Source organism: Grammomys surdaster, unplaced genomic scaffold (genome assembly GCF_004785775.1).
Source record: "Grammomys surdaster isolate TR1022 unplaced genomic scaffold, NIH_TR_1.0 126660, whole genome shotgun sequence".
In the NCBI taxonomy this organism is placed as follows: domain Eukaryota; kingdom Metazoa; phylum Chordata; class Mammalia; order Rodentia; family Muridae; genus Grammomys; species Grammomys surdaster.
In genome coordinates, this window is record NW_021621449.1 from 2,201,272 (window position 1) to 2,265,511 (window position 64,240).

The 64,240-nt window shown below is 39.2% G+C and overlaps 1 protein-coding gene and 1 pseudogene across 2 annotated transcripts; one reads left to right on the plus strand and one right to left on the minus strand.

Moving 5' to 3' along the window:
* Positions 1 to 14,771: 14,771 nt before the first annotated feature.
* Positions 14,772 to 56,474, plus strand: LOC114615333 (murinoglobulin-1-like). Of its 2 annotated transcripts, XM_028761049.1 has the most exons (37): positions 14,772 to 14,963; positions 16,155 to 16,338; positions 17,121 to 17,280; positions 17,440 to 17,492; positions 20,093 to 20,113; positions 20,343 to 20,511; positions 20,879 to 20,963; positions 21,931 to 22,039; positions 27,473 to 27,602; positions 27,747 to 27,856; positions 28,823 to 28,984; positions 31,037 to 31,267; positions 31,457 to 31,520; positions 32,561 to 32,647; positions 33,830 to 33,978; positions 35,742 to 35,891; positions 37,049 to 37,201; positions 37,851 to 37,932; positions 40,239 to 40,407; positions 41,004 to 41,232; positions 41,988 to 42,114; positions 42,362 to 42,483; positions 42,904 to 42,955; positions 44,824 to 44,907; positions 45,722 to 45,898; positions 46,113 to 46,200; positions 47,250 to 47,406; positions 47,623 to 47,697; positions 48,462 to 48,642; positions 49,379 to 49,602; positions 51,005 to 51,223; positions 51,383 to 51,510; positions 52,381 to 52,471; positions 53,113 to 53,181; positions 54,086 to 54,188; positions 55,282 to 55,323; positions 56,330 to 56,474. In XM_028761049.1, the coding sequence occupies exons 1-37, from the start codon at positions 14,878 to 14,880 to the stop codon at positions 56,344 to 56,346; spliced, it is 4,539 nt and encodes a 1,512-aa protein (XP_028616882.1). In that variant the 5' UTR covers positions 14,772 to 14,877; the 3' UTR covers positions 56,347 to 56,474. The 2 variants fall into 2 exon arrangements, with proteins under 2 accessions (XP_028616882.1, XP_028616881.1); XM_028761048.1 differs by lacking the exon at positions 56,330 to 56,474 and having other exon boundaries at positions 55,282 to 56,267.
* On the minus strand, positions 25,964 to 26,098 carry LOC114615336 (annotated as a pseudogene).
* Positions 56,475 to 64,240: the final 7,766 nt, after the last annotated feature.

Here is a 64,240-nt window from a genome sequence, read left to right on the forward strand (position 1 = left end):
CATCAAAACAATCATCCATCATGATCAAGTAGGTTTTATCCCAGGAATGCAGGGATGGCTCAATATTCAGAAATCCATAAATATAATCCACTATATAAACAAACTCAAAGAAAAAAAACCACATGATCATCTCACTAGATACTGAGAAAGCATTTGACAAAATTCAACATTGCTTCATGATAAAAGTCGTGAAAAGATCAGGAATTCAAGGCCCCTACCTAAACATAGTAAAAGCAATATACAGCAAACCATAAGCCAACATCAAACTAAATGGAGAGAAACTTGAAGCAATCCCACTAAGATCAGGGACTAGACAAGGCTGCCCACTCTCCCCCAACCTATTCAATATAGTACTGGAAGTCCTAGCCAGAGCAATTAGACAACAAAAAGAAGTCAAAAGGATACAAATAGGAAAGGAAGAAGTCAAAATCTCACTATTTGCAGATGATATGATAGTATACTTAAGTGACCCCCAAACTTCCACCAGAGAACTCCTAAACCTGATAAACAACTTCAGCAAAGTGGCTGGTTCTAAAATCAACTCAAACAAATCAGTAGCCTTCCTCTACATGAAAGATAAACAGACTGAAAAAGAAATTAGGGAAATGACACCCTTTACAATAGTTGCAAATAATATAAAATACCTTGGTGTGAATCTAACTAAGCAAGTGAAAGGCCTATATGACAAGAACTTCAAGTCCCTGAAGAAAGAAATCAAAGATCTCAGAAGATGGAAAGATCTCCCATGCTCATGGATTGGCAGGATTAATATAATAAAAATGGCCATCTTGCCAAAAGCAATCTACAGATTCAATGCAATTCCCATTAAAATCCCAACTCAATTCTTCACAGAGTTAGAAAAGGAAATTCTCAAATTCATATGGAGTAACAAAAAACCCAGGATAGCGAAAACTGTTCTCAACAATAAAAGAACTTCTGGAGGAATCACCATCCCTGATCTCAAGCTGTACTACAGAGCAATAGTGATAAAAACTACTTGGTATTTGTACAGAGACAGGCAAGAAGATCAATGGAATAGAATTGAACACTCGGAAATGAACCCACACACCTACGGTCACTTGATCTTTGATAAAGGAGCTAAAACTGTCCAGTGTAAAAAGGACAGCATTTTCAACAAATGGTGCTGGTTCAACTGGAGGACAACATGTAGAAGAAAGAAAATTGATCCATACTTATCTCTTTGTACAAAGCTCAAGTCTAAGTGGATAAAGGACCTCCACATAAAACCAGATACACTGAAACTAATAGAAGAGAATGTGGGGAAGAGCCTCGAATACTTGGGCACAGGGGAAAAGTTCCTGAACACAACACCAATGGCATATGCCCTAAGATCAAGAATTGACAAATGGGACTTCTTAAAATTGCAAAGTTTCTGTAAGGCAAAGGACACTGTCAATAGGACAAAACGACAACCAACAAATTGGGAAAAAATCTTTACCAATCCTACATCTGATATAGGGCTAATATCCAATACATACAAAGAACTCAAGAAATTAGACTCCAGACAACCAAATAACCCTATTAAAAAATGGGATATAGAGCTTATCAAAGAATTTTGAACGGAGGAAACTCGAATGGGCGAGAAGCACCTAAAGAAATGTTCAGTATCCTTAGTCGTCAGGGAAATACAAATCAAAACAACCCTGAGATTCCATCTCACACCAGTCAGAATGGCTAAGATTAAAAACTCAGGTGATAGTAGATGCTGGCGAGGGTGTGGAGAAAGAGGAACACTCCTCCATTGTTGGTGGGACTGCAAGATGGTGCAACCACTTTGGAAATCAGTGTGGCGCTTCCTCAGAAAATTGGACATAGCATTACCTGAGGATCCAGGTATACCACTCCTAGGCATATACCCAGAAGATGCTCGAACATATAACAAGGACATATGCTCAACTATGTTCATAGCAGCCTTATTTATAAGTGCAAGGAGCTGGAAAGAACCCAGATGTCCTTCAACTGAGGAATGGATTCAAAAAATGTGGCATATTTACACAATGGAGTATTACTCAGCTATTGAAAACAATGAGTTCGAGAGGTTCCTAGGTAAATGGATGGAACTAGAAATTATCATCCTGAGTGAAGTAAGCCAATCACAAAAGAACACACATGGTATTCACTCACTGATTATTGGATATTAGCCCAGAACCTTGAAATGCCCAAGATGCAACTCACAGGCCACATGAAGCTCATGAAGAAAGAAGACCAAGTAGGGGTGATTCGGTCCTTCTTAGAAGGAGCGACAAAATACTCAAGGGAGCAAATATGGAGACAAAGTGAGGGACAGAAACTGAAGGAGGGGCTGTCTGAAGACCATTCCACCTAAGTATCCATCCCATGTGCAGTCACCAAAGGTAGATGCTGATGTGGAAGTCAGGAAGTGCATGCTGATAAAAGCATGATATAGATGTCTCCTCAGAGGTCTGCAAGAGTCTGACATATTCAGAGGCAGATGCTCACAACTAGCCATTGAACTGATAATGGGGTTCCCAATGGAGGAGTTAGAGTGAAGGCCATTGGAGGTGAAAGGGTTGTGGCCCCATGAGGAGAGCAACAATACCAACCAACCACAGCTCCCAGGGTCTAAACTACCAGCCTCGGAGCACTTAGGGAGGGATCCAGGGCTTTAGCTGAATAAGTAAGAGTGGAGGGCCCTGCTGGACATAGGTGGAAGAAGAGATCCTTGACCTCATGAAGGCTGAAAGCCCCAGGGGGTGGGAATTTCGAGGGTGGGGAGGTAGAAGTTGGGGGGTAGGTAGGGGTTACATCTGCAGTGAAGAAGGAGGAGGGGTGAGGGGGTAGGGGGTTCCTGGGTGGGTGGGGGATGGGGTAAGGGGACAACATATGAAATGTAAATAAAACATCCAATAAAAAAATACTGAGGAACAAAAAAAAAGAAATAAATTAAAAACTTTTTAGAATTTAATAAAAATTAAGACACATCATACCAAAACTTGTGGGATTCCTGTGACATTGGCTTGAGGGGGGCATAGCACAAGCTGAATCAATTATAATGTTGAAGCATTAATTAAAAAGGAAGAACATGTTAGAAGGTGATATAAAGTAAGCATGTAAGGCATGAAAAATAAATATAACTTATGCCTGGCATGGTTGGTCACCCCTTTAGTCCCAAATCTTGAGTGGCAGAAGCAGGCATATCTCTATGAGTTTGAGGACAGCCTGGTCTACAAAGCCAGTCCAGGACAGCCAGGGCTTGAAGAGAGAAAAACCCTGGTTTGAAAAAAAAGGACAACACAAATCTTATGTATTTCATTGATGGACCTCTGAATCTCATTTAATCAGTAAAAGACTAGGGCTAGATGCAGACTTATTGGTTATCTCTAGTTCAACCTTCGGTCAGGTTCTCTAAGATGGAGCCTGAACCCAAGATGGAGTTGGTCTGGTCTCTCACACTGATCATGAGAATCAGAGACACCCGGGTGTAGGAGAAACAGAACATTCATGAAGATTTATTTTACAGTTTAGTGCTTCAAGTTATGTGTGTGGATCCTAACAATCACAGGAAAAAAAAAGAAAAATATGAGATATATATATACATTTTTAATTGTTTTATAGGATATTCTACTTATATTTCAGATGTAATCCCCTTTCCCCATTTCTCTTCCACCTAGGAACCCCCTATCCCATCCCTCCTCTTCCTGCTTCTATGAGGATATGCCCCAACCACCCTCCCACTCTCACCTCCCTGCTCACAAATTCCCCCACATTGATGCATCCAGCTTTCACTGGACCAAGGACTTCCTCACCCACCTATGCTTGACAATGGCATCCTCCCCTACATACATAGCTGGGGCCATGGGTCCCTCCCTAAGTGCTCCTAGGCTGGTAGTTTAGACCTTGGGAGATCTGGTTGGTTGGTATTGTTGCTCTCCTCATGTGGATGCAAACCCTTTCAGCTCCTTCAGTCTTCACTCTAACTCCTCCATTGGGAACCCCTTGATCAGTTCAATGGTTATCTATGAGGATCCACCTCTGTATATGTTAGGCTCTGACAGACTTCTAAGGAGACAGCTATATAAGACTGCTGTCAGCATACACTTCCTGGCATCCACATCAGAGTCTACCTTTGATGACTGCACAAGGGATGGATACCTAGGAGGATAAGTCTCTGGATGACTCCTCCTTCAGTTTCTATCCCATGCTTTGTCCCCATATATTCTCCCATGAGTGTTTTGCTATACCTTCTAAGAAGGGCCAAAGCACCCACACTGTGGTCTTCCTTCTGCATGAGCTTCATGTGATCTGTAAGTTGAATCTTGTGTATTTCAAGCTTCTGGGCTAATATACAATTATCAGTGAGTGCATACCATGTGTGTTCTTTTGTGGTTGGGTTTCCGCACACAGGATGACATTTTGTAGTTCCATCCTAAGAATTTCTCGGATTCATTGTTTTAAATAGCTGAATAATACTCCAGTGTATAAATGTACCAAATTTTTTTTATCCATTCCTCTGTTCGAGGACATCTGGGTTCTTTCCAGCTTCTGGCTATTATACATAAAGCTGCTATGAACATAGTGGAGTATATGTCCTTTTTATACGTTAGAGGATTTTCTGGGTATATGCCTAGGAGTGGTATAGCTGGGTCCTCAGGTAATGCTATATCAAATTTTTTGAGGAACCACCAGCTTGATTTCCAGAGTGGTTGTACCAACTTGCAATCCCACCAACAATGGAGGAATGTTCCCATTTCTCCAAATCCTTGCCAGCATCTACTATCACCTGAGTTTTTGATCTTGGCAATTCTGACTGGTGTAAGGTGGAATCTCAGGGTTGTTTTGATTTGCATTTCCCTGAAGAACAAGGATATTGATAACAAGAACAAGGATATTGAAAGATAAAGGATATCTTTAGGTGATTCTTGGTCATTCGAGTTTCCTTAGTTGAGAATTCTTTGTTTAGCTCTGTACCCCACTTTTTTAATATGGTTATTTGGTTGTCTGGAGTCTAATTTCTTCAGTTCTTTGTATACCTCAGGTTTTACCCCTCTATCAGATGTAGGATTGGTAAAGATCTTTTCCCAATCTGTTTGTTGTCACTTTGTCCTATTGATGGTGTTCTTTTCTTTACAAAAGTGTTGCAGTAAATGTGAGAACCAGGACTGGTGAGTGAGGATGTTTATAGGAAGGGCAGAAGAAGATGCAAGAGAAAGGTATGGGAGGGTCACTGGTGAATACCATTCCAGTGAGCAAGTATATTTTCTCAGTGTCTTTTAAAGGGAAGAAATACAATGCATGAACAATTGCAAGAAAATAAACAATGGTTACAATTCATATCGTGGTGAGTTCATGGTTCACAGTACCTATGTTTGACTAAGGCTATTTCCTTCATGCTAAGACAGTCTCTGAAGGATGTATGTGTAATGGAGGAACTTGTCAGGATATAATGCATGCATGTCTTAATTAAAAACAAAGACAGATGTCTGCAGACTCATTCCTGATTATTCACAAGCAAGAAGTCAGCCAAAGGTAACTCGCAAGTGCTCCCAACATGTCCTCCACTCTTATCTATGCAAGCCAAAGCTGTTTCAACTATTGGCACAGAAAGACATCCCCTCAAGAGGTATGAACCTTACCTGTCATTGGTACAAGAATTCTATCATTCATTCCCTGTCTTAGGTTGATCCACCTCTGTGGGAATCTTACCTGTCATTTTTCTATAAGAGGCATTTTATCAGTCATGGAGCAGAATGTTGTTCCTGTCTTAGGTTGTCATCTGAAATCACAGCTCTTTCCCATCATTGGTACATGAATAGGCCTTGTAATCAAGGCCTGTCTTCTTTTGAAGGCATTTTCAAGAAGATCTTATCTATCATCAAATACCAATTTCTTCTAGTGAAGATATTGGAGCTTGGCTGCAACTCTGCTTTGACATCTGTAAGAGCTCTGATGGTTCTTCTCAAATGAACAGGTAATAGACATGCCATAAAATATATCATAAGCCAAGTCCTGCTATGCCCAATAAGAGAAATGTAAATGAGGACCATGAAGGAATAATGGCCTGTAGCTTTTTTTCTTTCTTTATTATTGGATAATTTATTTATTTACAATACAGATGTCATCTGCTTTCCCAATTTCCTCTACTTAGAATCCCTTATCCTATACCCCCTCTTCCTTTATGCTTTTATATCTTTTTTATTACATGCATGTATTAAGTTCAGTTCTAGGTTGAGGGTCTAGCAATGCAATAGATGCAAATAGTCAAGGAACAAGCAATACAATAAACACAAACAGTCAAAGAAAAAGCAAGACATTAGACCTGATTATGTGAACAATTCCCTGATCACTATTTCTAAAGGCTTATTAGGATGATCAAAGTATGTGAGCCTACTTCCCTGTCCTAACCCAAGGTTATTTTCATGTCTGAAGACTACTTCCTTGTTCTAGCCTAACATTTTGATTCCTGTCTGAAATTATTTGTTTCTCTAGCCTAATATTTAAATTCGTGCCTAAGATTACTTCTTTGTTTTAGCCTAAAATTTAGATTTCTACCTGAAATTACTTACTTGCCCATGGCCAATGTCATATTCCTGCCAAGCAGCCCCAAATGCTGTCCACCTCTCCTCCCATTTTTATTTCATTAACAAGACTGAGCATTTCTTAGGCCATTCTGACAAGAATGTCTTCCTTACCTGTCAGGGAATACGCATTATCAAAAGCAATGCACTTCTGTCTTAAGCTGGTAAGGCTCTGTGCAGAATCTTACTGGTATTTGGCTTGCCAGCCTGTTAAATTAATAGCTCTGTCTGGGGGGTCCATTTTCAGTTCAAGTCATGTACTTTGGCTGCCAGGGTCTTGATGTACTTAGAGACAAGATTTAATACTATGGGCACTAATAAAAGCATTCCCAGGAAAAGAAGGGCTAGCCTGATCAAGGTATATATGCCCTTCCTGAGGTTTGACCGAAATCGAAATTCTGACCTCAGGCCATGGATAATTTTATCAGCATTATCTGCAGCATCAAAGATCAAGAGACCAGCATTATTTAAATTCATAATCTTACTATGCAAAGTTAACACACCCAGAGAGGTGTTAGGATTATGCCAAATATCCTACAGGTGTCTTTAAACTTTTTTATAATTGTAATGACTATCATTTTGAGTTTCAAAAGTAACACAATTCCAATGACAATTGTTATAACAACTGGGATGGCTCCTAACTCTTGAACCATGAACCACCTTCAGATAATTTGAATAGGTTATAGAGCATCACCCATTGTTCCAGATACCTGTATAAAACCTTTTGTATATTCAATACATTAGTAACATTTATTTGGCTAGATGGTTAACAAAAATAGTTGTCTTAACTCCTTGTGTCAATGCTATTGGAGAAGCAGTGGTGCTACCAATTAATGAAATTAAAGCTGCTATACCAGCAATAACCAAGCCTGCTATCCTCTTGATTGTGCTTAAAAACTAACTCACGTCTTCCAGCACATTCAAGCTTTTTTTTTCTTCAGCAAATCAAGGTTTTCTAATACTCAGGCAGTAAGACAAAAGCTTGTTGATGGGCATCCATAACAGATATGCCAAGTTTCAACACACTAACACAATTGGAAATTATACAGTCAATGCAATTTGTAATAAATACTGTAGAAGAGACAAAACCAATTTTAACTTGACAATTAAAAGAGCCTTAAAACATGCACTAACCCTTGTTTGAAATCCAGATCCTGTCCCAACTTTATCTCTTGCTACTGTAACATCATAGTGAGCTACAGCTAACTTCCAAATATTCTCTGACAATGTCCAGATCCAGTCTTCCAAAAGTAGACTGTTATTTCCAATATTGGATTGATTTCTAGACCAGTACATGATTGAGTCATAATAGCTGTTCACCTTTAAGAAGAATACAAGAGACATTATAATTTCTCTTTTTGATTCTCTATCCCACAAGGTCTAAAAACATGAGGCAAGGCAGCTTGTCCCATCTGGGATATAGTTAAGCAAAGGTGGCTCAGGAATTTATGTTCAATACAGCTCCCTAGTCACCCTTGTCAGGGCACTCAGCAAGCTCACATGTCAGCATCATTCTTTGTGTCAGCAACAATATCTCTCACCAATCTTTTTACAGTTTCACGGGCCTCTTCCACAATACCTTGTCCTTGAGGATTATACAAAATCCCTGTGATCAATTGTTGACAAGAAGTCTCGACTGCTTGACTACAATTGCAGACCCATTATCTGTTTTTTATTGGATATGTTATTCTTTTCAATGTTATCCCCTCACCCATTCTCCCCCAAAGCCCCTATCCATCCCCCTCCTCCTACTTTTATGAGGATGTGCCCCCATGATTTTCCCATTCCTGCCTCCCTGCTCTTGAATTCCCCAACACTAGGGAATCCAAATTTTCAGGGATCAAAGCCTCCTATTCCACTGATACCTAACAAGGAGATCCTCAACTACCTATATATGTAGAGCTATGAGTCCATCTGTTTGTGTTCCCAGGCTGGAGGTTTAGACACTGGGGGCTCTGGTTGAGTATTTTGATACTGCCTGTAAGAAGGATCAAATCACCCACACTTTGGTATTCCTTCTTCTTTTTGAGCTTCATGTGGTCTATGCATTATATCTTAGATATTGTGAGCTTTTGGGCTAATACCCACTTATCAGTGAGTGCATACCATGTGTGTTCTTTTGTGACTTGCTTACACCACTCAAGATGATATTTTCCAGTTTCATCTCTTTGTCTAAGAATTTCATGAACTCATTGTTTTTAATGGCTGAGTAGTACTCCATTGTGTAAATGTACACATTTTCTGTACCTGTTCCTCTCTTGAAGGATATCTGGATTCTTTCCAGCTTCTGGCTATTATAAATAAAGCTGCTATGAACAGAGTGGAACATGTGTGGCTGTTGTATGGTGAAACATCTTTTGGGTATATGTCCAGGAGTGGTATAGCTGAGTCTTCAGGTAATGCTATGTTCAATTTTCTAAGGAACCACCAGACTGCTTTCCATAGTAGTTGTATCACCTTACAATCCCACCAACAATGGAGGAGTGTTCCTCTTTCTCCACATCCTCACCAGCATCTGCTGTCACCTGAGTTTTTGATCTTAGCCATTCTGACTGGTGTGAGGTGGAATCTCAGGGTTGTTTTGGTTTGCATTTTCCTGATGACTAAGGATGTTGAACACTTCTTTAGGTGCTTCTTGGACATTTGAGCTTCCTCAGTTGAGAATTCTTTTTTTAGCTCTGTCCCCCATTTTTAATAGGGTTCTTTGATTGTCTAGAGTCTAATTTCTTCAGTTCTTTGTATACCTTGGATATTAGCCCTCTATCAGATGTAGGATTGGTAAAGATCTTTTCCCAATCTGTTGGTTGTCACTTTGTCCTATTGATGGTATCCTTTTCTTTACAAAAGCATTGCAGTTTTATGAGGTCCCATTTGTCAATTCTTGATCTTAGAGCATAAGCCATTGGTGTTCTGTTCAAGAACTTTTCCCCTGTGCCCATGTGTTTGAGGATTTTTCCCATTTTTCTCTTCTATTAGTTTTTGTGTATCTTGCTTTATGTGGAGGTCCTTGATCCACATGGACTTGAACTTTGTACAAGGAGATAAGTATGGGTCATTTTGCATTCTTCTACATGCTGACCTCTAGTTGAATCAGCACCATTTGTTGAAAATGCTGTCCTTTTTCCACTGGATGGTTTTAGCTCTTTTGTCAAAGATCAAGTGACCATGGGAATGTGGGTTCATTTCTGGGTCTACTATTCTATTCCGGTGATCCTCCTGCCTGTCTCTGGACCAATATCATGTAGTCTTTATACCTATTACTTTGTAGTACAGCTTGAAGTTAGGGATGGTGATTTTTCCAGAAGTTCTTTTATTGTTGAGAATGGTTTTTGATATTCTGGGTTTTTTGTTATTCCAAATGAATTTTAGAATTGTTCTTTCTATCTCTGTGATGAATTGAGTGGGAATTTTGATGGGGATTGCATTGAATCTGTAGATTGCTCTCAGAAAGATAACCATTTTTACTATATTAATCCTTCTAATCCTCGAGCATGGGAATTGTTTCCATTGTCTAAGATCTTCTTTGATTTCTTTCTTCAGGGACTTGAAGTTCTTGTCATACAGATCATTTACTTGCTTGGTTAGATTCACACAAAGGTATTTTATACTATCTATGGCTGTTGTGAAGGGTGTCATTTCCCAAATTTCTTTTTCAGCCTTTTTATCTTTTGAATAGAGGAAGGCTACTCATTTGTTTGAGTTAATTTTATATCCAGCCACTTTGCTAAAGTTGTTTATCAGGTTTAGGAGTTCTCTGGTGGAAGTTTTAGGGTCAATTAAGTGTACAATCATATCATCTGCAAATAGTGAAATTTTGACTTCTTCCTTTCCAATTTGTATCCTTTTAACCTCCTTTTTTCGCCTAATTGCTCTCAATAGGACTTCCAGTACTATATTGAATAGGTAGGGAGAGAGTAGGCAGCCATGTCCAGTCCCTGATTTTAGTGGGATTACTTCAAGTATCTCTCTATTTAGTTTGATTCTGGTTTGCTGTATATTGCTTTTACTATGTTTAGATATGGGCCTTGGATTCGTGACCTTTCCAAGACTTTTATCATCAAGAGGTGTTCAATTTTGTCAAATGCTTTCTAAGCATCTAGTGATATGATCATGTGGATATTTTTCTTTGAGTTTGTTTATATAGTGGATTACATTGATGGATTTCTGAATATTAAACCACCCCTGCATTCCTGGGATAAAGCCTACTTGATAATGATGCATAATTGCTTTGATGTGTTCTTGGATTTGGTTTGTGAAAATTTTATTGAGTATTTTTGCAAAGATATTCATAAGGGAGATTGGTCTGAAGTTCTCTTTCATTGTTGGGTCTTTGTGTGGTTTAGGTATGAGCTTAATTGTGGCTTCATAGAATGAATTGGGTACTGTTATTTCTGTTTCTATTTTGTGGAACAGTTTATAGAGACTTGGTATTAAGTCTTCTTTGAAGATCTGATACAAATCTCAACTAAAACTGTCTGTTCCTGGACATTTTTTGGTGGGAAGACTTTTAACGACTGCCTCTATTTCTTTCAGGGTTATGGGAGAGTTTAGATGGTTTATCTAATTCTGATTCAACTTTGCTAACTTGTATGTGTCTAGAAAATTGCCTATTTCATCCAGATTTTCCAATTTTGTTGAGTATAGGCTTTTGTGGTAAGATCTGGTGATTTTTTTAATTTCCTGTTTCTATTGTTATGTCTCCATTTTTCAGGACTGTTTTTATTAATTTGGATACTGTCTCTGTACCATCTGGTTAATCTGGCTAAGGGTTTATCTATCTTGTTGATTTTCTCAAAGAACCAGATCCTGGTTTTGTTGATATTTTGTATAGTTTTTTCTGTTTCTACTTGGTTGATCTCAGCCCTGCATTTGATTATTTCCTGCTGTCTACTCTTCTTGGGTGTATTTGCTTCTTTTTGTTCTAGACCTTTCAGGTGTGCTGTTAAGTTGTTAATGTATGCTCTCTCCTGTTTCATTTTGTAGGTACTTAGAGCTGTGAATTTTCTTCTTAGCACTGCTTTCATGGAGTCCCACAAATTTTGATATGATGTGTCTTAATTTTCATTAAATTCTAAAAAGTCTTTAATTTATTTCTTTATCTCTTCCTTAACCAGGTCATTATTGAGTAGAGAGTTGTTCAGTTTCCATGTGAATGTGGACTTTCTATTGTTTTTGTTGTTACTGAAGTCCAGCCTTAGTCCTAGTCTGTGGTGATCTGACAGGATGCACGAGATTATCCCAATTTTCTTGTATCTGTTGAGGCCTGTTTTGTGACCAATTATATGGTCTATTTTGGAGGAGGTTCCATGAGATGCTGAGAAGAAAGTATATTCTCTTGTTTTAGGATGAAATGTTCTATAGATGTCTGTTAAATCCATTTGGTTCATAACTTCTGTTAATTTTGATGTGTCTCTGTTAATTTCTGTTTCCATGATCTGTCCATTGGTGAGAGTGGGGTGTTGAAATCCCCCACTATTATTGTGTGAGGTACAATGCGTGTTTTGAGCTTTAGTAAATTTCTTTTATGTATGTGGGTGTCCTTGCATTTGGAGTGTAGGTGTTCAGAATTGAGAGTTCATCTTGGTAGATTTTACCTTTGATGAGTATGAAATGACCTTCCTTATCTTTTTTGTTTACTGTTGGTTGAAAGTCGATTTTATTTGATATTAGAATGGCTACTCCAGCTTGTTTCTTGGGACTATTTGCTTCAAAAATTGTTTTCCATCCTTTTACTCTGAGGTAGTGTCTGTCTTTGTCACTGAGGTACGTTTCCTGTATGAAGCAAAATTCTGATTCCTGTTTGTGTATCCAGTCTGATAGTCTATGTCTATTTATTGGAGAATTGAGTCCATTGATGTTAAGAGATATTAAGGAAAAATGACTGTGGCTTCCTGTTATTTTTGTTATTAGAGGTTGTATAATGCTTGTGTAGCTATCTTTTGGGGGGGTTGTTGGAAGATTACTTCCTTGGTTTTTCTAGGTTGTAGTTTCCTTCTTTGTGTTTCTGTTTTCCATCAACTATCCTTTGAAGTGCTGGGCTTGTGGCAAGATATTGTGCAAATTTGGTTTTGTCATGGAATATCTTGGTTTCTCCATCTACAGTGATTGAGAGTTTTGCTGGGTATAAAAGTCTGAACTGGCATTTGTGTTCTCTTAGGGTCTGTATGATATCAGTCCAGGATCTTCTGTCTTTTATAGTCTCTGGTGAGAAGTCTGGTGTAATTCTTATAAGTCTGCCTTTATATGTTACTTGACCTTTTTCCCTTACTGCTTTTAGTATTATTTCTTTGTTTTGTGCATCTGATGTTTTGATTATTATGTGACGGGAGGTATTTCTTTTCTGATCGAGTCTATTTGGCATTCTGTAGGCTTCTTGTACGTTTATGGGCATCTCGTTTTTTAGGTCAGGGAAGTTTTCCTCTATAATTTTGTTTAAGATATTTACTGGCCCTCTAAGTTGGGAATCTTCACTTTCATCTATCCCTATTATCTTAGGTTTTGTATTCTCATTGTGTCCTGGATTTCCTGGATGTTTTGGGGTAGGAACTTTTTGTATTTTGCATTTTCTTTGACAGTTGTGTCAATGTTTTCCATGGTATCTTCCGTACCTGAGATTATTTTTTGTATTCTGTTGTTGATGCTTGTGTCTATGACTCCTGATCTCTTTCCTAGGATTTCTATCTCCAGGGTAGTCTCCCTTTGAGGTTTCTTTATTGTTTCTATTTCCATTTTTAGATCCTGGATGGTTTTGTTTAATTCCTTCACCTGTTTGATTGTGTTTTCTTAGAATTCTTTAAGGAATTTTTGTGTTTCCTCTTTAAGGGCTTCTACCTGTTCACCTGTGTTCTCCAGTACTTTTTTAAGGGAGTTACTTATGTCCTTCTTAAAATCCTCTATCATCATCATGAGAAGTGATTTTAATTCTGAATCCTGCTTTTCTGGTGCGATAGGGTGTCCAGGGCTTCCTATGGTGAAAGAACTGGGTTCTGATGATGCCAAGTAACTTTGGTTTCTGTTGCTTATGTTCTTGAACTTGCTTTTCACCATCTGGTTAACTCTAGTATTACCTGCATTCACTGTGTCTGACTGGATTCTGTCTTTCCCATTATCTTGCTTGTGTCAGAACTCCTCAGAATACAGATGTCTCTGTGATCCAGTCATCCTAAGCTCCTGGGTGGAAGAACTCCTGGGACTCAGGTCATCTCTGGGATCCTGAAATCCTGCTGCTCTGAGTCCAGTTGTTCCTCTAGGATGGCTCAGGATATGGTGTCTCCACAGGAGCAGACCAGTCAGGTGTCTGCCCCAGCCAAAAGGACAAGGCAAGGGGTGGAAGAGGAGTGGTATTCCGGAGGTACAGGGCTTAGGTTGTTGATGGGGCCTGAGCACCACTTGCTCCCAGTTGTAACTCTGGGGCATAGGGAGGTGGGAGAGGGTTCTTACCCACTGGTCTGACTGCAGCGGCTCCTTTAGGATGGCTCAGGATACGGTGTCTCCACAGGAATAGACCAGCTAGGTATCTGTCCCAATCAAAAGAACCAGGTGAGGGGTGGAAGGGCTAGTCTAGAAATTCTAATGTGGTTCCCAACTCATACCTTAACAACCTTCCAGAAGAACTGAGCTGCATCCCAAATACTGTTACCTCCACATTTGAAGCAATACCCTTTGGTTTCATATGTTGTACTTGGCCTCCTAGTAAACTGTAGAGATAGAAGCAAACTTCTAAATAAAGTGTGTGGACTTCTGTTCTAACAAAGATGATTTAGGCACAGTGACTTGTAATAGGTGAGTTTTTGGGCTTGCCCAGTATCCAAAGTTCACTTTTTATACACAAGACCCATAAAAGTACATGCTTGGATGATCAGAGACAGGAGGACTTAAAATCTCCTGTCTGTATGATTCTAGTGACTCTCAAATAAGGAAAGAGAGAAACCGAGATGTCAAATCCCAGAGAGTACTAGTAGATTCTAAGCGAGTAGAAGAAGGGAAGTGGCAAACAGTCATAGCATAGCCACCTGCTGCAATGATTTACTGGTAATTAGGATTGAGTCTGCTCGAACTGTGGCCTTGATCCTTTACCAACAACGGACGGCACCTTTCCTGAGACTGTTGTAATTTATTTGAGTTCTTCTTAGGCAACCACTGAACACATTGACATTGACAGAGAGCAAATATTCTATGTTGCTATTTGTACACCTTGGGCAGAGCATTCTGTTCACACAGAGGAATCATAAATAGACTGCTGTGGATTGGAGGACTCTGGACACCATGTTAAGGAGGAGGACACCATAAGCCCTGTCATCCTGTCCTCTCTTACCACACCATGTGGAAGAACAGACAGGCTCAGCTGTGCCTTTTTTCAGTTCTTTTTGCCTTCCTGCCTTCTTCTTCCTTGCGCAATGGAGACCCGTGAGTACCTCCAAGTTCCTTCCATATTGTCCCTCTTCCAATCAAAGCACTATTCCTTTCTTTTCCTTTCACAGTCCCTTCCCTTGAAAGCCTCCCTAAATTGTGTTTGCTTTTTAATTAAAAACTAACTGTATATATGTTCTCCAGCTTTAGTATTTCATGATTCTAGGTAATCTTTTTTCCTACTCTAAAGCAGTCAGCTTTTCTAAACTGAGGTGTGGTGTGATTTAGAATAGTGTACCCATGATTAGTGAACCAGCAGTATCTCAAATCCCAATAGTCAGAGACATTTTTGGGTGTTGAAACTATTTAATCACTTTGAAAATAAACATCTAAATTGCTGGCATTTTTGGTTGGAAATGTGCAGCTTATCGTTTAACCCTGAGACAGGTAAGACTTCAGACAGATCAGAACCTTGTGGATGTTTGTGTCCTAGAACAACATTCCTATTAGGATCAAAGACCTTGAATTAAACTACCAGTAGAATTTGTTGTTTGATGTCCAAAATAAACATATAATTAAGATTATATTGCTGAGTGTGGTTTTTTGCATCTGTGATCTGAAAATATATTTAAGGTGGCTAAAATAAAAAGCAAGTTGGTGATATTTTTACATAGTGTGATATAGCAGTGACAGGCTCGATTTTGGGGGACAAAATCTCTAATTCTAGGAAAATGTATAGAATTATTCCTACAGATAGCCTTTGGCACTTGCTAAAGTGTAACATAAGTGAATCATGCAAGTTTAAATTTCACAGACACATGATGACTCTTAGGTTGAAGAGTACCCAAAAATAAAAAACAGGGTATTGAGTTATTTTTTTAAGAATCTAAACGTGGCAATGAAAACCTATCATGATACATTTTTATGAAAATAATGATTGTTCCTCCCATATTTACACTAAAAACAAAAACAAACAAACAAAATAGTTCTAGACCTTGAGTTCTGGCTGCTTAGTGAAGTGAGGACATGCCATTCGAATCTGCCTTGGCAGCTATCACTGCAGAAGCTGGTGTTTGATTAACTGATAATTCTATTGCCACTCTGTTGTGCCACAAGCTGTGACAGCTGTCACAGTGTCAACCTGCTATCTCAGGCTGTGAAACATGAACGATAATGGTTACTGTGATGAAACTCCAGTTATAGACAATGAGATCTGCCATCAGCTGGCGGGAACTCTTTCCTTTCCAGGAAGTATATGGTGCTGGCCCCTTCCCAGCTCTACACTGAGACCACTGAGAAAATCTGCCTCCATCTCTACCATCTGAATGAGACAGTGACTGTCACAGCTTCCTTGATAACTCACTCTGAAAGGAAACGCCTGCTCAATGAGCTTGTGGTTGACAAGGACTTGTTCCACTGTGTTTCCTTCATTGTGAGTACTGTGACCTGTACAAGCTGCGCGTGAAAACCTTTCAATACTTGTCCTGATTTGTTTTATATACTTATGAACATGTGTGTGAATATGTATATACAGTATCCATACATATTTCTAGAAAAGGTTAATCTAGAAGCATAAGTATGAACTCAAAACAATAGAAATTTATAACACTTACCCAATGAACAAATACCTTAGACCATCCCACCCCAAAAATGAGGAGAGTCAATACTTGTGCAAATGCTGTTTTTCCACTGAATTCCCACGAATAATCCAACTTCACAAAGAAAGGGCTCTCTAATTCATAGTACTTCCTGCTAGTGAGGTCATAAACTTTGAAACAGCACTCCAGCTAACTAGGATGACATCTCCTATGCGTGATCCTGATATCCTGAGTAAGTGCTGGGCTTCTTCTTTGAAAACCTATTTTCAAGATGTAATTCCTAGCATCATTGATACATTACCTTTCTCTCTACCTCAGTTTCATAGTTAGAGCTAATTTTCTTTCATTTCTTAGAGATAATTCTTAATAAGATTCCATTTACTCCCTAAAAATGACTGTGGTGTTGTTACTCACATAAACTCACATTGACTTACAAAAAAGGTTGTGTTTTCTTTTCATCCTTTTTTCCCCTCTCACAGTTTTTCTGTCCACATAACACATAAACAGAAACTGATGCACCCCCCCATTTCATCCTTGTAAGATGGAAAAAGAGAAGGTTAATGAGGTAATCTAAGAAGTGCAGAGAGTCAGATGGTGAAGGGTCTCATGTTCTCAGATTCCTAGATTGTCCTCTTCTGAAGAGAAGGAGTCTCTTGATATTGACATCAAAGGGTCAACACATAAATTCAGCAAGAAGAATACTGTGCTTGTGAAGAACAAAGAAAGTGTTGTCTTCATCCAGACAGATAAGCCAGTGTACAAACCAGGACAGTCAGGTATGAAGCTCCATAGTGGGCAAAGGAATTAAGATGCCATCCTCAACATGGCACGAAGAAGGCCTGGGTCTTTGGACCTCACTAGAAAATTCATTCATTCATTCATTCATATTCTCTCTCTCTCTCTCTCTCTCTCTCTCTCTCTCTCTCTCTCTCCAGTTAAATTTCGGGTTGTCTCTATGGATAAAAATCTACACCCCCTGAATGAGTTGGTGAGTCTATTATCTATGGGCATTTGTGGGTTCTTCAGGAAAAAATGTCAATGCAATATCCTAATTTCCAGTCCCTTTGAAGTATGAGTTGATCTTTTTGTTTATTCTTCTCTTTTGCCAGTTTATATCCCTCACTCAGTTACCAAAGGCCATCCTATGGCTTCCTTATATGGGAGTGTCTGTATTTTGTAGTCCATTAGTGGATAAACATCTCTGGGTTTTCTTCATATTTTGTGGAGACTTATACTGTATACAACCTCACGTTTTTCAGTCTTTTGTTTTGCAGATTCTGTTACTTTGTGTCATCCTTTAAAGAAATCCATTGCTAGTGTAACAGAGGTATTTCTCAGATAGTCCTATTATTTTTATAATTTCATGTTTAACACTTAGGTTCTTCCCTAATTAGACTCTTTTAAAAATAAAATTGTGTTTCAGTCTCTTGTTCTCTGTACTTAGGCCAGTTGTGGGTATCTGTTTCAAATACCCTCTAGTATGAACAGAAGCTTCTCTGATGAGGGCCAAAGGATGCTTTAATCTATAAATACAAAGATAGATTAGTATAAGTTAGTTTAATATTGTGTCTTTTAGCAGTATAATAACAGTGGATTCTATCCTGGGGCCTCTGCTGTATGAAACCCCAGGTTATTGGCTCTACAGTCATTTCAAGTATCTTATTAGTTTTTATCACATTGAACTTGCTGAATTTACTAGTAAAAATGACTTACCTTGAATTCCAATTGGTGTTGTGTGCTTGTTATAAAGTGGTCTTTCTACTACTGTTTTGGGTTCATTTCTCTGCAACTTAAAGAATTAAAAGGCAGGAAAAATCTTGAGCACAGTAGGCAAAATCAGCCAGTGAGAAGGGGATTTTATTAGAGGTGAGGAAACACACACACTGCAGGCACATGGGTGGAAAGACTGCAGAAGGTGATAGGGAAGTCCTGTCTTTCTCTAAGACTGGGGGTTTAAGGATCTTTGAGATGTCTTCTTTCTTTTTAGCATTGGCCTTATTTTTCTTAACTCATGTATAAAGTAGTAAGTTTCCACATGGCTTTTTCAAAGACCCTTAGTGTTGGTTAACCCTCCCACCCTCCCATCTTACTTACCTCTTCCACCCTACTCTCTCACTTTTTCCACCTTCTCCTTTTCCTTTTCCCATGCTTCTCTCTCCCCTGTTCCACCCTCCCCTCCCAACTCTCCCACTCCACACACTGATTCCTGGTTCAACTTTCTGTATGTCTCCCAGTACACTTTGTTTTCATGTCACCTACATCATGCTATCTCCCCTATGTGAGGAATTCCACCCCCCAAGGTGGCCCTCTTCTGGTTTTCTTGCTTCCATAGGTACTCCAAAATGAACACATAACTCTAAATATTTGAAGTGAGGAGTCAATTTGAGAAAGGGCACACAGCCATTCTCTCTCTGAGCCTACCTTATCTGTGTAACTTTTTTTTAAGTTTTATCTATTTGCCTGCAGCTTTTGTGACTTTGCTTTTACAGCTAAACAAAATTCCATTTTGAACACCTGTACCACATTTTCATCATCCATTTCATGGCTTTTCCCCCTATACTTTCAGAAATGAGTTCAACATCACTAAAATTCCCTTACAACTGCCATTGCTTGATCCCTTATTCACTGCTAGAAGTGGCTGTGTCTCCTTTAATCTTATGCTCACCTGAAGTAAGCTTGCCTCTTGAGACAGCTCAATTACCAGAGAACCTTAAATGACTTTGTCACTGTCTGTCTTTACTGTGTACACTTCATCTGATTGATCAGAAACACTTCACCCACCAAAGTTCTGGACATGCACCCCTGCCCTGGTCAGCAGCAACTCTCCTTTGAAGCAAGAGGAGCTACTGAGCCCTTTCTTGAAATTTCTTGACCAGAGTTAGGCCTTGATTTATTCTGTTGAGCTGTGCTCCAGAGGTGAGTATTGATTACACAAGCTAATGCCTTTCTAGATCATCAGACAAGGAATGGGAAGGCACTGCCTGGTGTACAGTGGGTATAAATGGCTTGCCCGGAACACTTCCAAGTTTTACATTTGATTGGATATATTTAACTCTAGTAACCCCACTTCAAACTAAAAATATTTCTGATATGAACATTAAATTTTGTAATCACCATACTGTAAGGGCTAAGGGCAGGTCTCCCAGAACATCAGAGAAATCCTGCAGATGATGTCCCTCAAAGTTTCCTTGTGAGTCCCTATCCATTGAGTGATCCATATGATTAAGATAGTTCTAGAAAATATACTTAAAAGTTCTCTATGGTAATGAATTGGCTTACAATTGACTTTGTTACTAGATATTAAGTTCATTACATTTTCCTGGAAATTCTCATCCTATGGCCTATTCTATTAATTTATTGAATTTGCTTTGTGTGTGAAATTTCTAAATCAGTCGTTCTTATACTTCCTAATACTTCGAGTCTTTAATGCAGTTCCTCATGTTGTGGTGATCACCAAACCACATTTTCCTTTTATTTTTGTTGCTACTTCATGACTATAATTTTGATAGTTAGGAATTACAATGTAAATATTTTTGGAAACAGATTTGCCTGCTGTTCTAAACTAACATTGTTTTCCTTGTGTTTCAGTTTCCTCTGGCTTACATTGAGGTAAGATAATTAAATGTTTCATAATCAGCGAGATATCAATCTTATGAAAGTAACCTGATATTGGAATGTTGCTAACTGGTTTGTTATTTCCCAGGTGACCTTTACTTCTTCCTTCCCAGAAAGAATATTACCAAGCTCCCAAATGCTTCTGTCACTAACACAGTGATCTTATATGCACTGTTGTACTTAATACTTTATTGACTTAGAAAATCTACAACCTCTTTCACAGGATCCGAAAATGAACCGAATTATGCAGTGGCAAGATATTAAGACAGAGAACGGGTTTAAGCAAATGTCCTTCAGCCTGGCATCAGAGCCCATTCAGGGCTCCTACAAGATAGTGATGCACAAACAGTCAGGAGTGAAGGAAAAGCACTCCTTCACTGTGATGGAATATGGTAAGGATTGGGAAGACCAAAAAGAGAGAGTGGATGTCCTAGGTTTCTGGTTACCATAGGATGAATTATTTTAAACAAAGTGAGTGGCTGGGTTTCATCTGACTCCAGCTAAGGCTATCCATCTAGCAACATGGGACTTCCAGAAAGTTCTAGGATTTTTCAGAAGCAAACTACTTGTTTGTTGTTTGTTTTTCCTTTTCAAGTGTGATTTGCAAGAAGTGACATAATGTGTAACCACTCAATATTCTAACTTTATTGCGTGGACATGCCTTAATAATGGGAAATCACCATTTCTGAGCAGAGACTGATCATTTAGGCAACGAGACAAGTCACTATGCACCTGAGTGTCTCCTCTCTCTCCCAATAGTGCTTCCCAGATTTGATGTCGATGTGACAGTCCCAAATGCCATCTCTGTGCATGATGAAATACTCAGAGTGACTGCATGTGCAAAGTGAGTTACATACTTCTGTCCTTCTATATTTAAGAATGTACTCAGACACCGTGAATCCCTAGGATAATGTATCATTGAAGAATATGTAGAAATACTATGGTTGTGTCCTTTTCTCACCAGAATGTTTCCCCTGTGGTGTTCTTTTGTGTCACTTACTGCTCTGCTTTGATTACTGCGCAATCATTCACTGATGGATGCTGATATCAATGGATAAAATCAATTTTGTGAGACAGCACAGAGTCGCTCCTTTTGGAGACAGGAAGGGACCTCATAAGATTCACTGACCCATGTGAAGAGAACACAGGCACTAGATCAAGGAATCTTGCTGCCCCCTTATGGGATGACTGAAAGTAGAGAAACAAGAGCTCCCTGTCTGCCTCCAGGGCAAACCACTGCCACCCAAGTTTAACCTCCAGACACCTCAGTCTTCTGCTTGCATTTTTGTGTCTGACAAATTAGGACATTGTACTACAACTAAAATTTCTTTTGAAGTCTAGAACCATAAGAGAAGGAACTTGCAATATGTGCCTAAATAAACAGAAGACACACATCTCTGCTCATAGCTGCTTGTCCTTATGGTGGACAGGCTCAAAAACTAAAAGTGATAGAACAAAGGCAAAGTGTTAAGGAGGTTTGTTAGAATAGCTCTGAGTCCTTTCCCATGCTCCCCATTCATCTCAGCCCCATTATTTAGTAGCAGGGGATCCTGGTTTGTTTAGTTAATCTTTTTCCGAACCACAAAAGGGAGAAGGCCATGTCTTCCATAGATTCTTAATAGGGCTATTTTTATTATTTATTAATTAATTTATTTATGTCACAAATTCTTGATGCATATGGTTAGAAAGTGTCAGGAGTAATAATAATGGGTCATGTTTGTTGTCATTATGAAACGACACAGACTCTGTGAGAAGACAGTGGGTGTCTACTTTAGAAAGACTGTGGCCACTTTGAATTTATCTTGTGACAGATATACCTATGGGAAGCCTGTCCCTGGAGATGTAAAGATAACCATATGCCATGAATATCAGTACTTGGGCTCTAAGACTGAGTCTGAATGCAAAGAAGTCAACTCCCAGGTGAGTGAATTTGTTCAAAGGCTTGTTTTAAATATCCAAGGTTAACTAACAGAAATGCAGACTGCAAAGGTGAAAGGAAACGAATACCCAGACATTGAAGAAGGATGTCTGGGACCTTGGGCTGTATCTCAGGGATGGAACATTAGTCAGGCATGTGTGCAATACCCAGAAGCCCCTCAATGACAAAAGTGATAATCCTGGGACCCACTACTATTAAAGGTATATTTCAACAACTTCACTTGGCCATCAAATTTATTTTGAGTATATATTCATTGTACAAAATAGTAGGTTTATGACATTTTCATACATAAGTATCATGTATTTTAACGACATTCCCTGTTCCATTGCTGCCTCTGCTTCCTTAGTACCTCACTTTTATGTGTCATTCTCCTCTTCCTATGTAACCCCCACTACCTTTGTGTCTTATAGACTATCCTTTGAAAGTGTATTTCAATGAGCACATATAAAGTGCAAGTAAGTTAAATAGACTTTTGTACTATCTATTCATTCAAGTGTATCATGTACTTGATTCCTTCCTTCATTATGTACCTCACTCTTTCCATCCCTCCACCCGCCAGACCCTCTCTCTTCTCAAATGGAACAACTTCTGTTTTGCTGTGTTTTGCTTCTCTTTTGTTTTATCCTATATGACAGAAAACATGCACTGATGTGTTTTAGAGTCTGGTATATCTTTTAAAAGGTGATAATATCTGTACCCATGATATTCTCCTACTTGGTTTTGATTACCAGTTTATCAGCTGGTGGACTCACTTGTCTTTAACTCACATAAATGACAAGCCATGAATGAGAACACATTTTGGTGTGCTGATATAGATTCCGTTTATAGATTCCTGACAGCTGAGCATATGGTACCTCCACCTTCCATTTTCTGAGGAGCTTCTTCTTCTGATGTGTGTAGTGGTTGTACCAGGCTGTAGTCTCACCCACAATTCATGAGATGTATAGGACTTCAGGCTCTTGTGCTCACAGATAAAAATTAGAGAAAACAGGAAGGTTAAACACACAAGCTTGTGTCCTCAACAGAGGAGACAAGGCCACACTTGAATCTATTCCAGACTTTTCCTTTCTAAACTTCTATCTTGAACAGTTTCTCAGTCAATAAAACCCATCGTTATGGAAGATGTCATTTGTACATTACAACAGTCTGTGTAACCTGTATGTTATCTGTAGGGCCAAGTGACTCCTGACTCCCATAGACTTTTATATTTATTTCAGGCATTCTCAGCAGTTATTGGTTCCCTGTAGCTCTTGATCTAGGGGTAGGGCTTTGTGAAATGTCCCCTTTCTACCACGTTAGCAGGTTAACTTCTTTACCATTATTTAAGTCTTGTTCAGGCAACCACATTGTTGGGATTTTATGTGTGCCTTGTCCCTGTTGTGTCTGAAAGACACTATTTTTGCAACAGGCTTTCTGATCTTTTACAATATTTCTGAACCTTGTTCCATGATTTTTCCTGATCCTTAGATGTAGGGGTTATGTTGGTGAACTATTGTTTGGGTTGGGCAATCCTAGGCAGTTCTTTGCATTTTCATAGGTTGTGGATCTCTATAAAGGTCTCTGACTCTTGAAAAACGAGATTTTTTGATGAGGTGAGAGCCACATACATCTGTTAGATTAAGAGTAAGTCTTTAGGTACAGTAAGGAACTATATTGATTAAGAAAAATGGCAGTAGTAGGTTTCTCTCTATAGAATCTTTGTGACGTTTTAAGTTATCGATTTCTTCTTAGTTAACATTTGTGTTTTGGATGGATGCAGAAATCTGTCCACTTGATTTAAGTTTTAGAAATTAATTAGGTACAGGTTTTTAAAGTATTCCCCTACAATATGCCAAATCTATTTAGTGTCTGTGTAATGTAACTCTGAACGTTCCTGATTCTATTAATTGGGTCATTTTCTTTCTTTCTTTTGGTTAATTGTGCCAAATATTGGTCTTTATCTTATATTCTTAAATAACTATCTCTTAGACTCATTGATTTATTTTTGTATTCTTTATTTCTGCTCCATTAGTTTCTGCTCTGGTTTTTATTATTTCTTTCTCTCTACTAATACAGAGTTTGAATTGACATTTGTTTTTTTTCTAAATCCTTGATTTATATCATTGAGTCATTTATTTGTGTTATATTCTTTCTTTATTTTCAGCAGAACTCAGAAATAGTTAAGTCTCTCTCGTGTCAAACATCTTCCAAAGGCTTTTGTGTCATCCTATAATTTTCATTTAAATCCAGGTTTTTCTTCTCTCTTTGAGTTCTTCCTTGATTTATTCATTATTAGGCAGGGTGTTGTTTGATTTTCATGATTTTTTGTAATTTCTATAGATCCTTGTGCTGTTGATTTTAAGCTTTATTGGATTGTGGTCAGATAGGTTGCACAGGGTTATCTCAATTCTTATGTATTTGTTCATATTTGGTTTGTGTCTTGCTTTGTCATCTATTTTTGAGAAATTTCAGTTCACTACTAAAAGGAATAAATATTTTTTGGTGTGTCAATGGAATGTTTTATAAATATCCATTAGTTCCAAGTGATAAATTGATGTCATTTAATTTTGATGATTCTGTGTTTCTTTTTTGTTCAAATCTCCTATTGGAGAAATTAGGGTGCAGACATCAACTATAACCACTGAGTTGAGTTTCATTAGTGTCTTGAAATCAAGTGGTATGCTTTTTATGAAAGTGTCTGTGCTAGAACTTGGTTCATAACTGATAACTGTAGTGTCTTCTCAGTTAATTGTTCTCTTTATCAGAATAAAGTGCCCTTCTTTATCTCATCTAATCAATTTTTGCTTCAGATCTATTTAGTCAGATATTATAATAGTAATGACTGCTAGCTTTCTGGTCATTTGCTTTGAATACTTTTCCAATCCCTTGACTCTGAAATATCTATCTCTGAAGAGAAACTGAGTTTCTTGAAAACAAAATAACTGATTTTCTTTCTTAACCTTTTCTACTATCCTATATCTTTTGATTGGAGAGTTGAGCCTATTAATATTTAAAGTTATCATTGAAAGGTGCATGTTGATTACTTTGATTTTACTTTTGGTACTATTTTTGTTTAACCTTACTTTGTGTTTCAGTAATTATTATTTCATTTGTTTTCTTTCTGTAGCTTTGCTATTCCCTCTTTTCAGTCCAAAGTACTGCTTTTAGTATTCTCTGTAGAGCTGGTTTTGTGGACATGAATTTTTGTAGCCTGTTTACAATTTTTTCAGTTTTAGGAATTTCTTGAGCCTTGTAAGTTGTTTACGCCCTCAGTTTTATAAGTCTCATATATGTTCTGAGTCTCAGTAAGCCTCCTTCCAGATGGAATATTTAAATTCAGATGAAATTTATATACAATGGTCAAAGAATTATTAATTTTTGGCCAGATGATCAACTAATGACTGTGTAGTAGTAAAGTTACCCATTATTATTGTACCTGGATCTATCTAATCTTTGCTTAATAGTATTTCTTTCCTGAAATATGATGGATTGACATGTTTACTTAGAATTCTATTTTTTTTGTTTATTCCTTTCACTCATAGGTAGTGACTATTTTATTTCTTGTAACTACATTTGAACTTGTCTATTTTATCATACATGAGTATTGCTATTTATATTTCTTCTCCGCTTGGATTTCTTTGATCTATCCCTTCCTAGCCTTTCATTTTTAATCTGTGTATGTGTTCTTTTTAGTCTAATTAGCTAGCCTTTGTCTTTTTTTCTTTTTTTTTGGCCATGAGGTGTGATTTATTTTCATCAGTCATACAAATAATTTTCTATGACATCACAGGGTAAACCAAGTGGCCTGGTGGGTTCACAGTGCATCTTTTGTCTTGCATCCATCCATTTTACAGGTGACCTTTCTTCCACATAATGATGGGGCTCTCAAAAATGATGGGGTGGTGTGGGAAAGTCCTCCTATGCTTCTAGGAAATTTCACTCCTCTTTTCCTATTCAATGGTTTCTTTGGTTGGCAGGGTGTTCTTCTCATGCATCCCAGTTTACTTCACCTTGACTTTATTGAAGCTGGTGATTTCCCCTACTGCAGGCTTGTCTGCCATTTTCGTCCAACTCAAGTCTCATTCTGAGCTGGTGCTCAAGGGGCTGCCACTTGCAATGCTGCAGCAAGAGACCTAGCCTGTGTATCTTAATTAAATTGTTAAAATAATTTACACTTTGGACTATTGTTGATGATTATGTGTTTATTCCGATGACTTTATTGGATGTTCTGGTTGGTTCACATACTATTTATCTTTTATTAACCATCACATCTGTTGCTGATTTTCTCAGTCTTGTTCTGAATTGGTAGCATTCATATCATCATCCGCTTGTTTAAATTCTCTTTGAGGTCACTAGTCATTTCCAAAACTAGACTACTGGATTATTTGTCCAGCATTATGACAACTGTGTATCCTAGGATTCAGTTAGTGAACAGCTGTATACTTTTGTACATGTCATACTTCCCTGCTTGGTCATGTTTCCCCTGTTTCTTTTTCTTTAATTAAGTTATTTATTTACTTTATATCCTGTCCATAGCTTCCCCTCCCTTCTCTCTTCCCAGTCTCTCCTCAACTCCTCTCATCCTACCCATGTTCCTCTCATCCCTTCCTCTCTGACAAGGGAAGGCCTCCCATGGATTTCAACCAGCTTTAGCATGTCAAGTTGCAGTAAGAGTGGGGACATCTTCTATGAAGGCTGGAAGGATGAGGCAGCCCAGACAGGGGAAGGGGATCCAAACAAACTGACATAACAGCAGAAAACCAAAGTTGTTAGAGCAATGCAATTTAAATTAAATACTGTATACTATTATGCCAACAATAATTGTAACAATGAAAATGTGGAAGAAGCAAGCTGTGAAGCCTAAATTTAATTAAGAACAAAATACTGATTCTGGTAACTCTTATCGTTCACTGTTCAGAATAATGTTAGTTCTTTCTTATGAAGACTTTTCTTGCTCACAGAACCACATGCTAGCTAGCAGCTTCTAAGCACCATTTCACTCTAGAAATGGATTTCACTTTACTTACTGGCACTAAGTATCATGCCAACAGTTTCCTGCCTGCTGGCAAAATGTAGCATTGAGCTGCATCCATGTCTGTGATTGCTATTTTAATAATAGAAGGTGCTTATAAAATCCTAATGACATGCAAGTTAAGTGCTCATACATTTACAATGGAGAGTTTACTTAATATTCCTTAGTAGATAACACTTAATATTAAATAGGTAATCACTATATTTATAGATGACTAAGCCAAGGCAGCACTGAAACTAGTCATGATCATGGCACACAGCAGCCCAGTCTTTGAGCTGAGTCCCATGCTTATAACCAGAACACCATTCAATAAGTGCTCATTTTCTGAAAGAAGTCTTCATGTGTGGATTTGAGTAGACCATCAATCTGAACAGTGTGCCATGTTACTTTCTATCTCACATAGAAGCTAGACAGCAATGGGTGCAGGACAGAGGAAGCAAACATCAGGACTCTCCAATCAAACATAACAAACACAAGATATTGTAGAATCCAGCTCTTCCATGTGAATGCAACTGTTACAGAAGAAGGGACAGGTATGTGAGTAACATAAGAATATAGAAGATGAAGCTGTGAAATTGATATCTTCTCACATCGAGATGATGGCTCAAAGGATGCAGAATGCAAGCAACTCTCTAACCAGCTTGGGAGTTCAATGTTGTCACTAATTTCTTCTTTAGGATTCAAGTATAGTGGATCCAGAAAAACTGAAATTAAAAGAACCACAAGCAAGCTCATATTTCTGAAAGCAGATTCACACTTCAGACATGGAATTCCATTCTTTGTGAAAGTAAGGTTCATAGATGGTTAAGCTGTAACAACCCAGACCAGTCTGCTTGATGTTAAATGTGTCTGACATCATTGGTTGGAACACAAGAAGTGCAGCTTAGTGGTGGACTTTGTACATAACATGCAATTCCCAGAACTAAACTGAATACTTAGAAAGGTTATGAAGAGGCTCCAAATCTAAAACATATGCAGCAAGGTTTTCATTGATAACTACTGTACTTTAAACCCCAGAATGTCACTGTGTTTCAATGGTGAAGCACCATGTGCTACATATCCATAACAAATCCACACACTCCATTAGCCTCTGCGCCCTCACAAGTTGTTCTTGTGATTGTGTCAGAGCATCTACTTCCTAGTTTACCCAATTGATTTGTTGATGGTTTCAAATGAATAATAGGAAAGTAGAAAGCATCTATAAAGCATCTGTTATGATGTTAAGCATTTGAAATGGGAGAATGACAATAGCAACCAACCAGAGCTCCCAAGGTCTAAACTGCCAGCTTGGGAACACACATGGAAGGAATCCATTGCTACAGCACTATAGGTGGTGAAGAATGGCCCTGTCAGGCATTGTTGTGAGAGGAGGCCCTTGGACCAGTGAATGCTGGATGCCCCAGTGTGGAGGAATGCAAGGGAGGGGAGGCAGGAGTGGGAGAGTGGGGTTCCAACCCCATAGAAGCAGGGGGATGGGATGAGGGTTTCTGGGGGTGAATGGGGAAATGGAATAACATCTGAAATGTAAATAAATAAAATATCCAGTAAAATTAAAAGAATATTATACCTTTAGTTCCTATATTTGAACAGGACAGCTAGTTCTGCTGGTATAGATTTTTGAAAAACAGTTTTGCATGCTGAATTAGTTGGCGCAGCTTTGGAATCTTTATATAATACTGAAACAGGGCTTTCTCTTACATTTTACATTGTATTTCCATGCCTAGACTATATGTTACTTTCTTGTTCAACTTAGGTCCGCCTAGTGGATATCAAAGGAGCTCCTATCCCAAATGAGCAAGTCTTCATCAAAGCACAAGAAATTAGGTATACCAATGCTACTACCACTGATAAGAATGGCCTGGCAAAGTTCTCCATAGACACCAGTGGCATCTCAGACTATTCACTCCATATCAAAGTAAGTCAAAAATGAGGAGGGCATAAGACACAAGATGAAGTTTTGCAACAGCATGAACTCAATATTGGGAACCTTAATGAAAAGAATATTCCATGCCAAACTCTCTTACTTTAGGCAAAACCAAAAAGTTTCTGATCATTAATAAAAGTATGATAATACATTGTGAATACATTTTTAACAGAATAAGGTTTTTTTTATAGTCTCTTTTACTTTATTTATGTTTTAAATATCTCAAGTTAGGACCTTCAAATAAAAAGTGATTAAAAGTTCATTTTTGTCTATTTAGTCAAGGATAGGTGTTGTGTATCCTCAAATTCATTACCTCTGTGATACCAACATCTTCACACTTTGTCTCTTAATTTGGTTTCAGGTGCCTTGAAAGTTGTGGCCATGATTTTATAGTTTATCTTTCCCACTCATTAAGTATAATCCTAGTAAGTATGAATATAATTTAAAAAAATGAAAAAGAGCCATTATACTCCCAGTTCCAATAAACAGAAAGTGGAATATACAATGTAAGTTAAACAGTTAAGTTTAAAAATAGAGATAAACTTTATTACTAAAATAGCAGAAAAGGAAGTCTGAGAAAAGAAAAAAAAGAATTTGTACAGTCTACCAGGAGTAAAATTCTATAATAAACAATCAGACAGCTATCACATAAATAATGTACCTTTTGGTGTACCTCTTATTGTTAACAGAACTAGAACATGAGAAATACAAAACTGATGAATGGAAGGAAATAATAAATATGACTGAGAGCAATCATGGGGACCAAAGGGAACAGTAAAAAGGTCCAGGGGAACCCAATGATTCTATGCTGAAAGTTCATCTCACCCATCAAAATGGCTATCATCAGGAAAGCAAATGTTGGCAAGGTTATGGGAACAAAGGAACCTATAGGCACAGTTGGTGCAAAGATAAATTAGTATGACTATTAAGCTCAGAGCTTCTACTAAAATCCAAAGGGAAGCCAGTATAAACTACAGGTATGCCATGGCCATATACATGCCATATGAATGAAAGCTAACATATGTTGGAGACATCTACATCCCATGGCTATCTCAGCAGTTCTCAGCACAGCTGGGTTATGGAGTCAACATTAATGCCTATTGGTGATGAGTGTTTACAGAGAATCTCTTGGGCAATGCATGGAAGAATCACCTGTCAATAATAAGCTGTTGGACTATTAGTCTAGGTAGGAAAAGAGAAGGGAGAGTTTCGGTACAGGGAGAATTTCTGGGATAGAGTCAGGTATGGGAGATTCACCCCAAACTGAGGAGAGGTAACCACAGAAAAGAATAAACAGGATAACTGAGTTAAGAGTTAACAGGAGAACTCAAAGTTTTTTAACTAAAAAATTATTCATAATAATTCAGTCATTATTTCGTGAACTTGGACACAGGTGGAGAAGCCCACCATTACATGAGTAGACAGAGAATATTGGAAGTATGTGCACATTGGACTTTTACTCATATATTTACAATAGAATCATCTTGTCTATAGAGAAAAAATGGGTTTAGAAATTGTCAACTTAAGAAAAAAGTATTAGTCTAGGAGAAATTATCCCCCGTATGTCCCCCATACGTGGAATCTAGGGAAAGGACAGGAATGAAGGCAGAGAGGGTCTATTAAGGAGGAAGGGAACTGGAGGGAAACATAGGATTGGGTACTAGGATGGATGAGTACGCTCAGAGTACATTACATTAATATATGAAAATGTTTCTGTCAACCCATTATTTAGCACAGTCACAATGCACTAAAATTCATATTTGTAAATACTTTTCATTGTATTATTACATGCACAATAAATACTTTCTTTTTCTCATAAAAATAGAAAACTTCCCTCTTCTCTCTTACTTGGTATAAATATTTGCCTCCATTATGAAAATTCAGGGTATTAGACATTAATCCATTTAATAAAATTCCCCTCCATTTTTAATAAGGTGTACAAAATATTTCATCATTAAATGAGATGGGAAAATACGCTGATTGATAATAGAAGAGAGATTCTGCTTGCTAGGCAATCTACTGCACAGTACTTTGTTTCTCCAGGTCTACCACAAGGGGGAAAATTCAGGTCCCTATTCATTTTGCATGGAAGAAAGACCTGCAGAGGCAAACCATGTGGCCTATGCTGTTTACTCCCCCAGCAAGAGCTACATCTACCTTGAGACAGAGACCAGCAGCATCTTGCCCTGCAACCATATTCACACAGTTCAGGCACATTTTATTCTGAAGGGGAAGAACTTGGGAGTGCTGAGAGAGCTCCTTTTCCACTACCTGGTGAGTTCTGGCTCCAAATTGAAAAAAAAAATAGTACTTCCTCTCCTGACCATGTCTCTCCTGACACATTGGGTTCTAGGCTGGGTATTTCTGCCTAGAATACAATAGATTCTTCTATGTCTTCTAGCACACTTAAAAGAAAGCCTTGTAAAACATAGATGTTAGCTTGGAAAATGCTTTACATTTTAGGTCATGGCCCAGGGCAGCATCATCCAGACTGGAAACCACACTCATCACATGGAGCCAAGAGAATGTAAGTGTCTCCCTCACAGTAACATTTCTCCAACTGAGAGTCCACATACTCACCAAGGGAATCTTACCACTGAGCAGCTAACAGTGCCATCGTGCTTGTGTGTCTCCATAGACACTCTCCACAGTAGGAACTCATGTCCAATGTATGCTCTCACTCATGATCTTCAGAAAAAAGTCTCAGAGTCCCAAACTGAGTATCATTCAACATGGTGAAAATCTATTGTGAATATGTACCACCTGAATATACACAGTACTCCAAGATACATTCTACATGAGGAACCTATGCAATCACATACAGATTTATCCCCAAGGCAAATGAGTTATCTTAGTGTCTGTCTAAAAACAATCTGGAGGGTACCAGTCTTGGACCTTACCATTCTAGCTACACTGATTTTCATATGTTTGATTCATTTTTATTATTTTTAAATTGTGTGTGAGGTGCATGTAGGTAACTATATGCGTTCCACTACAAGTACTCTGAAAGCCAGAGGCATCAGATCTCCTGGATATCCTGGATCCAGAATTACAGAGTTCTGAGCACCCTAGTGTGTGTGCTGGGAATCAAACCTGGGTCTTCTAAAAGAGCATCAAGTGATCTTAACCTATGAACTATCTCTTCTTTCTTTTATTTTTACTTTTAAAGACATTTTATTTATTCTTTGAAACTTACATATATTTATACAATGTATTTTATTCATACCCTCTCCCAACTAATACCCCATGACTCCTCCCTGCCTACCTCAAAAGGCCCCTTCCCTATTTTATGTCTTTTTTTATTTCAAGACTGAGTTTCTCTGTATAGCCCTGACTGTCCTGGAACTCACTCTGGCTGGCCTCGAACTTAGAAATCCACCTGCCTCTGTCTCCCAATTGCTGGGATTAAAGGCATGTGACATCACTGCACGTCTTCTTTTTTTTTAACCTCTTGAGTTCAGTTAGTGCTACCCATACACGATGAAGTATTGGGCCAGCCCCTGAAACATGAACAATCTACCAGAGACTTCACCACTGATCAGATCTGACTCTTCCTCCCCTCCACAGCCATCAAGTGTCAAAGCGCCTCAGCTAAGAGTGGGTCTTCACAAATCCCTCCTCTTCTATGCTGGGATATTGGCTGGCTTGCTGCTGGTAAGGTCTTGGGCAGGAAACCATAGCTGCTGTACTTTGTGTGAGAAGTCACCCATCATAACTTGATTATACTTGCTCAGTTCTAACAAAATGTGACTCATCTGTCACTCCCTTAATGGGGCCTCTTACATATGCTCCTATTAAGATACCAAGTTATCACTGAATCCTGGTAATCTCGATGCTCTGATCTTGCCATCTTTTCTTCCCAAAGTGCACTTACCACATGCAAACACATGTTCTATACTTTACCTTTTATTATTCATTTCTCTCTATGGCTATATCAACTACATGGAGCACAATTGAAACCGTATACTATTTACAGGAGTCTCACTCATGTTAGAGACAGTAAAACTCTTCTTTATATTGAATTAAAAATAGAATTTATTAGGAATAATAATGTTATTACTCTAATAGCTTAAAAATAATTATTGACACTGGCTAACAGCAAGTTTTAGATGTAAACTTGCTTGCTCCATACAGTCACAGATATCTTTCAAGTAATTTCTAGAAGTGGTAGATAGTCAGTGAATGGTCAACAAATTAACTGAAAAGTAGTTTCCATGGTATTGACCAATTATAAAAACTATTTAGCCATTTAATAAAATATGCAATTAGTTCTTCAACAAACCCTAAGAAGGAATCATAGCACCCATCATGAGAAACAATAAGAGAGACTTCAAAAATGCATAAATTTCTCTCAAGAGATGTAAATACTGTGAACATTGCATTGAGAAAAAGTTTAGTACTAAAAATATGCTTATTATTGCCAAATGTGGCTTGCTCCTCTGAGATAATTATTAATTTTCAGCTTCCCGAGTACCAGGCTTTCCTCTCCATTAGTCTTCCTTTTACCTGAATAATAAATGGGACATAAGCCAAGGTTGTCTCATCCCTTTTTATAACAGGAATATCTAACATGCTGTTTGGGAAGCTAAGGTATAAAAGAGATAAGAGGTTAGCATATGTCTAGCTATAAATAACCAAGATAACTTTTGACAATGAACGTCTTGGTGGAAGATATCTTTGTGATATCCTCCTGAGATCATTAGCATGCAGACAAGTAACAACAGGACAGGAAGACTGTCTTCCAGATATGGACCGTCTTCTAAATTCCCGTGTTCACTTACTTGGGTTTTCCTGTCAGTAGTCTAACCCATGACCATCTCTTCCCATTTCCTCCAGCTCCAGTAAAAGGAAACTTTGCCTTGGAGATCCCTGTGGAGTTCAGCATGGTCCCCATGGCTAAAATGCTCATCTACACCATCCTGCCTGATGGAGAAGTGATTGCAGATTCTGCAACCTTTAAAGTTGAAAAGTGTCTTCGCAACAAAGTGAGAGATTTGTTTGTAAAATTTCTATTTTAAAGCGTGGGGGGAGTCTTAAAGACACAGATTTCAGATGAATATACTAAACCCAGTCACTGGTATGTGCCTCAGTGGCAAAGATGTGGACATTACCAGAGTGCCAGATTTCAATTCCCAAATCACACACATGGTCGGAGGTTTAAGAGAGAGGAAGCAAGGAAGTGGAGACCAAGAGAGAAGAACTGAAACCTTAATAACTAATTCAAAGTTGTATAACTTACATTTCATTGTATTTATCTGTGTGTGCACATGTGCATGTGAATGTACACACGTGGAGGAAAGAGAACAAGTTTTGGAAGTCTGTGTTCTTCCTCATGAGTCTAAAAGGTCAAGTTCAGCTCAACAGGCTTGTCAGCAGATACCTTTACCCACTGAGCTATCTCAAAGACCCTTAATGTCTTACATGAGACCAGTCATAGGATCCAGGCCTATCAATTGTTAGTATATTTAATTTCCCTCCAATTTTTCCTTATAATTTTTGTGTATGTGTGATAAGAACATAAGACCCTTGAATTATTTGACACAGCATATTGAATGTGTGTGGTATCATAGATCTTCAGTACCTATTCACATTAGGCAGTTGGAACTACATCTGTTAGTGAGCATCTCTGCTTTCCTTACCCTAGAGTAGCTAATGACACCTCTGATCTGCTTTCATCAGCCTCTTTCAATACAACTCAGTCCGTGGCAGTTTGCTTCACTCACTGAAATGAAATAAGCAGCATTATGAGATGAAAGTGAATGGCAGATGTAGACATATTTCCAATTAGAATACTGATTTTTCCACTCCAAGTATGAGATTCATCATGAAAAAGTCCTTTCAAATGAGTAACTTTGTTGGTTGGTTGTGGCATGCGTTTTTAATCCCAGCACTCGGAGGCAGGCAGGTCTCTGAGTTCAAGGCCAGCTTGGTCTACAAAGTGAGTTCCAGGACAGCCAGGGCTACAGAAAGAAATATTGTCTCAAAAAAAACAAACCTCATTAGCAAGAGAAGGTGGGGAAGAGGGAGGGAGAGACACAGAGAGACAGAGAGACAGAGAGAGAGAGAGAGACAGAGACAGAGACAGAGACAGAGACAGAGACAGAGAGTGGTTTGGGAGATGGGGGAGAGGGAAAAGAAGAGGAGATGAGGAGAGAGGCGGGAGTGTAACTTCAGGGCTGCAGAGATGGCTCAACAGTTATTAGCACTTCCAGCACTGAATTCTGATTCCATCACACATATAAAATCCAGGCAGGACCAGAGGGTCCTATTACTCCAGTGCTGTGCTGGCTTGAGGCAGAGAATTACTGGAACTTACTTGCTGCCAGTTTAGCTCCAGGATTATGTGGAACATTCTCAAGAAAATAAGGTAGAGAGTGGGAAAAGGGCACCCATACCCTCCTCTGGCCTCTGCTGGGTGCATGGGTACATACACCTGCACACGTATGTGCATTACACCACAGTCACATACATGTGCACAAACACCAAAAATGAGCTATTTGCAAGAATCTCAGGGAAACAAAATTTTCCTTTGTTTCTTCGGATTTTAACTGACACATTTCGTGTCTTGCTAAATCAATTCTGGGGGAAAAAAGAAACAATGAACCTCAGTTGTGCTTCTGACAGTATTCATAATCTGGAAAATCATATGTAAATGAAGAGTTCCAGGGTGTCTCCACCCTGCAAAAGCAGGAACAACCACACACACACACACACACACACACACTAAGTTTGATTTTTCTTCTCTCAGGTGGACCTGAGCTTCAGCTCATCTCAAAGTCTTCCTGGCTCACAAACCCATCTGAGGGTCACAGCTTCTCCTCAGTCCCTCTGTGGCCTGAGAGCTGTGGACCAAAGTGTGCTGCTCCTGAAACCCGAGGCTGAGCTCTCCACTTCCTGGGTGAGTCCCTTCAGCCTCTGTCCAAAACAGATCAGCAGAGACCGGAAGTGACCCTGGTCTTGATGAAACAGTGATTATTCAGTCACTAGGGCTCTTGAGTGTACAAATACTGCATTTAATGCTGACAGCGTCTCTAAAGGAGCATTTCATTATAAAATCCTGAAGAATGGATCAGAAAACTTTAGCAAATAAAGTGAAGACAAAGAAAAAAAAGTAAGGCACTCTGTCAGTTGCAAAATCTCTGTGCTCATACTGAACATGTCCTACCCCAGGAGTGGCTTGTCCCCTTCAGATGCTTATGAAGGAGCTTTTTATAGTCACATTGCATGTGGGAGTCAAAGGAAACCAATTATACAAATAGAATCTTGCACAACTCAATGGTTACCCAAATAAGAAAAAATGGATATTAAAAATTTTTAATTTTAAAATGCAAGGTTCTCAACTTGTTTTGAAAAATTCTCAGAAGCACAAATGAAACCACATACTATTTACAAGAGTTTTTTCCAAGAAAATGACAGTAAAACTCTTCTTTTTATTGAATTAGAAACATGTCTTACTAGGAATAATTATATGATCACTCTAAATAGTGTAAAAATTATTATTCACACTGGCTAATAGAAAGTTTTAGAATATACAGTTGATCTATAAATTTAAAAACAGCAATCTTTAGCCCAGATAATGCCGGGAATTTACTAGTGTTTAAATAACATGTAAATTAAACCAATGTTTAATTTAAGTTTAATGATGTGATGTTATCACGCACATGCAGAAAATGCTTTGGAAAGTATCCTGCTAAAATATTTTTCTTTTTGATTTTTACTTTTCCCAAATCTATTAAACAAGAGATTACTTGTTTATAGCTGACAAATACAGGCAATTCATTTGAAAACACAAGGGTCATTTAATATGATGATTGGAGTTTCCTTGCTTTCCCCACCCTGACTTCTCCATGCTCTGGGTGCTTGTACTTCTAATGACAGCAGCTATTCTTGAACACTCAGATATTTGTAGTGATCACAGTGATTATTATTATTTTGTCTGTGTGTGAGTATTTTCCAAGAAGCCAACCACTCAGTCAACTCATGAACCACAATGTCAGCCAATGATAACTACAGGAAAACTCCCCACTTGCCCTCATTATCTCCTGTCTTTTACAGATATACAATCTGCCAGGTATGCAGCACAACAAATTCAACTCACGTTCCCGCTTGTCTGAAGAAGATTGTGTGTGGTACAGTGCCTGGGAAACTAATAAGCGCCCAGACTCAGTACGACACAGAGAACAGATGGATGTCTACAGATATGTGGAGGTAAGCTCTATTATCTATCGATAGGCTGTGCTGTGAATTATTTAGTTTTAATGAACCTCTATATTAGTAAAGAATTTTAGGCTTAGGCCAATGATATTATGAGTCACTGGCAGACCACCCACCTTACATGTAAATCTACATTTTGGAAAGTGGCCAGTCTAGACTATTTGTCTCCCTCTATTTCTGAAACTGTCACAGAGTGGGGATGAACTGCTTAGTAGTAGTAGTAGTAGTAGTTGTTGTTGTTGTTGTTGTTGTAGTCATATTAACGGTTTTTCAGACAGGCTCTCATTATGTAGCTCTGGATATCCTGGCTCTCACTCTGTAGACCAGGTTGGTAGCAAACTCACAGAGATCTGTCTGCCTCTGACTCTCAAGTGCTGGGATTAAAGGTGTGTGTGTCACCATGCATGGCTGTGAGTAATTTCTTAAGAATAACAGCCTTGCATCAGAGAGAAGGCCCTCACATATGGCTCACTATAAATTCTATGTTCCTCACTGTACTCCCTCATGAGTATGAGACACACAATTTGAGTAGGAAATCTACTTCAACATGGAAAACTATATGTGAAGTATTTACTGAGATTTTAATATCTCCTGTTTTTCAGGATTTTGAGGTATTTTGCTTGATTTATACTTTTCTTTCTAGGACATGGGTTTAACAGCATTCACCAATTTGAAGATTAAATATCCTATATTTTGTTTGCACTATGACATGCTTCCAATGGCAGGTAAAAATAACAAATCAGTAGTTTCAGAACAAAATAAATGTGAATTATTTATCAAAGCTGGTAAAATAAAATTGCAATGCATGTATAGAATCCAAGTAAGAGCAAAAGAACCCAAGCTTACTGGAGAAAAATGTGCCCAGATGTATGCTGCTACTACAAGGCAGTTAAAAGCTTGACATTCATCTTTCAATGTTAAAATAAGAAAAAATGCAATAGTTATTGTGATACAGGATCGCTGTATGAAGTAAAAGAACTTCTGTAGATGTGTCATGAGAGGTGAAGAGAGTTCCATAAGCATTAGAGAGGAAAGAGACAGAAAATCCAGGCATTGCAAATAAAAGTGATGACAGGAGGGAAAATGCACACTCGTAGATTAATCAATGAACCATTTAATCTTTCTGTATTCCTCTCATCTGAGTCCCTTTCAGAGTGACTGCACCATTTGCATCCCCACCAACAGTGAATGAGGGTTCCCTTTCCCTGTATCTTCCTGTACCTTGTTCTAAGTTGTTTCGTTGACCTTAGCCATCTTGACTGGGATGAAATGAAATCTGAGTTGTTTTAATTTGCATTTGCTTAATTGCTAGCATAACAAACAATATGAGAAGATATGTCATAACCTTTTGAAATTTCTTTTGAAACCACTGTTCAGATCCACGGCCCATTTTTTTAAGTTGGGTTGTTTGTTTTCTCAACTCTTTGGTTTTTGAGTTCTTTGTACAGTGTAAGTATTTATCCTTTGTCAGATGTAGAGTTAGCCAAAGTTTTCTCCCACTCTCTGAGCTTCCACTTCACTCAATTGATTGTGCCCTAATTGTGCAAAAAAGCATTTCAATTTTGTGAGGTCCCCATCTGTCAAGCATTTACTGTGATTTCTAGTTGAATGGGTCTCATTCACAGTCCTTGCCCACACATTTTGTAGGGGTTGCTACATATAGTTCTTCCTCTAGCAGTTTCAGGTTACATGTTGAGTTCCTTGATGCATTTGGAGTTGATTTTTGTGCAGGGTCATAGACATAGGTTCCCTTTCATTCTTCTATGTGTGAGCACCCAGTCTTCCCAGCACCATTTGCTGAAGATGCTGTCTTTCCTCTCATGTATGTTTTGGCATCTATGTCAACTACCAGATGATTACATGATTGTGTTTGGGCCTTGTATTTTGTTCCATTGAGCTACATGTTTATTTTTGTGCCTTTAATATGCTGGTTTTATTACTATACCTCTGTAATATAACTTGAAATCATGAAACCTTATCTTTATTATTATTCATATTCTAAATACTAAAATTTATATCTGTGTTAACATAAAATAAAACATTATTCTGACTGGACTACATTAATTTCCCTTATACTGATTTGAAAAGAAAATGAAATATTTTCACAAGTTTGTAAATACAATAGGACCTGAGGCACTGTGACTACTCTAGACAATGGAATAACTGGACAACTATCCTGTAGTTGTTAAGGTAATGGGTGATGAACTTAAAACAATAGAAATCACTTAGTACTTGAAGGCAAATAGAAAGACCGAGGTCAGGTTACAGGTTGTGGCTATCACAGGGAAGGACCTACAAAAATGAAGCTCTGTGTGTGTCTATAAATTAAGAAATTGGGAGAGATTTTCTATGCTTAGAAGTCAGTTGGGAGACACTTATGTGAAGCCCTTACTAAATCTGCATATATACTTGTTCTTGAAAAAAATGCAGAGTACAAATACTCTATCACCAGCTTTAAATTCTACCTTTCTTGCCAGTACAAACCCAAGCTGATGCTATGATTCTTGGGTAATAAACTTTCTATTACTAACCAAGAGTTTGTACTCATACCTCTTTCAGTTTTTATACAAATTGAAAGCATATTAAAATATTGGGTTGAGCGTACAGATCTTAAAAAAGACAAAACATTGGAAGAATATCTCTGCTGATAATCTAGACATCATTCAGCTCTTGTCTGGAGTGATTCTCATTGTAGCCACAAGATTTGTTATCTAGAATTGTACTATAGATCTTCATTCCTCCTAAGGAGCACATTGTATCTGTAAGCATTCAATAACTATCCAATATGCAATCCAAGAAAATCTGAAACATAGTTTGTTTCAATGGCAACTACTCTAGGTGATGTTACACCTTTGACAAAGATGTTTCCCAGTCTCCTCCAAAATGAGTAATTCAATGCATCAGTTTCAATGTAGCTGTAATAGTGTTTAACAGTCAAGAAGAAACTGAAAATTAAGCTACATTTATACTGCACCATTGTGTTCCATTGTGTTCAATTTCTATGTTCATTTCTTTCATTGTAACTTCATAGGTCCTGTTTCAGGATCTGATAATAAACTTTCCTCTGAACGTTCTGGACATTTACGCTTGGTAGATAATAAAGATCCACCACCTAAAGATCCACCACCTAAAGATCCACTTATTGAGACTATTCGAACATATTTTCCTGAAACCTGGGTCTGGGATATAGTCACAGTAAAGTAAGTGATTTCCCTTTTTATGATTTGGGCAGGATATAAACATTTCCTTAGTTTCCTTGTATTTCTCTAATTAATTTTATCATAAGCAAAGGAATTTGGTCATTTACAAAACTACAGCATATCAACCCATCGAGTATACAATACAAGTATTTCTATCGCTCCCAGAAAATGCACAGAAGAACTATCATGTACCTTCCTAATAGTTAAAACTATTCAGGATCACCATATTGACTAGTAGGTGAGGCAGTCTTACATGGAGCAGACTATGGGACAGCTACATGGAGTAAGCCAAATAAGTCATAAAAGTGTTGTATAATATTTTGAAGATGGGAATTCAGAGAAAACTTTAAATCTTTATTCAGATTTTCACTAACCTATGAACTTTGAGACATTGCGGGGCTAAGACTTGAATTGGTAAAACAAGGTTAGAGAAAGATCTTTTATTGTGCCATCTGGAGTCCCACTTACTCTGTTCCCAATCTATCACTCCATTCAAAGACTTAAAGGGATGGTGTCTTGTCACACCCAGAATTATGATCTCAGAGACAATGAATTCATGTGCTCACTTTCTGTATTTTACAAACCTACTCTCCCAGCTCCTCAGGAGTGGCTGAAGTGGAAATGACTGTCCCTGACACCATCACTGAATGGAAGGCTGGAGCCCTCTGCCTGTCCAATGATACTGGCCTTGGTCTTTCCTCTGTGGCACCTCTCCAAGCCTTCCAGCCCTTCTTTGTGGAGCTCACAATGCCCTACTCTGTGATTCGTGGAGAAGCCTTCATGCTCAAAGCCACTGTGATGAACTACCTCCCTACAAGCATGCGGGTGAACACCTTTCTAAATTAAGCATGACCAGAGGGGAAGAGGGCAATTAGTGTGTGTAAATTATAACTAAGACTTAAAGGAAAAGAAGAAAGAAAGTGGAGAAGAGATTGTATTGTACAGGTCAGCAAGTGGTTCCAAATGCTTGAACAATTCCCAGATTCTAGCTACATATATAGAGAAAAGAGTTGTTTAACAGTATGGATACTACATAAAATTAGATGATTTTTGCCAGTATTTAAACAGCACATACTATACTGACAGAAATAGAATATTTCATGTAGCCCCTGTATACAATCAAAGGACATGGTCCACATAGATACAGGAGGTTGTTGTCACGGTAATATGGCATATTGATTTACAATGGATTTTGCTTTTATTAGAGGTAGGCGTATACTTTAAAAGAGTAGTTAAAATTTAATACAGTAAATGTACTTCTGCCATCAAAATAAAACAAATATAAGTAAACATATGTGTAATTATCTCCTTAATGGCTAGTGTACATAATACACAGGTGATAGCTAAATAAAGTTCTGGACAAGTATGTGCAGATGAAATCTATGCAAACCTTCTGTGTCAACTTAGGTGACGTATTAGGCCTGCTTTCAAACACATCCCTTCCTGTTCTCTTTCTAATACAAATCCTCTTCAGATTCTTTTGCCTACCTACTCCCATGTATAACACGTTGTCCTTCCATGGCAGCATCTTTTTTTTCATTTATTTGTTTTGCTCTTTCTTTTTCCCTGTTGGGCCACAGATGGGTGTGCAGCTGGAAGCCTCTCCTGATTTCACAGCCGTCCCAGTACAAAAAGATCAAGATTCTTACTGTCTTGGTGCCAATGGGAGGCACACCTCATCCTGGTTTGTAACTCCCAAAACTTTAGGTGAGTGAAAATTTTGTAAGGAAGCTCTACACAGAAACAGTGAGTGTAGGAAGTTCTTCAGTTACTTTCTTCTATTGGGTCCCCAAGGTGAAGTTCACAGTCATTGCTTCTACTGGCATGTACTTACAACCTACTTAAATATAAGACACATTCTTGAAACACTCCTAGAACTGAGGATACCCTGCAGATCTTGGGACTTGGTCGATGCCAGGTTCCTGAGCTCAGCTCTTTGGACCATTTGTTTCAGGGAATGTGAATTTCTCAGTGTCTGCAGAAGCACAACAGTCCCCAGAACCCTGTGGTTCTGAGGCGGCCACAGTTCCTGAAACTGGGAGAAAGGACACAGTAGTCAAAGTCCTGATAGTTGAGGTGAGTAAACTTCCTCAGTTGGCAGTGTGCTGAGTCCAGAAAATGAAGCAATGTTGACTATATTTAGATGAGAAACATAAGATATTAACACACAACTTTGAAGTAGGTCATATCTGGAAAGCCCATGCTTTTAAACCCACATACGCTCTGTTCTTTTCCCTTCCTAGTCTTGAAATTGATAATTTTGGGGCAGGAAGGTCTTATGACCCTACACTTCTCTTTATTATCTTTCCCCATTGCCTTCTTTTTGACCTGGAGTGCCCAAATTCTCACTTGCTGAAGCCATTCCAGCCCATCACCTTACAAGTAAAACTGTCTTTCCAAAGACAAAACAAAACAAAAAACTGTCTCCAGCAATTCTGTGTTTGCACTCTCAGTGTTTGATTTCTCATGTCTGAATTTCCTATCTTTTTGTCCAAGCCTGAAGGAATCAAGAAAGAGCATACCTTCAGCTCACTGCTCTGCCCATCAGGTGAGAACTTGTCAAAGCACAATGAGATAGTAACTTAAGTTGCTTAATAAGCGATCTTGCAGTATTCCTATAAGAAAATCAGAATAGTGTATGCCTTGTAACCCTAAAACACTAACAAAACTGAGTCTCATGAATTAAGATCATCATTTACCTGATGCAGCTCTCAAAACTATTGTTCACTGAGGGCTTCAAGGTTCACTGTACCCTCTTTTGGTTTTTAGAATTCATAAGCCTCTTCATCCATCCCAATACTTAAAAAATTATTGAAAATGAATGACTGAGATCACAGTTGGTATTTTCTCTAAAAAGGGGGGGGGTAGAAATATAGAGAATATATTGGAAGCATCATATTTGTTTTGTATCTGATAATAAATAAAAACAAAGATTTATATGGCTGAAAAATTTCATACATAGGCCAACCTAAAAAATGGTTTGTACTTAGCATAATTTTTTCTCTAGTGGAGGTTTTTATGACTTGCTCTTTTATCTCTGCTCCTCACTAGAATATAACTATAGCAAAGGAAATATAGAACCATACCATGCAAGAGAAAGCTCACTTTCTCCTATGAAGGACAAGCATAAAGTGAGAGACTGATCACTTACAATAATGACTGCATTCCCAGTACCTCTGTTAACAAGTGCTTGTTGTAGCTACTTAAAACATAATTGTCAAAAGAATAAAGAAATTAGAATAACAACTTTAAATTAATGTAAAATCCATTATTATATTAAAGTTAACAAAGAGATTAAATAAAGCAACTTTCTTTCTTAAGCAGACAAACTAATGTAACAATTCCTAATACAGTGGGTGGAAGAAAATCATCACATAATACTAAAATACTTTAAATGTTTTCCATGAAAGAAAGAGCAGAAATGAGAGGTGGATCACTGAAGATATATTTTTTTTAATCCAAAGACAGAATAACAAAAGCCCTATTCTTGCCACTGGTCAGCTCTGCTTCCCTTCATAGTTACTGATTACAGTGTAATCTACCCACTATCCCTGTCATAGGAAAGTGTCCAGGACAGCTGCATGGAAGAGATCAGAGAGCCTCCCAACTAACTCAGGGAACAGGAAGAACAAAAGCCGGCTCAGGGTTTCTCCATTCCCTTATTCTGACATATGGGATGTTTACTCACACATTGCTTTGTTTTAGGGTTCCATCCTTGTGCTAAAACACCATGACCAAAAGCAACTTGGAGAGGTGATCAGCTTACATGACTACAGTCCATCATGAAGTGAAGTCAGGGCAGGAATCTGGAAGCAGGAACTGAAGCAGAAGCTGTGGAGTGGTGCAGCTTCCTAGATTGCTCTGCCCTTGCTCAGTTTGCTTTCTTATACACCACAGATGGTGTACACTGGGCCAGGACCTGCCACATCTATTACTAAAAAAGAAAAGCTTCAAGACTGGCTTACAGCCCAAGGGTTAGGGAGGCATTTTCTCAATCGATGTTCTCCATTCCCAGAAAACACTAACTTAAGTCAAAGTACACACACACACACACACACACACACACACACTTTTCCTAAACCAAAATTCAGTCAATAACACAGTTTCATGTGTTTATTAAAATAACTAAGTAGGGCATTGATAGAGGTAGAGTATCACAGATCCAAGAGGCTCGGACACTCCATTTTGTACAGATGGTTTGGTTCAAAGCAATGGGTGATGAAAGGGAAGGCAATCGAGATTGAAAAGCCTATGGTACCAGGAAATGTAGATTTGTGATATTTACCACAAGATCATTTCTTCTAGGGAGGCAAGAACTCAGAGCTTAAGACACGGTTCTGAATCCACTGATCTCAGGGCACTTTAGATGTGCAGAGAACAGAGATAATCATCTACTTGTTTGTTTTGCTTATTAAGATGCAGAGGTATCAGAAAAATTGTCCCTGGTGCTCCCACCAACGGTAGTGAAAGATTCAGCCAGAGCCCACTTCTCTGTGATGGGTGAGTCAATCCATCCCTGAGAGACTTGTAACAATAGTCACTAACACTACCCTGTCCCCATCAAGATTCCAAATGTAGAGTCTGAACTACTACACTTGATCTCTTTAACGTCCTTAATACCCACTAAATAATACCGGTAATATTTAATAAATGGGGCTGTGCGGGCCGACAATCTAAGTGGCAGCATTTCTGCTTAGTTCAAGCTGCCATGCTCCATGATCTGAAGCCAAGTGTTCCTCAGCTGGAAGAGGCCAGAGGCCACTGGCGTGCCACAGCTAGAAATGGCCAGCCAGAAACACCAGCCCAGGCACCCACTAGATGCCAGCATGGGAGATGGCTCTGCCAATCTTCCACACTGTCTCCACAAGTCTGGGATGAGCCCAGATCATCACACCATCCACATGCTACCCAGAAGAAATGAGACTCTAATGTTGAAAGATTATATAATAACTTTATATATTTGGTAATGCTCAAATAACAAGAAGCCCACACAATTAGAGGTGTTACCCTTTACTAACCTAGATATTACAAATACCTTTGACTGCTGGAGACACACGTACATCCGCTGCCATTTTCCCCTCTCTCTCCATTTCTTTTTTCCTATCTCCTCCTCTGCCTTCTCCTTACTACTCCCACATTAGCTCCTCCCAAAATACTGAGTTAAATATAGTGGGAAATACACCACTATGCCCACTGAGTTCCAGCACACATCACCCATAAAATTCCATCACATCACAGAGAAGTGATTTTATTAAAGATGTTATTTTGTTCTTGAAGAAAATGGCAATTCTGATGTCATGCCTCTCCCTTCCAGGTGATATCTTGAGTTCAGCCATAAAAAACACACAAAATCTTCTCCAGATGCCCTATGGCTGTGGGGAGCAGAACATGGTCCTTTTTGCTCCCAACATCTACATACTGAAATATCTGAATGAAACCCAACAGCTGACTCAGAAGATCAAGTCCAAGGCCCTTGACTTCCTCAGAGCTGGTCAGTAAGGCTCAGAAACTACACCTGCTTCTTGTAAATATTCTCTCTAGAAATGTCTAGAAATGGGCTTAGCATTGGAGGAGAGAGCTGAGCAATGTTCTCGGTCAGTCCCATAAGCCAGGGTACATGAGGATCTATTTGACTTGAGATTTACTGCCTGCCATTCTCTGATGTATCAGTGTCTTCAGAATACACACAAAGCCTTCTATTCCAGGTTATCAGAGGGAACTGAACTACAAACACAAGGATGGCTCCTACAGCGCCTTTGGGGATCAATCTGGCCAGAGTCAAGGAAACACTTGGTAAGAATGGTCCACTGTATGCCAGGCCTTGTACAACACTTGTACCTCACAGCAGCTATACATGCATCTTGTTTCATGGAAGTCTAGCAGATGCCTGGACCTGAGAGGGACATGTCTGAGGTAACACAAGTCATAGATTGCAGGAGTAAGATCCCCTCAAGGCTCATCTGCTTTGACTCTGAACCATGTGCTTTACTGTCTTCAGTAAGCTGGCATTTTCATTTATCACCAACACCATTCATCAATAAACGCCTGGCTACACTTGGCTGAGCATCCAAAGATGCTCATAACTGAGACTTGAAAAGCTGATGCTATTCTGCATGTGACCTTGTATTGCATAAGAATGTATTATTGATGGCTGTTAGAGATGGCCCAGAGGTTAGGAGCACTAACTGCGCTACTAAAGGTCCTGAGTTCATTTCCCAGCAACCACAGGGTAGCTCACAACTGCTTATAATGGGCTCTGATGCCCCCTTCTCGTTTGTCTGAAGACACCAACAGTGTCCTCACATACATAAAATAAATAAATAAATCTTTTAAAAGATTATTCTCTAACTTAAAATTTAAAAAAACAAAGACTGTGTTATTGAGATAAAAACACACAAATGACAAACAGGTGACAGGAAAAAGAGACCGGCAAAATGAGAGAAAAACCAAGAAGAGGGATCTAATTTTATGAGGCAGAAAACATATAGCTGGGGTTTTTATGAAAAGAGATTATTCTTATCAACAAACAGAAATCACAGGAAGTGGGGAATGCCTATGATAAGCATACAGGTGTGTCACATAAACACCAGAGGGTCCAGGATAGAAGCAATGAGAAAGGAAAGCGGGAAGCACCTTTAACCACACCTAGTGAGTGCACATCCAAGTGGACCAAGGAATGGAAGACTTCTTTGGAGCAGCCAGAGTGACTGTCTAGCTGTTCTTCTCAGAGACCTTTAGACTGATTCCTCAGGAGTATGGACCCAGCCCCTGGAAACTCATGTGTGGAGGAGCTGCCTCATAACTAAAGCTTCATCCCCCACTCTCCCTCTCTCTCCCATCAGGCTCACAGCCTTTGTGCTCAAGTCTTTTGCCCAAGCTCGAGCCTTCATTTTCATTGATGAGTCACACATCACCCAAGCCTTCACCTGGCTCTCCCAGCAGCAGAAGGACAATGGCTGCTTCCGGAACTCTGGGTCACTCTTCCACAAGGAGTTGAAGGTGATCTTTTCTGAACTGATGATCTAATAACATCTTAAAGTCAGGTCATACTACCTACCATGGGGAGGAATAAGCCTCTAGGTTGGGAATGTACTTTTTCATAATGGGGATATGAATGGGAACTTCCGTTGAATACATGGATTGGCCACGAGCGGGGAAGACAGTGTTGATAAATGGCTTGCTGTATGTTCTGCTGATTTCACTCCTTGTTTGCAGGGGGGAGTAGATGATGAAATGACCCTCTCTGCCTACATAACCATAGCCCTTCTGGAAAGTTCACTTCCAGCCACGGTAGGCGCCATGTTGCTTTTCCAGCATCCAAAAGTGGTATAAACCCTGTGGTTTTTTAACCTTTCTAAAGTCAAGTGGCATCTTCCCTTTTGTTTTGTTTTGTTTTGTTTTGTTTTGTTTTGTTTTCAATGCTTTGCACTTGTCTGATTCCATTAATGAGCATCCACTTGCTCAATGAAACCCTGGATATGTTACAAAGATCAACCTGAAAACACAAGCTCTGATAACTGTCCCTGTTAGTGTGTATCTTAAATGCAACGCAATTTATAAAAAGAAATGGCTCCCAAAAGAGAGAAGAGAGGGTAGACAGACAGTCAATGGCAAGAAGAAGATAGAAAAGAAATAAGGGGGGAGGGAAAGAGGAAAAGAGTGGAAGTGAGAGAACAGGAAGGAAGAGAGGGAGGGAAGAGCAAGGGATGTAGAGAAAGGGAAGGACAAATGGATAGAAGGAAGAGAAAAGAATGTGGGAGAAAGAATGGGGAGTAGGAAGCGAGAGAGGAGAGGGGAAGGAGAGGAGGGCTGGGGAGGGTAGAGAAAGTAAGGTAGGGAAGGAGAAAGGAAGACAGGGAAGGAGAGGAAAGAAGGGAGAGGGAAGGAGGGTAAAGGAAGGGAGGAATGGAAAAGAGTGGGAAGGAGGAGAAGGAAGGGAAGGGGAGGAGAGGGAGGATTGATTTGAAAAGCATAAACACTGTTGCCTCCATATTTGTCCTGGGACCTGCTAGGACCTTTTTCACATAGCTCAGTTTTCCTTGTTCTACCAAAAGCATCCCATCGTCTCCAAAGCCCTGAACTGCCTGGAATCATCCTGGAAGACCATAGAGCAAGGAGGAAATGGCAGCTTTGTGTACACCAAGGCGTTGATGGCCTATGCTTTCGCTCTGGCGGGGAACCAGGATAAGAGAAATGAAATCCTGAAGTCACTTGATAAGGAAGCTATAAAAGAAGGTAGGAATGTGTGTTCTCATGTGTGTCTTCATCCAGCTCGAGTGTAGGAAAACAGGGGAACATATGTAGTGTGGAAAGAGCATTACATGTCAGTCCCATCTCTATGGCACACTGAGGATTTTCCTTGGGCTGCCGCATTCAGAAATGTGCCTTCTATACAAAAGCCTTCTGTTTGGTATTTCTGATAGTGTGACCAAAATCAACAAATACAATATCACAGTAGAACACATGCAGGTCTACCTCTGTTACAAAGGTGAATGTAGTTAAAGCCCAGCTTTTCTCTGCTACCTATAAACCTACCAGGAGCAGCAAAGACTGTGAAGAACACAAAGAGGAAAGATGCATCAAGGTTTTGTTATTTCAGTGGCAACACTGACCCCACTGGGAAACTTTACTAAGTCATTTGATTTGAATTCTGAACAAGGTTCATTTTGTTGGGTATGAAGGAGTTAATGAGTAAAAGAATTGTGCCTGCTACTTTCTCTTCACCAGCTCTGCTAGAACAACGTTGATGATGCCATTTAGTTAATAACTTACACATTTCTGTCCGTGTTTTTTCTCAATCACGACCCATAGAACCAAGCGAAGGTTTTTACTTTGGATTAGTAAATGTGACCTTATTGTGAGTGAAATTTTTAAAACCTCCTACAACCTTTTATAGTTACTTTTTTCTGCATATGGACATGCAATCATTGACCACTCAGGCTTTTGATTATTTCTCTATTTTTACCCTAAGACAACTCCATCCATTGGGAAAGACCCGAAAAACCCAGGAAATCTGAGGACACTTTATACAAACCCCAGGCTGCCTCTGCTGAGGTAGAGATGAGTTCCTATGTTGTTCTGGCTCGACTCACTGCCCAGCCAGCCCCAGCCCCTGAGGACCTGACTTTGTCAATGAGCACCATCAAGTGGCTCACAAAGCAGCAGAATTCCCGTGGTGGCTTCTCCTCCACACAGGTCAGTGGTTTCCCTTCATAGTCTCCATGGACTTAGGGGATTTGAAAAAGAGATGCAGATGCAGGGACCATAGAAAGATGAAGAGGCGAGAACAAGGGCATGTTACTTGTGGATATTTTTTGTCTGTAGGAAGTGAGGCCTTTTGTATTCCATAATAAATTTCCCTAGATCCTGTGCCCGATGACAGGAGTTCTCTTCAGACTACACTTAATGAAACAGGCCTATGTTGCCTAGAACTTCTAACCCAGATCCAATCCTTGATATAAAACAATGACAAAAATCCTGGACTATCCAGAATCCTAGACATAGTTTGTACACTCTAGAACAGCATGTGGAAACCTAAGACCAAACCAACATGAATATTGCGCTACTGGACTTAGGTACAGCTATTTCCCTTCTCCTGATAGACTCTCCTTAATCTTATGGAAGGGTAGATAACCCTCAGGTTTTCTCCAAGCTACCCAGAAGTCCTGCTGCCCCACTTTACTTCTTGATACTTGGGAAGAGCTAGGATTGTAAACTATTCACTTTATCATCTAGACAGTATAACTCTCACGGGGTAATATCTCCCACCTCCAAAAATATACATCTACCATAGTAACTATAATGTATTATGGGCATATAGGGCAGAATTAATCCCCAGAGAAGTATAGTGAGACAGTATGGTCCTCTAAAGGAGAAATACAATGTACAAAAAGAAAACTTCCGTGATACTAGCCACCATGCTTTGAATCTCAGTTCTTTCCCTCTCTCCTTTCAATAGACATAAGTGTTGTCATTATAAAACCCTCAATACATCCATCTGCTCTCTTGTTGGACTGTGTTCTCAGTACAGCATCTGGAGCTCCCTGGATAAGAAAGTATCATATGACAGAGCTCCTTCCTGGAGCATGAATCCTACACTTGCACAGAGCATACCACCGAGGAGCAAGGCAGTGAAGGACAACACTAGATCATAGATTTTTTTCTATTTAATAAGACTGAATCATGACAGGCACTTGGCCATCCTGTTTGTATGTCTTGGTGACTCAGCAAGGGCAAAAGTAAGTTTGTTGAGGAGACCAGCGTGATTTTGTGGGAAGATGGAGGGTGTAACCATTGGAACCTGTAACAATTGGAAGAAAAACAACAAATGCTGAGAGGAAAATCTAATTTGTATTTGTATTTTCTGTTGGCGGTAGGGGTTGATTCACATATGCTAGGCTACTCTAAGGAGAAAAAAACATGTGAGTGTTTTTGACTCTCAAACATACTCTATTTAAAAGCCTGAAATAAAGTCTAGAGCTCAAATAATTAGAGACAAAATCTCCTGACAGTTTGTCAGAGCTAGAATAAACTTTGGGAAGAGCTCAAGACCTTCCAAATGGATGTTATCCTGAATATTTTTATTCATTCCTGTCAGGACACTGTGGTGGCCCTCGATGCTCTGTCCAAATATGGAGCAGCTACTTTTTCCAGAAGCCAGAAATCTTCTTTGGTGACCATCCAGCCTTCAGGGTCATTTTCCCAAATGTTCGAAGTAGAGAACAGTAATCGCCTGTTACTGCAGCAGGTCCCATTACCAGACATTCCTGGGGACTATACCATAAGTGTGTTGGGTAAAGGATGTGTGTATGCTCAGGTAAGATGCTGGGAAGTTGTGGGTATGCAGCTGTGAGCCTCCTTCCCCAAAATGGAAAGTCTGGCTTTGCCTACCTGCACACATTATGTTCAAACTGGAAAAATTGATCCAAGGATGCAGTACAATGGAGGTGAAGTATTTCTGTTCACTACTTATCAGACTACGCTGAGATACAACATGCAATTGAAGAAGCAGGAGGCTCCATTTGCTTTACGGGTACAGACAACACCTCTAACCTGTAACAATCCCAAAGGCCACAACAGCTTCCAGATCTCACTAGAAATCAGGTATGCGATAGGCATGTGTCTGTGTCTCTGTATGAGCATCTGACTCTGTCTCTCGGCTACCATAGGGCTATCTTCCTAGAACTCCTCATAGAACAGGTTTGAAGGTATCTAAAATGGGTGTCTTCATTAAAAGTTTTGCTTTGTTAAAAAAATGAATAAAAATACTGAAATTCAGCTAAATCAACAATGAAGAATTGTAGAATCATAATTTCTAATAAGTCTACTTTTAGATATTGTTTCTTGCCATTTATCATAATAAAATAATACATTATTCTTTTCCATGAGACTTTAACTTGGGTTGTTCTTTTCACCAACAAGGAATAGCCTTCCTGGTCTTTTAAAAATCCATTTTTTTTAAGAAAAAGACATTCAGTTCTTCCGACACTCATCAAAAACTTCATACAAAATATAACCTGCAACAAGATCCAACTGCAGAAAATGAAGGGATCTTGCATGGAAAGAATTCATCCAATCCATAGTGTGACTTATCATCATACATGTGTGTGTGTGTGTGTGTGTGTGTGTGTGTGTGTGCGCGCGTGTGTGTGTGTGCCAGCATGTGTGTGTATGACAAAGGACAATGTCAGCCATAAGCCCTCAGGTTCCATACAAATTTTTTTTGTTGTTATTAGGTCTATTACCAGCTGAGCAGACTCTTGTCTCATCAGCATTCCTGGCAGATACAGCCATTTTAATGCACTCTCCAGATAATTATGTGATGCAGATTATTTATAATGATTATAAAGGCCATATATTTTTAAGGTTATGGAAAAATCACAGAGGCTACATCAGGAATTACTGCTGGTCCTCAAAAGAGGCAAGATTCAAACTATTAAAATGACTCCTTCTGTCCACTTCTCTGGTCTGCAGTTACACGGGGAGCCGTCCAGCCTCCAACATGGTGATTGCTGATGTGAAGATGGTATCTGGTTTCATCCCATTGAAACCAACAGTGAAAAAGGTAAACAGAGATGAGATGTTTGGATTCTCTGTATCCTCAGACTAGGTCCTACCAACACCATCATAGTTCTGTCAACCCATGCCTGAGCAATGTTAGCACTCATTTGACACACTTGAAGTTGTTAAAATACTGATTGATATAGATATGGATTGTGATAGCAGCCAGCATAAGAAACATAAGAAAGGTGTCTGAGATCATTGAGTCAACAATCTAGCTAAAAGTAACTTTTAAAGTGTAATTGAACTGGTCAATATGATTCAAGGAAAAATATTATTAAATGACAAAATTGAAGTTGTAGTTTTAGATGTTTTAAGAACTATGAAAATTAACAAGGTAAGGTTGATAGCAGAGCTCAGAGAATATGGGGTAAGTACTGCCAAATGGATGACTATATTTATGTTCAAACAAAAGTCAAAAATAACTATTGCTACATCAGATCATATTCAGTCAGGCCTTTAGTAGAATAGCATTCACAATTTTCTAAATATATGTTCATTCTTACTGGAAAGACTTCTTCCCATTCCTTTAAGTGAATTCAATAACATCCCCTTTTTATCACCTGCAGTCCCACAGTTCATTTAGCTCTCTCACCCCAAGGCCTTTACTTTTTCAGTAACACAAGGGTTTTCTCTCATTTTCAGCTTGAGAAATTAGAGCACTTGAGCAGAACAGAAGTGAGCAACAACAACGTCTTATTATATCTGGATCAGGTAGGTTCCTTCCTGCCTCCTTAGACATGGCGAGGTGGACAGCCCTTGCCTGATCTATGTAGGTTGGGTGAGGGTCCTTCTGGTCTTCCTCTACATGCCAATTTAGAGAGTCTTTCTTGGTGAGTCCATGTGGTAAGCCCATAGAGAAGGTCAATTATGAAGGAAGCCTTTAGAATTAGAGGCGCATTCCTTCATACTACATGATACTTTCAGTTGTATCTTCTCTGGCCTGGATTCATAACTCAGCGTTAAGGGCACTTGCCGCTCTTGCAGAAGACCAGTATTCAGTTCCCTGGAGCATTACCAACTCAAAATTGTCTTTAACTCCAGTTCCAAGAGATCTGATTTCCTCTTCTGGGCTCCATCAGGACACACACACACACACACACACACACACACACACACAGGGAGAGAGAGAGAGAGAGAGAGAGAGAGAGAGACAGAGACAGAGACAGAGACAGAAAGACAGAGAGAGAAAGACAGAGAGAGAGAGACAGATATAGACAGAGAGAGAGATTGATTCTATATACAATAAAACAAATCTTTAAATCTTCTTTCCTCAATGCTAGCTTATCTGGGACTTAGCATAGAGTCCCAAGTCAGCAAGTCAAAGGGTTTAACTCTCACAATGAACAAAGTTAAACATTAAAGAGGAATATGGATTTTTGGAGTGGTTTAACAGACTGGAAAACTTCAATATACTCCCAGAAGCCTCTACTTCAGTTCCTCAAGTTGCCAGTCTAAAATCCATATCACCATATCACCATCCATATAGGTGGGCAGTTACTGAAGACAGTGACTGAAGACAGTGGGGTTAAATGCTATCTGATGCATAACTGAGTCACGTTGTAGGAAAACACTGGCCCTTTTGCAAAGTCTGGCTCATTTTTTCTCTCTTTCCCAGGTGACCAATCAGACGCTGGCCTTCTCCTTCATCATTCAACAAGACATCCCAGTAAGGAACCTGCAGCCTGCCATTGTGAAAGTCTATGACTACTATGAGACAGGTGAGTAAGAAATGGTAGTGGATCCCAAAGAAACTTCTTGTCCTTTTAGTTATTTGGGTGTTTTGTTTTGTTTTGTTTTGTTTTGTTTTGTTTTGTTTTGTTGTTGTTTTTACAGTTTCTCACTATGTAGCCCAGGCTGGCCCAAATTCTCAGCCTGTCCAAATGCTGATATTACAGACATATGCCATCATACCCACTATTAAGAACAACTCTTGTTCAGACACTGATCTATTATGTTGACCAGGCAACCACTTATAAATTTTGAGCTAATTCAGCTACTCATGCTATGTTTGTCCAAGAAATCATGTGCCATGTCTGAATAACCCAAGGGACAAAACCTTATAACAAGTAGGGTCTATAGGTTGAAATTCGGACAAAACTTCTTATGAATACAGCAATGGGAAGATGGAAGAGTTGTACAAATAATCACAGAAAGTATAAAAAGATGAGAATTGTAGATTGTGTGCTCTATGGTAACCAAAGAAAGAGTGCAAAGGTGAGCTGGGGAATTAAATGGAGGGTTTTCTGTCAAGAGAAGAGATACACATCAAATGTTTCATACAAGAATAATTCAAGAAATATTGAAGGAAAAGCAAAAACTTATAATGGAATCTGAAAGGATGTATGTCTCCACAGATCTTGGCTAGTACTCTGCTCAAACACTGTAGTAGAAGCACACTTTGATTTTTCTGTACAGGGTAAATTATTCCAGTGTTGTTATACATTTATTCCTTTATTTTTTGAGAGGCAGTGACATCATGGTGCCTTTGGAGGTCAATGGACCATTTGGAGAAATAGGTTCTCTGTTTCTGCCATGAGGATTCTGAAGACTGAACTCACTGAGGTCATCAGGCATGGCAGCAAGCACCTTTCCTCACTGAGCCATCTTGCTAGCCCAGGATAAAAATGTCAACCAGTAGCTTCAAGGGGAGAAAATCCCTCCTTTGGTTTCTCTGATGTTCCCAGAGAGACGACTTTTCAGCAATCATCCAGGTCCTGATTGAGGAAAGTGGTCAGTCATAACACATCACCTACCCTCCACAAAATCCTCTCAAAAACTCACATTTTCACGTTTGACTCCCATGTCTTTCAGATGAAGTGGCTTTTGCTGAATACAGCAGCCCCTGCAGCTCAGGTAAGCACCTAGCTTTCCTACCACGAGCCATCCTCTGACCTCCTTCTCCTCAAAACTACCCTGAATGTGGGGCAGTGAGCCATGAGAGACAGCTGGGCTCCTGGCTGAATGAGCTTTGAACCACGGAGAACCTCCTGGGATGGAAGGTGTTCTGCTTTATTCCTGTGAGCCTGGCTTTCTCAGCTTCAGCCCTCCACAGCTCCTCCCACAGAGAGGTCTATGGCCATCAGTCATGTAGGAGTAGTGCCCCAGGCTCTGCCACATGTAGATGAGGATTCCCAAGGTCTCAGACCAAGCCAATAGGGGTTACCTGCTGCCAGACCTTAACCCACCCCAAACTGTATATATTTAGCCTAACTCAGAAGTAAAGTGTGTGCAAGAGTCATCCCTTTGTCCAAGAGCTTCTGTTGTGGCCCTCCCCTCTTTGCCAGCTAACCAGTGCCTCACAAGGGCACCTCACCAGCTCAGCAAAAGCTGTAACACTGGGAAAGAGATCTGCTCTTTTCCCAGCGAGCTAGTCGGAACCTCCAAGCTCAGCAAAGAGCTGTAACATTTCAGAAGATGCAGGCTCTCCCGAAAAGCCTTCAGAATTCTCCCCTCTGCAGTTGAAGGCAGTGGGAGAGGCAGCAGCGGACTCTCCCTGCTGGCACTCCATCCCGGACTGCCCTTGGGCAGAGGCAGCTGCTATTCCCACTCTGTCCTCAGCCAAGCCAGAGATTCTCATCGGACCCCTTCCTGAGCTGGTTCCAGCACCTGAACTTTCGTTAGATGAACTCAGACAACTATCACTGAGTGAAAATGCAGAAATGTGCACCTTTGGATTGGTGTACTAACCCTGGAAGACTCCTCTAACTCTCTTATCAAAGTGTATGGTAGCTCATGGTAAAATCTGAAGGATACAGTTCTCCACCAAGGCCAGTTTACTTTCCTGCAGAGAACCCTGCTGTCTGTGCCCAGTTAGATTAAACTCATCACATGGGTTGTTTTCTTCTTTTCTCATACACAGAAAATCAAAATGTTTGAGACTCCTATCTGTGGACAAGGCATTGTTGGAATCCACAGACTCAGGAACCTTCAAGATGGTGATTTGTGTTTGTCTCTGAAATACAAAAACTGAACAAGCTTGGAAAATAAATGCATAGTTCTCGAGAGTCTCTAGCTGTGATTATTTCTTCTCTTAATCCAAATTTTCTCCATGTTCAGTTAGTGTTTTTCCCTATACCATACATTTGAGATGAACAGAAATGATATTTAAAGAGAAGAGCATACATTGTGAACATGAGGAACACTTTACAACTGTTCCAGTAAAACAGCACACCAAACATGAGGCATAACACAGTGGCAACCTTACCTCCATAAGAAAATCATGATAGTGTATTAGTGAGACAAGACTATATTGCAAGCAAGTAATGGTGGTTCAGGCTTGCTTTCAGAGCATTTCTGGGGGATGAGGCAGGAGAGTCACAGATTAAAAAATGAACCAGGCTACTTTGCAAATGCCAAGTGAACCTGGACTTCATAACAAGACTGTCTCTCAAAAATCAAAAGGCAGAGATTATGGCTTGATGGTAAAACACTTGACCATTTTCAAGTATGTGGATACAATTTCTAACAAAGGGAAAAAGCAAGGGATATAATACATCCAAGTAAAAACACTTTTTACAAAGAAAAATAGAGTCCTTTAGTGCCAGGAAAATGGCTGTCCTGACTGACAGTAGGGATGCCATGTTGAAGACCGCAATGATAAATCTATTAAGTTATGTAATGGAAGGCGTACTGATTGAATGCAAAATGTCCATGATGGGCTTGGGTGTTTGAGCACTTGTTTGGTCCCAAGCTGGTGCTGATCTACAAGGCTGTAAAAATCTTTGGAGGATGGGTCCTAGCTGGAAATAGAGGTGAAGCTTAAGAATTCTAGCCCAGCCAAGTTCTGTTTGTTTCTTGATCTATGAAGTATGAGGAATCCATTTCACAATTTTGCATCCTTGAACCTAAACATTCCAAACAACTATGCTTCCCTACCATAACAGACTGGTGTCCCCTGGACCTGGGAACCATCAGCTGATGATCAAGTGTTCACACACATGAGTCTATGGATGCCCTGGCCTGGGGACTGTGAACTGAGACTAGGGGGCCACCTGAAAGAGAGAACAGGGAAACAAGGGGCATGAAGAATGGACAGAAAGTCAAGTGCTCTAATCAAGCTGTCAAATTTTTATTGTCCCCACACCAGGTTATATACACAGAGAAGCAGGATATGGGGTAGGGGGTGATGTAGGGTCTCTTTGTTCCTGGGGAGTGCAGATGTTTTCAGGGGGGATTGCAGGTGTTCTCAAGAACAGGATGTTGGCTGAGTGAAAAGTTCAGCCAAAGGAACAGAGCAGAAGAGGTTGCTAGGTACCTCTCCATAAGATCTATAGGTATTTATCCTTAACTAAGCTAGTACTTTCCCACAGAGGCTGCCTCTCCACAAGATCTATAGCTACTTGTTCTCAACTGGGATAGTACTTTCCCACAGAGACCAAGACTTTGTGCCAGTAAGCACAGATGGCTGGAAAAGCAATTAATGTTTAAGCAAGGTTGCCCCCAACATATGGAGATATTTGACATTCAAACCTAACAGTGGGTTAGCCTGTTATTCTGGAGCCTGTGGGAAGGCATCATGTCACAGGGGGGATCCACTCACTTAAGGATCAGAATTTAAGAGAGAGAAATGAGAGGGCAGAGTCCCATAATCCTCTCTGTGAACTATCTTTTGCCCATTGGCCAACTCCTTTTAAAAGTTCCACTACTTCCCAATAGCACCACAGGCTGAGGGCCAAACCTTGAACACAAGTATACAGCTATAAAGCTCATAGTTGTTAATGTGACCTTTTCATGGGTGGTGGGGATTTAAGAGCTGAATGATGTCCTCACAGGGCTAGTGGGACCTGGCTCCTCTTCACTGCCTTACTGTTTTTCTTTGGTGACCATGAGATAAGAACTTGACTTAGTTTTGCTTTGGTTTGCTGTGTCTTGTGGCCTCTGTGCTTCCTCAGCACAGAACCTGAAAGAGCAGGAATCATCAATCAATCAAACTGAAACTTCCCCTTTTAAGTCGATTGTGGCAGATACATGCTCCACTAAACAAAAGGCTATCCTAGCAGAAGCAAGAGGGCAGTGTTTACTCATGCCACTGTGAGACTGGGGAAATGAGTTGAGGCTAATGTATCAAGGGTCTTTATTACAGCTGTGTATTCACGTGTGGTTTCAGAGGGCAACAAATGGGGAACAGAGGTGTGATGGGAAGGTTACAATGTCTGTCTCATGACTGGTTATAGATATATTTTACTTCTTTAGAACGTTTGTTATTTAATATTTAGGGAAAGCCAAAGTAGTTTCAGCCACTACGATAAGTTCTAGGACAAAAAGAGTCTCCTAAGAGATTTTAACAGTGGAACTTTTCTAAAGATTGGACCCAGTTTCTTGTGCAAAATTTTTAGACTCCGTTTAGGTAAGTAACTGGAAGAAAAATGTGTTTCCAGAGTCATTGCATATCTTTTTTATTAATAATCATTTTATTCATTTACATTTCTAATGTTACTCCTCCAAAAATTCCCCATCCCATCCCACATTTCCCTCCTCCAGTTTGCATCTGTGAGGGTACTCCTCCACCCACTCACCCATTCCCACCTCACCCCCCCAGCATCCCCCTATGCTGGGGCATCAAGCCTCCCTCCCCTCTCACTGATGTCATATAAGGTCACCCCCACTACATATGTATACGGAGTCTTAGATCCCTCCATGTATACTCACTGTTTTGTGGTTTAGTCCCTGGAAGCTCTAGGTTGTCCAGTTAGTTGGTGTGTTCTTCTGATGGGGTTTCAATCCCCTTCAGCTTCTACAGTCCTCCCCAGAGTTTTTCCATTGGGATCCCTAAACTCAGTCCAATGGTTGGCTGTGAGCATCTGCATCTGTATTGGTCAGGTGTTGGTAGAATCTCTCAGGGAACAGCCATATCAGGCTCTTGTCAGCAAGCACTTCTTGACATCAGCAGTAGTGTGGGGGTTTGGTGTCTGCAGATGGTATGGATCCCTAGGTGGGTGTATCTTATTTTGAAGTGGAATTAGGAATGGGAGACTATTCAAATTAGGTCAGGTGCAGATAAGTGGGATTTTAAAGTATAAATTCTATTTATGAGAGACAGATGGCATGTGCTGGATGCATGTCTCATATTCTGTGTGCTGTTGTTTGTTATTTAAGGTGTTTCCTATGTTTGCTGCTGTTGTACCCAGAAGTAGCTGAAACCTCATGCCCCCCATCTCCCAGCACAGTAAGGACTCAAGTTTTACAATGGATTTTGCTTTTGTTACAGGTATGTATATACTTCAAAACAGTGGTTAAAAACCTACTACAGTAAATGTATTTTTGTCATCAAAATATAACAAATATAAATAGACACATATATAATCATCTCCTGAATGGTTTGTGTAGATAATACATAGATGACAGCTAAATAAAGTTCTAGACATGTATATGTCTAGATTACCACATAGTGGCAGAAAAAGCTAAAAACATAAGTACTGCCATTTTATTAAAACCAGGGCAAAAAAAAAAAAAAAGAAATTGGAAACATATCACAGTGGGTGGCCCTATACCACAGGCCGACAGACAGCTCTGACTGGACTCAGAGCAAGACAAAAGAGGAAGAAAAGAAAGAAGATGAAGTTGAGAGAAGGACATGAGGTGGACAAGATCTTCAAAGAATAATATAAAATGGCCAAAAGGAAGAGAGATAGGGGAAAGGGAAAAAACTGTCGAAAGTAAAAATGGTAAAATAAAAAAGTAACATATAAAGCATAATGTTCCATTCTCTTTAACCCAACAAATCCACAGTCCAACCTTCCAGGGTAGATTTTAAAAGATTAAACTCCAGTAATAAGAAAGTCTAGAGAAAATAATGAATTTCTAATCATGTATGTGACTGATAAACTATATATGTTTCTTGGCATACATATGACTAGACCATACACATTTCTAGACATATGTATGATATAAACAAAGGCAACATCAAAAGTGAAAATAGAACTAATAAACAACAGAAGATAGTTATTGACGACCATGCTGATTAAGCCAATTAAAAAATATGTGAATCTATTAATTAACAAGTGACCAAGAGCAGACTCATGCTTGAAAGTCTCTTGGTGCCACAGCGCCGGGGAACAACATTTTTTAAAGGGAAAAAACACAATTACATCAGTGTTAGATGGGGTCAGAGCAACATAAGTCTTTTTGCAGAGCTTAGTGGTTTTTCCAAACACCACATGACAATTATTTTTGGCTTACACTTCCTCTTAGTTATTTTGGTTTTATGTTTTAACCAACACAAACATTAGTAATTTGAGTTAACAGGTCTGGATCATGGTCAAGAACATAGATAGTCTCAAAAGCATTGACAAGGAGGTGGTGGCTACTAGGGGAAGGGGGGAGTGGAAGGCTGAGGATTGTTGAGGCAGGAACAAAATAGAGCCAGGGCAAGATGGTGACACTTTAGCAATTTTGCTACAATGAGCAATGAAACCAAACCAAGGCCATAGAAATTCCCTCAGAAGAACTGAAGAACTAATAGATCCACTTATGAATTCTATAGAACCTTTAGAAAAGGACTAACATAAATGTCCCTCACATTGTTCCATAACTAGAGAGGGAAGGAATGCCTCCTCAACTCACATGAACGAAAGGAAATGCTCAAATTAAACATTCCTACAATTGGCATTGCCCTGACACCAAAACCAGATAAGGACAGACCTACAAAGTAACATGCAAAAACACTTTTTTTGATGAATGCCACAGATATTCATCTATGATGAACATAGACACAAAAGCCCTAAAAAATATTGCAAAATTAATTTCACTTTAAAAAGTTCACGTGCCAAGAAAAAACTGCCTCTTGTTCTTGAGTGCAAAGACGGCTTGACCAATTAGTAAGTGTTCTGAAAGCACATGATCACTCCAATATGCATAAGAGCTTTTCACCAAATCAGGTATTTCTCTGTTATAAAAAAGACATGAAGAAACAAGGAACAGAAAGAACACACCTCAGCCTGATAAAGACAATACACATCAAACAGATAGGCAACAAGAAACATTAAGCTTTTCCTCCGACATCAAGAATGAGACAAAGATGTCCATTCTGACCTTTCTTATTAAATTTAGTACTTGAACCACACCAGGCATGATGATGCATGCCTTGAATCCCAGCACTTGTAGGCTGGGGCAGGTGGATCTCTGCACTTTTAAGGCCAGTCTGATCTACATTGTGAGACCCTATCTCGAAAGAACAAAAAAAAAAAGAAACAAAAGAAAAGGCACTTGAAATTTTAGTTAGAGTAAATAATAGAAATACAAATGAGAGAGTGGACATCAATTTACCTTTTGCAGATGACAATGTTCTCAAAAGACACTAAGGACTGTACCAAAAGACTCTTATATCTGATAAATACAGTCAGAAAGGTAGGAGGAGGACTACCTAGGGTACAAATATTACATTCACAATAGCCTCAATTAATGAAAAACCTAAGTATAAACTTAATCAAAGATATAAAGACTTCCATGAAGAAAACCATAAAGCCCTAAATGAAGAAGCTGAAGAAGACACTGGAAGACAGAATGACCTCCCATGTCCAAAAATTGGTAAATGATTGTATGACTAAAACATAATCTATAGATGTAATAAATTCCTTCCACTTACTCGCTTCTCAGATAAAGATAAAAAAAGTTAAACATTATAAAGAAATATGCATATGCACACACAAACAGAAAGAAAGAGATTTCAAAACACACTACTGAGTCACGGAAATAAAGCCAGACAGCTGCAATCAACAGATTCTCCATAAAGGCACCAAAAGCATAAGCTGAAGAATCCATGTTAGCAAGTGGTGCTGGGAAAGCTGGAAGCCCACACCTAGAAGAATAAAAATTAATCCCTATCCCTCACTATTAAAAAAGTTAATCATAATTCTCAAGGTCTTTAATGTAAGATTTCAACTTTTAAACATCTAGAACAAAATGCAGGGAAATAGAGATTTAAATAGGACTATAACTTCTCAGTATATAATATCAGAAATTGGCAAACAGGATTCTATGAAGCGAAAAGGCTACAGAATAGCAAAGAAACAACTACTAAGAGAGTGAAGAAAAAGGATAGGGAATGAGAGACAAACTTCTCCAGTTATTCATATGAGAGAAAATTAGTATTCAAGGAAAATGCAGAGAGAATATCTGTCTCTCTCTCTGTGTGTCTGTGTGTGTGTGTGTGTGTGTGTTATGTGTGTGTGTATACATTGACTATGTATGTAATAGAGAAAGAAAATATTTAAACCTAAAACATATAAAATCTATAACCCTGTGGCATATGCCCCTAATTCCAGCTCTCAGGAGGATGAGACAGGACAACACATGTTGGGGCTATCCTGGGCTTCATAGTAAGTTTATGATCCACCTAAGCTACATTGCAGACCTATTTTATTTTTTATTTGTTTAGAAAAGAAAGGAAAGAAACTCAAAAAATAAATATCCAAGTACCAATCATTGCCATTAATAAACACATAAGTTAACAGAACATTTTTCAGGTAATGTAAAAGGATGGTTTGGGTTATAAAAACTCAGAACTCATAAAGCATATGACATGAAGTTGGCATGTAAAAAATCAAAATTTCTTAAAGCTTAAAAAATATTCTAGGAGTAGAGCAAAACATGATAAGATATGTTCAGCTACCATCAGGCTCAAATGACTTACCTACATAGATATGTAAGTAGACAGACAGACAGACAGACAGACAAATAGGTATGTAGATAAATAGATGATAACGAAATAGATAGATAGATAGATAGATAGATAGATAGATAGATAGATAGATGTTTAGCCATGTGTACTGACAGAAGAGCATCACAAGTGCAAGGCTAACCTGTACTATACATGAGAAGAATCTGTGTAGCTTGATTATGTCAGGCTTTTGGAACCAGGCCACATTGTCTCCCAGAGTGACCCTTGATGCAAGAGCTCAATTGGGAGAGCAAGCTCACACCATTTGACTGGTCAGTCCGTTAGGGAAAATAGCATTCACACAGAATTGGTTTTCTTGATTTGTTTTTTGTTTTGTTTTTAAAGATAAAGGCTATAAACTGTTAGTTCACAAAAATAGAAATACAAATAGCTCTTCAGTGTGTGAAAAGATGCTATCATTCTTAACAAGAGAGATGCAAATTAAAACCACACGAGAAAACAGTTTTTACTTCTTTAGCTAAGATAGTACAGTTGATTAACAACTGCTGTTTTGACCTACAAGACCAACCCCTAGCAGTACCAGTCAAGGAAGGGGAAGGAACATGGAGACCTACTCCTTACCTCTGAGCTACAGCCTATTGATAGATTCTGGGAGAAGGGGTATCACTGTTTCTTTATGTAGGCCACAGGCTCCAACAGATAGTTCCAAACACATAGTGGCACAGATGGCCATACTTATTCTTTCTGTGTCACAAAACAAAACTAACAAAACGAATGTACTGAGCCCTGGGAAAGAGTCGGTTGATCAGGGGTCATGAGGAAAGGCAAGGGGAGAATAGCCAGTAAGGATCCTGAATATGTGTGGATTCATTTACAAAGAAGTTTAATTAATAAGAATCCTAAAAACAAACAAAAGCAACCTGCTGGAGGCCATGAGAAATGACTCAACCATTAAGAGGTGGCACAGTTCTTATAGAGAACATACATTTAGGTCAAAGTATTTCCATTAGGCAGCTCACAATGGCCTGTAACTCCAACTCAAGGAATCAGATGCCCTCTTCTGCCTGCATACACAGAGAGAGAGAGAAGCACGAGACGCGGCTTAGAACGGAAGAGCGTCGTGTTACAGGCCATTGTGAGCTGCCTAATGGA

Bases quoted from the DNA above. Each gene is read 5' to 3' on its own strand.
- LOC114615333 (XM_028761048.1), top strand. From the start codon at position 14,878: ATGTGGAAGAACAGACAGGCTCAGCTGTGCCTTTTTTCAGTTCTTTTT. The intron at 22,040-27,472 runs GTGAGTGAATTT...TATCTCACATAG, and splicing joins GCAAAGAAGTCAACTCCCAG to AAGCTAGACAGCAATGGGTG. The intron at 46,201-47,249 runs GTAAGAATGGTC...CTCTCCCATCAG, and splicing joins CAGAGTCAAGGAAACACTTG to GCTCACAGCCTTTGTGCTCA.